Source organism: Platichthys flesus, chromosome 5 (genome assembly GCF_949316205.1).
Source record: "Platichthys flesus chromosome 5, fPlaFle2.1, whole genome shotgun sequence".
Taxonomy (NCBI): Eukaryota; Metazoa; Chordata; class Actinopteri; order Pleuronectiformes; family Pleuronectidae; genus Platichthys; species Platichthys flesus.
In genome coordinates this window covers 793,838-857,282 of record NC_084949.1, presented here as the reverse complement: position 1 = coordinate 857,282, position 63,445 = coordinate 793,838, and the positions used below count along the sequence as shown (strand labels likewise).

At 41.5% G+C, this 63,445-nt stretch overlaps 2 protein-coding genes and 1 long non-coding RNA gene across 6 annotated transcripts in view; 1 reads left to right on the top strand and 2 right to left on the bottom strand.

The window, feature by feature from the left end:
* Positions 1-3,762: 3,762 nt before the first annotated feature.
* Positions 3,763-35,853, bottom strand: LOC133954155 (glycine receptor subunit beta-like). Of its 3 annotated transcripts, XR_009920755.1 has the most exons (12): positions 35,455-35,853; positions 27,299-27,428; positions 25,107-25,213; positions 20,655-20,722; positions 19,809-20,035; positions 19,147-19,229; positions 12,409-12,546; positions 11,010-11,162; positions 7,132-7,280; positions 5,801-5,956; positions 4,974-5,056; positions 4,480-4,603 (listed from the first exon to the last, which is right to left on the bottom strand). XR_009920755.1 is itself a non-coding variant. In XM_062388467.1 (11 exons), the coding sequence occupies exons 2-11, from the start codon at positions 27,421-27,423 to the stop codon at positions 4,310-4,312; spliced, it is 1,500 nt and encodes a 499-aa protein (XP_062244451.1). In that variant the 5' UTR covers positions 27,424-27,428; positions 35,455-35,836; the 3' UTR covers positions 3,763-4,309. The 3 variants fall into 3 exon arrangements, 2 of the variants coding, with proteins under 2 accessions (XP_062244451.1, XP_062244452.1); XM_062388467.1 differs by lacking the exon at positions 4,974-5,056 and having other exon boundaries at positions 3,763-4,603; positions 35,455-35,836; XM_062388468.1 differs by lacking the exons at positions 4,974-5,056; positions 35,455-35,853 and adding an exon at positions 29,201-29,250 and having other exon boundaries at positions 3,763-4,603.
* A 10,469-nt stretch (positions 35,854-46,322) lies between these two features.
* On the top strand, positions 46,323-49,974 carry LOC133953238 (uncharacterized). Its single transcript, XR_009920677.1, has 3 exons — positions 46,323-46,665; positions 46,867-46,941; positions 47,235-49,974. It is a non-coding gene; the product is annotated as an uncharacterized LOC133953238 (long non-coding RNA).
* Positions 49,975-63,294: 13,320 nt separating this feature from the next.
* The window catches only part of gstt1b (glutathione S-transferase theta 1b), a 3,948-nt gene continuing 3,797 nt past the window's right edge, over positions 63,295-63,445 (bottom strand). For both annotated transcript variants that reach the window (XM_062388029.1, XM_062388028.1), the window contains exon 5: positions 63,295-63,445. This exon is cut by the window's right edge and continues 163 nt beyond it. In XM_062388029.1, coding sequence (XP_062244013.1) covers positions 63,411-63,445 — 35 coding nt within the window. In that variant the 3' untranslated portion in view covers positions 63,295-63,410.

The following is a 63,445-nucleotide window of genomic DNA, read 5'->3' as shown; positions in this document are numbered from 1 at the left end:
CAATATTGGACTGGAAATACATCCAAAAGAACTTCCTCTTGTCCTCTTGTCCTCTTGTCCTACTGTCCTCTTGCTGCTGCTGTGGTTGTGATTCAATTCCTGCTGTTATCACTGGGGAGAGGAAGGTCGAGGCTACATGCAGGCTAAATTCAGACAAATTTAATTTTAGCTTGTGCACAGCGACTTGCTATTATAGTATGTGTGTGTGTGTGACATTACCAGCTGAGCTCTGGCCTTGGTCAAACAGGCCGAGATTAGTATGACAAAATGACAGCGATCACCAATGGCGTAAAGAAACACTGTTTATGTTTCCCTACTTCATGTAGCCCAGATGATAGAAATTACATGTAAATCGAATCATCATCATCACAATGCTAACGTGGTGATATGCCAGAGTGTGGCGCCATGACTATGACTGAATACTGGCATTTAATGTTCTCAGGTTGGGAAACAACCAATTAGAGGCAGATTGGACAATGTATATTTTGAGGCAAAAAAAAATAATTGAGACCTATATTAATTGTTATTTTACACCACTTCTTCATGGGGGCCAGGTATTTTGAGTTTGTGATCATCTGGTTTCTCAACAACAATTTCCTTTTCATAGACATCATCACCAGGGCAATGCCATCTCACAATTTTCACAATGAAGCAGTGATACATATGATTTGCATCAATTTTGGGAGCTTTCAAATATTGCCGTCTTTATTTAAAGTTTCATGCTGCCACAAGGTGGTATGTAGATGTTTTCAGGGTGGACACCTATTAAACAAGAAGTTTGGTGTGGATTAAAGTGTGTATATCATCTCACAATCTTCATAATTAAGCATTATCAGTCTTTAGGCTTTGCTGACGCTTTATGATTTGCAATGAAGAATACACTGAAGTGTTAAACATGTCATCACCTGTAGCCAGAAGATGGCACTATGACTATAACTCAATACTTGCTTTCTTTTCTTATCTCTTTTTGCCCCCACTGACACATGTAAAGTGTCCTTTGAGCTCTTGAAAGGAGCTATGTACATTAAAACTATTATTATTATTATATGTCAATGTCTTTCGATCAAATTTCCTCAAAAACAAAGCCCATTCGACCATCACTGCTTGCAGCTTTAGTTATCATTATTACTATTAGTAATAGTACTAGTATAACATTACCATAACTGATGGTTTTTGCTATTAATAACAGCATTATATCGAAAAGCAACAACACTATTATCTTCATCATGACAACCAGTCTGACAGAGCTCAAATATGAGAGCTACACAACTGTTCCTGGTCCCTCTGGTCCCCTCCCCTTATCTATTCTCTCACCACAACCAGTTGAGGCAGATGGCCGCCCACACTAAGTGTGTTTTTCCCCGTTAAAGGGAGTTTTTTTTTCTCTCACAGTCACCAAGTGCCTGCTGTTTGTGGGAAATGTTGTAACTTGAGATAATGTAATGTTTTAATTTGGTGCTATACAAATAAAATTCAATTCAATAAGACCATGGCTATCTCGTATATTTTCTAGGGACCACCCTTTTAGCTATTTTGCCACTTAAAAGTGCTTAAAGTAAAAGAGGGCATCATTGAGCCAACACACCACGTCCATTCAAAATTTCGAATCTATTTATTGAAATACTTGCAAGTCCAAACAGTGGCGCATTGATCTGATCAATATCAATCAACATTACTCTTATCAATAGATCAGTGTTGATCACCTCATTCTTATTTAGGAGGACTTTGTTAAAGTATGGGAAATAATTCTTCCAAAACTGCACATTAAATAAAAAAGGCTGTCTCCCTATTGGGTTTGGCTTAGGGCTCCAGGAGGCATCTTTGTAATTCTTAGGATGATATACTTACATGTGAAATGTATGCATGTATAGTTCAAACCTACCACAATGTGCAGATCAAACTACTTTATCCCAACATGATCCTGTGTTATGTTCCTTAATAATAATCCCTCAAAAAAGGTTTTCTCTGCATCTATGTTGGCAGGGACCGTTCAAGCCATGGCAACATCATTTAATGTTCCAAGATATTTTTATTTTTCATAGGTGCTTCAATCTACATTATATTATTTATATAATTTTTTCTTATTTTACTACACAACAAATCTTAACCTTATTGTTTTCACAATATACCAGAGGTGGGACCAAGTCATTTTTTTTGCAAGTCCCAAGTAAGTCTCAAAGTCTTTGCCCTCAAGTCCCGAGTCAAGTCCCAAGTCAAGACAGGCAAGTCCCGAGTCAAGTCCAAAGTCAAGACTGACAAGTCTCAAGTCAAGTCCAAGTCCTGCAGTTTGAGTTTCGAGTCTTTTCGAGTCCTTTTGATCACTGAGTAATAATATATTTACACAGATCATGTATGCTTTTAAAATCTGTATTTATTTATTAAAACAAGTGCAATTGAAATTACAAAAAAAAAATTGTGCCAACTTTGCACTTCCCTATTGCACTAGTCAACCACCATTTTTAACATTTAACTCATATTTTGCAAGAATATTCTTCATTTTAAACCACTCCTACAGAATGAACACATTTGAAAAAACAAGTGCAACTGTAATTATTTGTACAAAAGTGCTAACAACATTGTCCTGTCCTGTGTTTATCTCACGTCATATTGTCTGTGTGTGTGTGTGTACATGTGAGAAACATAACAAATACTTGAACATAACAATGAACAGGGTTGTGCTTTTTATATGTCAGGGCCCTATGCTGCATTGCATTTGCAAAAGACCAATTGGCCAAAGGTCTGTCAGTCATTTGTGCACGATGGGGACGTAGTATGATACCACCAAGTGCCGCTGCGAGCCATTTTGGTGCCCTAAGCATAACTCCTCTATGATTACATTAAATAATCATCAATACAAGAATAGTCAATCTTCTTTAACTTTTTTTGAGCAATTTAATATATCGCTTGTTCTGCCTTTTTTGTGATATACATGTCTAAAAGGTACCTAATATTTCTATACTGAAATAATATCGGCATTATAATTGTAAGCTAATTTATTTAATGACGTTATTGTTGAGGGTTGATTTGTATTTCCGGTTTTAAGTGGGTTGTTGGTAGTGACTCTTATTTTGAAAGGGGGTTTTAAAGGAAGTGGGTGATGTGATGAGTGAAGTTGTAAAATGAACGGAGAATAAGCGGGTGTGCTGTCCCGAGTGCATGACCTGCTCTCGTGTCCTTTGTCGGCTGAAGCCGGACTCATGATACAACCAAACGCTCAGCTACATAATTATTATAACTATGATGATTTTTCAGTTGCTTTTTTTTTGGTGCCCCCTCAGACTTGGTGCCCAACGCACAGAGCGCTCCTTAATAACATACTTTTTAATCTTTGTGTTTTGGGGAAAGGAGCAAGTCTTATCAAGTCAAACGGCTCAAGTCCAAGTGAAGTCACGAGTCATTGATGTTGAAGTCCAAGTCGAGTTGCAAGTCTCTTTACAGTTTGTCAAGTCGAGTCTAAAGTCATCAAATTCATGACTCGAGTCTGACTCGAGTCCAAGTCATGTGACTCGAGTCCACGCCTCTGCAATATACTATATCACTTCATCTTGTTAAATGATGAAAACTAATTTGATCATTACAACATGAGAAATATCTTCTTATATCTTCATATTATCTGCTTCACACGGATCTCATAGAGCACATATTAGGTCTTATCATGGTGGAAGCATTATGGTCTGGTAAGTAGTATTTTTATAAATGTTTATATATTTTTTCTGTTTGCTGATTGTGTTAGTATTTTTGTTGTTACCAGTAATGATACCCTCTTTATAAAGCATTTATTTTCTACATAATATACAGCTTTGGGGTATTGGAGGAAGCACATCAAGGTTTAGTTCACATTAAGCACAAAATGATGAAACATGCATTGCTTACTAAATGCATAGGTTTAAAGGGGACTCAAGACAACAGCCCCAAGACTTTATAGTTGTGCCACTTTACATTACATGTCATTTAGCTGACGCTTTTATCCAAAGCGACTTCCAATTAGTGCATTCAACATCTATGAGGGGACATTCAGGGTTCAGCATCTTGCCCAAGGACACTTCGGCATTGGGTGGGATTCGAGCCGTCGACCTCCTGGTTCATTAAGTATCACAGACCACAGCCGCCTGATTTTACAGTTACTCTTAGAAACCAGAGCCGTCTGTGATACTTAATGATCATGAAATGCTGAAAATCTTTATTTTATCAGTAGAGAGTTGTGAATTTGAAGTTTCAATGTCTATTTTCAGTTCAATGTTATATGAATATCAGTATGATCAGTGTGTATCAGGATACAAACCATTTTATTACCACCCTTCTCCCCCTCTCACAAATAGACCGACCAGTAGACAACATTGAAGAAGAGGAAGGAGAAAGGGAAGAGGGCTCTTGCATAGAGGTCAACGCGTTTTGCAGCAGCAGGTATGACAGCTTTTGGTGGTGGGGGTTTCTTGTTACTTTTGTTTTGGGACTTGAGGGCTCCTGTCACTTCGACTGCTTTACCATAACAGTCAAAGTTGGAAAGTTCAAAATCTCGAGGTAAAGATCCCACGATGCTGAAGTCATTCGATCGAAGGTCCGACTTAGAGGTGCAAACTTTCTTACAGCGAGTTTCAACCACCTGGTACAAAATAAAGAGTGGTTGAAATTTGTCAATAGACATTGTTGCTCATGTAATTTTGCTGTACAAAATCATAGATAACTTCATTTAGTTAAGTCCTGAAATAAAGCTTTCTAGCCCTAAAGGCTAATTTCTTCAACGTCAGATATTTAGGTGAAATTGGACAGATCTTTTGTCACAAGAGAGAAGGAGGAGAACAAAAAGAGTTGGACAAAAGAGACTATATTGAGCTGTACCGACGATCATAAGACATGACGAAGAAATCACAACAATGGCAGAACTGTTTGAGGAGAGACTGAAAGTTGGCCAGAAGCTGGCATCTACATTTATGTTACTAATGACGGGTACAGGGACGAACAGACACTTTTACCTTTTTCTCACAATCTCCTCCACTGTCGACATGTTTGTTAATGGGATTTTTGTCAGCTTTTGTACATGCCTCTAGTGGATGTCCTGTTTAACAACAACGCCAACATTAAGGAAGCATGGGAGTATGTGGGGAGTGACAATTACATTGTTTGAAATGCATATTCTTTGTGTGCAGCATGTGACGGCTGCGCTGCAGATATTCTGCATCTCCCTGTGTCTGTTGTTCACACAGGGAGTGTGTCTGTTGTGTGATTGCAGCAGAGCTGCTTTGTGAGGTTTCAACTACTACGACTGTTTCCAATTTAAAAAGTAGGTTTCACTGTTTATCTGTTGAATATGCCACAAACATTATATATATTATATGTTTATGTCCGCAACACTTACTGTACTGTTTCGAAGTAAAAGCATCCATTCATATACAGTTTTTTTTTGTTATCGCAAGACCAGAAGATGCACACCTTCATACCAGTGTCCTGGCATTTAGTGGAGTATATAACCCGACTTGTAATGCAGGAAATTCAGTAGTTATACGACACAGCTGCCACACATGCTGCCAGGATGAACAACACACAACCGCGACACACAGCAGAACCAGGATGCCGCCATTCTGTGGTGCAACTACTACCAGTGTGGCCCAGGCTTAAGGAGAGCCTCATTAACAATTCTTGCTGGGGCACAGGTATCCTACTGATGTTCACTTATTGAGGGGTCTTATAGAAAATATGTAATTTAGTCTGATAATGATTAACTAATTTTTAAGTGTGAATGTGATGCTTATTACAAATAATGTAAGCTAAAGAGATATGTTCGTACATTGAGTGTTTTTACCTGCAATGTGTTGACATGTATGGGTGTTCCACCTGTCCCATTCACTGTGTTAGTTTTATTTGACTCCATCTTCCCTTCTTTCTCTCTCAACGCTTTTTCCTTGTTGGCCATTTTAGTTTTCTCCTCCTCAATTCGTTTGGGGCTGTTCAGCATCACCTGTAGAGAAACAGAGGGTGTTATGGAATAAATAGACGGATGGACGGACGGACGGACGGACGGATGGAAAGACAGACAGGCATAATTAAGACAGACAGACAGAACCACTTAACTACAAGTAGATGCATTCATAAAAGAGCAATGTACATGTTTAACATTTGGAATCTTCCTTTGATTATTTGTAAGAGTATCAGAAGACAGAATATTGAGCTCTGCCCTCCCATTCTCTCACTCTGCATGAAAGTGTAGGTACCTCAGGTGGTAGCTCGCTGTTACAATTTACAAAGATGTAACTCTATAATAATAATCCCATAATATTACACTTTGATAAAAACATCCAGGATTTTGTGGGTTAGCTTGTACATTGTACATGTCCAGGCTTGCCTACAGAAATACTGCCGGCAATTTGAGAAGCTAAACTTTTATTGTCGGTTGATGTGTGTATGGATTGCAGCATAAGTGGTGAAGTATTTTTCAAAAAGTCACAGGTTGATATTAGATTGTCAGCAACCTCAGGGTTTCTTTTATTCTAGAAACCGTATGCAAAAAATTGTCCATCAGTACAAAAACAATTGAAAGGCAGCGACACAGGGTTTTCATTCAGACGGGATGTCATAAAGAAATACCAAATGCTCTGTTTTCCTGTAGACACAAACCCAGTGTCTAACAGTTGGTTGTGCAATTTTCCTTGGACGGGAGTACCATTTGATTTGATTGGGCAAGGACAGTTTGGCAATAACATGGCACCAAACAAATGTGCTTGCACTAGGATGGGAGGTGAGACTCAGCTTAATCTTTGTTGATAATATTAGATGGCACAGAGCAACCATTCAAAAGTGGCCTTTTTCAATTTGATTCACATTTAAAAAAAATATATACATTTCCAATGTGTCTGACAGTTTTTACATAGGCTATAGAATAATTTGCATGAATGTAAGCTGTGAGTCACTGATTAAGAAGTAAAGCTCATTGTGGGAACTGTTGGGTCTCTATAAATGTATGACGTTGACCTTTTATGATCTGGCAAATGCATCCATTGATGTTTACGTCAGTTAACCATCAGTCAACTTGACTCAGTCAGTAGCAAAAAAGGATGGTCTAACCCAGTGATAATATGGAGATGAGCTTTAAATGTACAGCTGTACTAATGGGAAAATTTGTGTATTTGGACTGACCTGCACCACAGCATATTCCACAAGTGACGAAAACCCAAAAAGCAGACAGGTGATGAGCCAAATATCAATAGCCTTTACATAGGAAACCTTTGGTAGCTCAGATGCCAAGAGCATACTCTCACTGGACAGAGAGAGTACTGATAATATACCTAAAACACACAGATGGTAACACATTAATGTAAACACTTGTGAACGATTGTTTCAAGTTAATTATTATTTGAGTGAAACAAATTTACTAAGAAAGACAGAAAAGGGGACTTAACACGGTTTGTTAGCAACTCTGTATTTATTATGCCACCATTATGTTACCATGTAATTGACCATCAATGAGGTGTTGGATAGCAGTTTTACGGTGCAGTTTTGACATCCAACCATTAAAACACATATTTATACAGTTCCTCTATATGCCGCACTGCCGGAACGACATCTCCTGAGCCACAGCCTGAGCTACAAGCTGCCTAGAACCATGTTGCTACTAATCTTTTTTATATATATATATATATATATATATATATATATATTTTATTGAGTATCAATGATACAAGGTATCCACAGAACCAGGAACAAGAGAAAGTCCAATAAACAATGCTCACTTTTTTGTTATTATTCCCCCCCCCCCCCCCCCCCCCATCTCTGGGTGATAGATAAAACAAAAAAAGGGCAACAAAAAAAACACACAATTGAGAAAAAGAAAAAAAAAGGGATGCAGAAAAAACAATGCTCAGGTCTCAGCCATCCATTTCCTCAGGTACTATCCATAGAGTCTATGAGGGACAATTAATGGTTTCAAACTCTTCAGAGAACCTCTCGGAGAAAACCTTAACAAGTCCAGCTTTCGATCACGTAGAACCGATCATAAGATTGGGGCAAAACATTCTCCCAATTTAAAAGAATTAGACACGTGACCAGCAGGGTGCGGATGGCTATGGCATGTTTTAGTTCAGCTAAGAGTTCTTTGTTGCTATGCTGACACTGAAAAATATAACAGATTTTCTATGGTTAGAGTCCGGCCTTCCAACATACTAATATTTTCATTTGTTCTTTTCAGTTTCTTCAGTTCTATGTGTGCACACAACACAACAGTCTCAAGCCTTTTTATGGGCATTGGCACAGTGTTTACCTATGCTTGCAGAACGTACTTAGACGCATGACATTCATCAATATAAGAACAAAGGTGAGAATATTCTGCAGTTTAAGAACTCTTTATAAATCAGATGTAGAGGTTCCTTAGGAAACTTCCTAAAAAGAAAATAATAAAGAAAAATCTTAAGAAGATACTGGTGAATGAGGCCCATTGATTTTGGACAGTCCCTTGAAAACCTGTCATTAAAGATATGTTCACCAACGATGAACCAAATGTGCTCGTCTTTACCTATCTTCATCTTTCCCTCCATTGTCCATAAAGACAAGGTGACAATATACACCAATGCTAAAAACATGTAAGGGAACACTTAATCGTCACAGCAGGACATCAATTCAGTTAAATTTCAGGGATATCAATCTATCCATTTAGGAAGTGCAATGGAGAAGCAAAATCAAGACAACCCCAAAAAAGGGAATGGTTTTGCATGTGGTGACCACAGACAGCTGCTGTCTCTTTATCCTTCCTGACTAATCTTCTCTAAATTTGGGTTCTGCTAGTGTCCTTGTCACTACTGGTAGCATGAGGCATTATCTGCAGCCCAATAAGGCAGCACAGGTAGTGCAGCTCCTCCAGGAATGCATATCCATACATCCGTTCAAAGAAGGCTTGCTGTGTCTCCCAGCATAGACTCAGGAGCATGGAGGAGTTACCAGAAGACCTGAAGTTACAGCCATCAACCCATCAGCAGGACCAGTATCTGCTCCTTTGTGCCAGGAGCAAAAGGAGGAGCACTGCCAGAGCACTACAAAATGACCTCCAGCAGGCTACAGGTGTTCATGTTTCTCACCAAACTGTCAGAAGCAGACTCCATGAGGGTGGCATGAGGGCCTGACGACCTTCAGGGGGACCTGTGCTCACAGCCAAGCACTGTTAGCCTGACGTTGTCAGACTCACAATTCTAGTCAGAATGTGAGTCTGAGACCGCTCCGTTGGGCTGTGATTATGGGGCGTGTTTCAACTGACCAGGAAATAAAAAATTCCTCTTCGCTTAATTGGATAGACCTACAACCAATCAGAGCAACATAGTATTTGATGTATGTTAAGCAAAGCATTGTGAGTTATTTACTAACGCCGGGTTCACACCGGACGCTTCAGCGCAGCGCCAAGCCTTAAATTACAGCTGGCTCCAATCCACTCCCATGGTAAAACTTTGTGCGGGTCACACCGGAGGCTGAAGCGATGCCCAAAACGACCCTTCAGCGCAGCGTCAAGCCTTAAATAACAGCTGGCTCCCATCCACTCCCATGTTAAAACTTTGTGCGGGTCACACCGGAGGCTGAAACGCCGCCGTGCAGCGATCGTTTCGGTGCCGAGTCTATTTTTTGCGCTTGACGCGAGCGTATCGCACCAGGAAACACACTTAAAAAACGATTTTAAACGATATTGATGACATATTTTATATGATATAAATGATCAAATATGCATCCCATACTTTGAAGTCCCCTTCTGTTGTCCTGGAGTTTTAATTTGACCAATGACATTATTAAATGTCCCCCTCTGCCCATCCACTACAGCCACACAAGCAGTGATACAGATAAAAAGAGAGAGAGAGGGGGCTACGTGTTCCCCACATAGGCTTAAGTGGAGAATACATAATTTACCCCCGACACCCGACATTTAACGGAGCAAACAGCGAAGTTCTACAACATGGATGACATTAAATTAATAATTGAAGTGGAGAAGTACAGTGAGTTGTATGATCCTCGAAACATGTTGTATAAAGACAACACCAAGGAGGACACATGTTTGGACGCTGTTGCTTAATGTTGGAGCAACAAGTAAGTATATGCTTTTAATCTACTGGATCAACGGGTGATATTATTAGTGCTGCCCGGCGGTTCAGCGTCGCTTCAGTGTCTGGTGTGAACAGCCAAGCGCCGGCGCGATAGCGCGGTGCTTTGGCGTCTCCACCACGTTCTCTGTTCCTCTTTCAAAATGAATGCGCTGTCGATGTCTTCTAAAACAGACTCAATGGCAGCATCTACACATCTCAGCTGATGACGTGGTTGATCACGTTACCGTTGATCATCTGTCCATCATCGTATAAAGCCCGCCCTGACAATCTGATTGGCCTGGTCGGGCATAATTTCTCCTCAACGAAGCGACTCCAGACCGAACTTCCCGACCTAAAATGTTGTGGGCGGGGCTAATTTCGTCTGGCATCCAGGCTAAAGCACCGTCCAACTCAACCAGAACGTGAACGTGAAAGAGTCTGGTTTCATGATATTGAATCCAGCCCTCAATGGGTTGATGATTTTGGTTTCCATGGACTGTTGTTACATCCTTTTATTCTCAACAAATTATAGAATGTACATCAGTAAATATTTTCAACTTGAATAATTCGTTCATCAAGATCTGATGCGATTTAAGTGTTCCCTTAATCTATTTGAGCTGTATTTAGTGGGCATTTGCACATCCTAGGTGTCATTGATCTGGTGTAGAATTTCAGCAAAACACACAGTTATGGGATTTCTATAAAATATAGCCTTTTTTAGGTTGGAGATATAAAGACATAGACGGAGTATTTTCCCTGTATTTTTCCCACTCTAAGCATGCCGTGCTTATAAACGCTGAGTTTTGCATGGCAGATTCAAATTAAAAACATTTACAGCAGAGCTATTATTACTTACCTGTAAGGGTTGGAGGCTAGATAATTGCCACCCCTATCTGACCACTAAATTGAATGTCAATTTATTCAAACACATCATCTGAAACATATATTGGCGTTACTCACCCAGTGGCACCCTTGCAGCTGAAGCATCAGGGTTTATCCAGAATGATAACCAGGACAAAACAACAATCAACAAAGTTGGGGCATAAACTCCCATCAAATAGAAACCAACCTGCCGACGCAATGTAAAAATCACTTCAACACAGGTGTAGTATCCTAGAAACAGACAGAGAATGAGTAATTATGAATTACTCAAAGTTAGATCAGATCAAAATTCCTGCAAAATCATGTAACCATTACAGATGGTAAGCAGAGGTACATGTTGGGCCTTATTAACCAACTCTTCTCAAGAGGAAATTTATTCCTAAAGCTCACTAATGCTGTTTTTACAAGGATTCTGACATTCACCAATGTTTACTTATCTGAGATTTGTTTTTGTTCCATGTGAGTTTATTTGTTTCTGCAATTGTATGATACCAATATTATTTATTAGATAAGACATACGTTTTCAGTGCATGTATTTTTACTTTTACAATTTTATAAATTCAAGTGTCTCAGAGATTGGGTCTGTTGAAGAGAAGAAAAATTACTAACAAAAATAGGCACTAATCTTTAGGTTTTACACACTGTTGTTCACATTTTAAATGTATCATGTTTCATGGTTTTTAAAGCTTCAGGTTTTAGTTCAAATGTTCTAACTGTGGAACATCGAGCTGACTTCCTGACTAAGATGGTAGAGTCTGCCCCCTCCTTACTGCCCCCCCCCCCCCATCTTCTGTTTTTAACAATATTTCTATTGACTTAAGATCTTACACCATCAACTGTGCGACTTTCTCTCGATACAGCATTCACTGAACATGTAAATGTATCCCATGCATGTTTTTTTGTGTTATTTTGTAGCAATGCTGGCCACACTCAACAACAACGGACAGTTGAAGAAAATAGCCACTATGGCCACATTTACCCATCTTCTAATGGCTACTACCATTATGATAATGTTACAAATCAAAAGTAATCTCAAACTGGCTTCATGAAAAATACAAAAAGTTTACTCTACCTTTAATATATATTATTTCTTTAAACATTTAATTATTCTGTTGATGAAGACTATAACTTATGGAAACCCCAATGGCAGTATCATATGTAGACGTTACATGGAAATCCTAGCTTAGCAGGAACTAACTAACACAAATAACTCTTTCAGAAATTCTCTGACATGACAATTTTTGGAAAACGTTAAGAACACATTTTGACACATCATAAAAAGAGTAGAGATATCAACATAAAAACATATTATCAACAAGGGTAGCATAACCATCTCCCTTTCCACACCGCATCAAATGGGTAAAGATGAATAACGAAAGTGTAAATCTCGGAAGCTATCTCACAAAAAGAAAGGTTGGAGTTCTAAAACTGTGGATTTCTTAGTAGTTACCTATAGTTGTAATAAGTGATTACTAACCTGTTCCTTGGTAGAACTTTGTGCAGTTTCCATATTTGATGTCCTCTTGTTTAATATCAAACTGCGGAAGAGCAATCTCATCCATCTGAACTGGGTCAGACTGCCACATAAACACAAGATCGCTGGTGGTATATCCAACTAAAACATAAAGGAGACATTTTATTATTTATATTTTTCTTATTCAGCTGCTTTACCATGTGAATTATTAAACATTAGACAAATAAACTGCAAAATAAATACTAAAATGTTGATGATATTAAAAATAATATTTAGTTTTGCACTTATCCTCCATTGCTACAGACTGGTTTGAGGCCCTTATTTATCGATAATTTCTGGTTTAAGCAGCTGCATCTGAATGTGTGATTTACCTTATGGAGATTTGCACACATTCTAGTTATTAATTATTCCTGAATGTTTGGTAGAGTTAAAATTTCTCAATGTTTCTGACTCACCGTGTTATCTACCTTCAGTTAAAAACATGTCCATATGAGTCGAATTTGTGATATTACAACTAGTTTGGATTCCATTCCTGGTGCAGTAGCGGTAGATGTAAGACTTTTCAATTAGTTGTAGTTCTCTTTCTTAGCATTCGTTTCGATGTCTCACTATGGGATACGCCCCTCGCGCGTATTCACAGAAGCACTTATTCCAATTCGCCAGCCCTGATAGGCTGGCAGTCGTGACGTCTGCGTCAAGGTGCCGCACCTTAAATAAGGTGGACGCGGCGTCACACGTCATTCAAACACCTCTTCTCGCTTCACGAACAAGCAATTTTCTAATCGGCGTTGATGCTAACTAGCTGCTGTCCACAGACCGGAGCTAACACCTCCATCGCCGGACGCTAGTGGAATTAACGTCGATGCGACTGCCTTCACCATAGGTAGTTGCTTCTATTTGATTAGCTAAACGGCACCGGGAGCCTGCGGTCACCACACTGCCTGCCACCGGAGCTAGCTAAAAGCGACTATCACTCCAGATAATTCGCTCCCCTTTAGCACACCAAGCTAAATGGATCAAGCTGCAAAGCTTCCTTCCACCTCGCAACCAGGCGATGCCCATCGCCTGTGCACCTGTGGAAATAAAATATCGAGCATGGACACTCACCAGGTCTGCTCCGCGTGTCTCGGGCTGGAACATGCCCGCGCCGCTGTCAGCAACGCGAGCTCGTGCGCCGACTGCGCCCGCTTCACAGCGAAGAGTCTCCGCCGACGACTAGCACGCCAAGCTAGCGTCTTTGAGAGGGACCCTATCCTTTCCAGTGCCACTACCGAGGAACCCCAACCCGGTGTGGACGAGGAGGACGCTCCCGAATCAGAGATTCTGCACTGGGGCTCCACGCTGGATTTGCTTGACCCGCTAACGGAGCCTCCCCTCATGTTGGATTATGAGGAGGAGGATGAGTCCGACGGCGGGGATTGTCTGGTGTCGGACGGTGACGACGAGGATTATGAATCCTGCTTTGTCCCACCTTCACAGGCTCTCAGCTCTCCAAGCCCTGCAAAGGGCTCGGTTGGGACGATTACGCCCCAGCCCAGTGGCGATATGCACAATGTGTGTAAACGCGCCGCAGAGAGACTGAAGATTCCATGGCCCGCGGTCGTGGCGGAGGCCCCAAGGTCCCGCTACGAGGGGAAGAAATTACCCCAAGCAAAGAGGGCTGCGAGACAACTTCTCCCGGTGTTCCCGGAACTCCTGGAGGAAGTTACCGCCTCATGGAAACATAACCCTTACTCCAGCAAAACAACCATTCAAGGTGCGTCTTCCTTGGATATTGAGGGAATGGATAAGCATGCCATGGCCCACATGCCTCCCATGGAGCCCCTGGTGGCAGCACACCTTCATCCACGGCTGTCAGCTGCCTCATCCAGGGCCCCCACACTTCCCACGAAAGCCGATCGCTTCCAATCTGCCATGACTGAGCGAGCTTATAAAGCAGCGGCTTTGACGGTGAGGGCTCTCAACGTCACCTCCATGTTGTCAGCTTACCAAGCGGAGCTTTTTGACGACATAGCCGACATGCCCGAAAGTTCCGCGTGGGACGAGATCACCACAATCGCGGATATCTGCCTACGCGTACAGCGATGCGCTGTACAGGCGGCAGGGAAGTGCATGTCGGTGTTGGTGTTACAAGAGAGGACGAGATGGCTGAATCTGACCAATCTGTCTGATAGAGAAAAGGAGGACATCCTGGACATGCCTATTGTCCCCGAGGGTGTCTTCGGCTCCGCCCTCGCCTCAATGCAAAAGCGCTGTGAGGCGAAGAAAAAGGAGGATGAGGCGCTACAGCTCTGTCTTCCGAGGAAAGCACCTGCCGCGGCGCCTCCGCCCCCCCAGCAGACTTTCGCTCAGGTTGCCTATAGGAGCGCCGCTCCTGCTTTCCGCATCCCGAAGCGCCCCAGGGCTCAACCGGGTGCGAACGCCAACGGCCCCCCGGAAACGAAGCCCGCTTGGCCGAGAAAGCCCTTCTATTCCCCGTCAACCCAGGCTGCTCAACCGGGTCCGTCGACCAGTCAGCAGGCCAGGCGGAAGAAGAAGGTGACTTAGCGGTCAACCCCACCGCGAGCGGAGCTGCCACCCGTTCCCTGTTCACTGGCAGCCCAGCTATCACGTGTGTTAGGGGAGAAATTACCCAGTGCCACCCATCCCTCTCGGCGACGCGTGGGCCCAGAGCTCAGTTCGTGCGTCCCAGTAAAGAGGCGAAGAGACATGTTTCAGATGCGGGATTGTTCAACGCCACATCAATGTCTCACAAGCACGCACACAGGGTTTGTGTTAATAAAAGGTTTTCCACTGACGTATCCAGGCTCACAGCCAAGGGCGCAGGGTTGCAAAATCATAAAAACACAAAAACAAAACCAACGAAACACAGAGGTGCAGAGCACACTGTTGTTCCCCATAACAGCACAAGGGGGAAGCAGCGTCCCACCTGTGGTGAAACATCCCGTTCCGCTCGCTCCGAGCCTATCAGACAGCGCATGCGCAGTGATACTCGGAAGTGCGCAGCTGGTACGGGCCCCCAAAGATCGTCTGTGTCAGACAGAGCTTCACTCCCCCCTAACTTTGAGGCTAGAGAGTTGGAAAGCATGCACAGCGTCAGAATGGGTATTGAGAACACTGGCCAAAGGCTACAGGCTTCAATTCGCCACAATGCCCCCCCGTTTTCCCGGCCTCATCGCTTCCCGTGCGCAGGGAGAGTCGGCCCGGGTGTTACGGGAAGAAATATCAGCTCTATTAAACAAAAGAGCCATACGAATAGTGCCACACAGGCAGGGACTGGAGGGTTTCTATTCGAGGTATTTCCTGGTCCCAAAGAAAGGGGGGACCTCATTACGTCCCATCCTGGACCTTCGCATTTTGAACTCGTATCTCAGGAGATACAAGTTTCGCATGCTGACACACTCAACGCTGATACGTTTGATCCGACCGGGGGACTGGTTCACATCAATCGATCTGAAAGACGCGTATTTTCACATTCCCATTTATCCTCCGCACAGGAAATATCTGAGGTTCGCTTTTCAGGGCACAGTGTACGAGTATCTGGTACTCCCATTTGGCCTGTCACTGAGCCCGAGGGTGTTTGTGAAATGTGTCAACGCCGCTATAGCTCCCCTCAGGGAGCGGGGTATACGCGTGGCCACTTATCTGGACGACTGGCTGCTGCTGGCGCGCTCAGAGCAAGAGGCTGCAGCGCACACGAGCATTGTACTGACTCACCTGGCCGATCTCGGTTTTGTGGTGAACAGGGAAAAGAGTGGGTTAACGCCGAGACAGGAAATTGCCTTTCTGGGTCTCACGTTAAATTCACTGACCTACACGGCTCGCCTGTCAGCCGAGAGAGTGCGCACTTTCAGGTCCACTCTCTCTCATTTTGCCATAACACGTCGGGTCACATACGGACTGTGCCTCAGGTTATTGGGACTGATGGCCTCAACAATATTGGTGGTGAGGCTGGGCAGGCTGTACATGAGAGATTTTCAGCGCTGGGTGGCTTCTCTCAGGCTGGATCCTGCGCGCCACAGACGCCGCAGTGTAACGGTTTGCGCGTCCTGCGTCCTCGCGCTGCTACCATGGCATCGCCCGTCTATGTTGACAGCGGGGGTGAGCATGGGCGCAATATCTGCCAGAAAAGTGATCACAACGGACGCCAGTCTGTCAGGCTGTGTTCGAGGGCAGATCCGCGCGAATGGGATGTGGAGCACAGATCTCAAACATGCCCATATAAATTATCTGGAGTTGATGGCAGTGTTTCTGACGCTGAAACATTTTCTGCCGTTCCTCCAGGGACATCATGTGTTAGTGAGGACGGACAATACGACCACGGTGGCGTATATCAATCGTCAGGGGGGTGTACGTTCTCTACAGTTACACACTCTTGCACGCAGACTGATATTGTGGAGCGAGGAGCATCTCCTCTCAGTGAGAGCGACTCACGTTCCCGGAATTCAGAATGTGGGTGCGGACCTTTTGTCCAGGGGAAATCCTCTCTACGCGGAGTGGAAACTTCACCCGGCTGTAGTAGCTCAGATTTGGTCACATTTCGGCCGCGCAACAGTGGATCTGTTTGCGTCGAGGGGAAACACACAGTGCCCACTGTTCTTCTCCCTGCACGACCAGAGCGCACCGCTGGGGCTGGATGCGTTCGCTCACGAGTGGCCGCGCGTCCCGCTTTACGCTTTTCCACCTCTGGCTCTGATTCCCCCGACACTGCTCAGGGTGCGGGAGAATCGTCTGTCAGTAATTTTGATCGCTCCTCACTGGCCGTCCATGCACTGGCTGGCGGAAGTGAGACAGCTCCTCCACGGTCACCCATGGCCTCTCCCGCTGCGCAGGGACCTGCTCTCCCAGGCGCGCGGACAGATATTTCACCCTCACCCGGAGCGCCTCGCCCTGTGGGCTTGGCCCGTGAGTGGTTTAATCTGAGCCCGACTGGATTATCAAATAATGTTGTTAACACAATTCAGAATGCCAGAGCATCATCCACTAGGTCTCTTTATGACTGTAAGTGGAGGTTGTTTGAGGATTGGTGTGCTAAGGCACAGGAAATCCCTTTTCAATGTCCAGTTGGTACAGTCCTGTCCTTCCTGCAGGACTTGATTGATCAAAAGAGGGCATTTTCTACTGTCAAAGTTTACTTGGCAGCTATTTCTGCTTGCCATGTTGGATTTGATGGAAAACCAGTGGGTCAACATCCTCTGGTTTGTCGTTTTATGAAGGGTGCACGGAGGTTGCTGCCCATCTCTAAGACTATGTCACCATCATGGGATCTAGCAGTGGTGCTTGGAGCCCTCTCTAGTCATCCTTTTGAACCATTGGATAACGTGGACATGAAAACGTTATCCTTGAAGGTGGCTCTGTTATTGGCTTTGGCTACAGCTAAACGTGTAAGTGATATTCATGCTTTGTCTGTAAATCCAGCATGTATGCGGTTCACCCCGGGGAACCTTGGGGTGACGCTGAGACCGAATCCTGCATTTGTTCCAAAGGTTGTTAAACCATGCTCCCCAGTGGAACTGTCAGCTTTTCAGCCACCTCCCTATGGTTCTGCAGAACAGCAGCGGTTACACATGCTGTGCCCTTTCCGTGCCTTACACACATATGTGGAAAGGACGAGGAGCTTTAGAAAAGGGGATCAGTTGTTTGTGTCCTGGGCTAAGCCCCACTGGGGCAAACCTGTCACCAAACAAAGACTTTCTCACTGGATAGTGGATGCCATTGCATTGGCCTACTCCAGCTCAGGCCTTCAGGTTCCGACTGGTTTACGGGCACATTCTACTAGAGGTCTCGCGACCTCTTGGGCCCTGTTCAAGGGAGTCTCTATCCAAGACATCTGCGCTGCAGCTAGCTGGTCTTCTCCCCTCACATTTGCGAGGTACTACAGGTTGGATGTCACATCCCCTGGCCTGACCCACGCTGTCTTGAGCGTGGGCTCCAATGTGGATCTCACTTTTAAGTGAGAGGGGGGGCTGGTGGTCAGTCACCGAGATAAGCTTGTCTGGCAATACGGGAGTCTCCATATCCCATAGTGAGACATCGAAACGAATGCTAAGAAAGAGAACTTCAGGTTACTTTCGTAACCCCGGTTCTCTGAGTAGCATGAGTGAGATGTCTCACCAGACCGCCCTTCTTGCTACTGGGGTGAAGCGAGAAGAGGTGTGCTTGTTTTGAATGACGTGTGACGCCGCGTCCACCTTATTTAAGGTGCGGCACCTTGACGCGGACGTCACGACTGCCAGCCTATCAGGGCTGGCGAATTGGAATAAGTGCTTCTGTGAATACGCGCGAGGGGCGTATCCCATAGTGAGACATCTCACTCATGCTACTCAGAGAACCGGGGTTACGAAAGTAACCTAAAGTTTGCATGCTTACATATGAGTCAGTTGAATCAATTACGTTACCAAGTATTGCGCTTTTTGTGAGAGATAAAGCATATCAGAAAATGAATTATTATCTAAAACACAGCTAGACGGGCTGTTTAATTATTTGGAATCCGGAATGGAGTGAGAATAATGTGTCACAGATACACACAGATAAGCAGTCTTTATTTGTTACCATTGTATGTTTACTGCCAAACCATAATTAATTATATTTGTTTGTTAGACTGCCACAATAGCTAAAAAGAATGAATAAAATGTCAGTTTTCAGATCGATTCACTTTCAGGAGATTCTCCTTTCTGAGAAAATAAACATTTGACAGCAGGTCGTTGATTGGAGTGTAGCTGTGAAGGTGTGTGTACTCACAGCTCTCCAGCTGCATCTTACACATCTGCGTGTCCATCGGGAAGAGTTTAAGATCCAAGGGACAAGACAGCGTCACCGACAGCCTACACGACACAAACTCAAAAGGTTAATCAAGAAACAACACAGCCCTATATTATTACATGGTATGCACACTGGATTTCAAATTAGTCACCTCTACCAATTCTGTAGGCTTTAGTAAAGAGGTTTATCAAATTTATAGCAGCTGTGACTTGTGATTTAATGGATCTCTATTCTCTATTTCAAACAGACAAGCATCAACTGGGTCCAAATAACAAAAATTGATTTACTATCATCTAGTTTTATTGAAGAATAGCTAGAAATGAGTAGTGGTTAAGTTTGCTCAACAGTGAACAAAAGAGCAGTGTGATAAATTTAGGGATGGTGGAGAGAATGTTGAGAATATATATTTTCAGGATATATGACTAAATGATTCAGCAGTTTTTGCTTGTTCCCCAGTGTTTCCCTTTGCTTCAAGTTTAAATCCTGTGTTTTTCCAAGTTTGTTAACTACTAACTAACTAAGTTTTAAGTTTTGTATTTTCTCTTTTGGAGATTTGGATCACCACAACTAAAGCAATCTATTGCAAACTGTATCTGTAACTGTATAATGGTATAACTGTAGAATTTGAAGTGTGTGACTACCTCATGCTGATCAAGACATCGCCATTCCTAAAGATGAACAGCAGAATATTGTCCTGTGTAACATCATGGAAGTTAGCCGATTTCTCGTTGGCAAAGAAAAGGTCTGGTTTCCACAAACACTGGAACATCTTGGGATCAACTGTTAGAGCTTCACTCTTAAAGTCAGTTGGAAGTCGTAGGCGCGGATCATTCCATCTCTGACGAAGAAATATATTTATTCTGTAATCCTGCAGAAAGAGACATTGTATTAATAACACATCTCCTACCATTTCTAGTACTAGTGCTAGTACTATGCCACTAATAATAATAATACCACATTCTGTTTTATCATTACAATTCCCTAGGGATTTCTAGCAGTAGCTACACAGACAGAGATGTATAATTGGAAACTACATTTTAAAAAGTAAATCTGACAGCAATGTTAAACAGACTGAACTTCTGTGCTTTGGAGTGCTGGTGGGATGCAGACTGACAGATGAGAACTTTTGCAACAATTGAAGACGATATTTTAGGCAGCAAGAATGATGCACTGGATAGCACATCAGGGAGGCTTGTGACAAGTACATTGCCAGTAGGTGGTGCTACGACTGACTGAACGTTGGTAAAGGACGGTTATCAAATGTGTGAAGTTCAGAATAGATTAGATAACACCTGTATATAATAGAGTTATAACAATGTTCTCTTTATTGGCAAAACATTGAAATTAACCAAGCTGTTCATCAAATACAAAAAAATTTAGAGCTTGGGCCAGAATAATAAACAGAATAGTTTCAATAAGTTCCTCACACTAGTCGATGCTCAGGCCCTATTGACATTAAGTGTGTTTGTGGTGTGTGCATGTCTCACCATAGTGGTCTCCTGGATGGACCCAAAGCTATTAATGAAGATGTTTACCTTCGACTCAACCGGGATACCTTAAACACACATACACAGGTAAGATGAACTTAAGGCAAGAGGACAATTGACAATTCTATTTCATGTAAAACCAGTTGTAAAGTAGGTAAACCCGACCCAGATGTAGTCTTGAACCTATAACTTATTTAATAATTGATAATAGTAACATTTTAACAGGGCAGTTCTATTTTAACTGGCGCACATTTTAGCCTTATTGCACTGTTTTAGCAGCCTGGGAAACAAACTAACCAATTACATGCATTGTAAATCACCTCACATGATGCCAATCAGCCTGTTGGAAGTAGAGGTCACTTGACTGTTGTCTCATGGACTGAAGCACTAACCTGCGAGCAGATTTTGAACTTGTGAGTTTTCTTTGTTCAGTTGCATAGTGTGTTAGATCAATAGTTCATTTGAATATGTTGCCTTTGATTAAGTAATATTATGATTTGAGTGCCTAGAAATGTTTGATTCTGAGCTGTATATGGATTTCTTTATTTTGGGAATCTAGATTCAGATTTTAACCAGTTTCTTTATTATTGTAAATTATTTAACCACAATCACTTAATCTATTCAGCCCTTCACCATGCCACCACAAAGCTTTAAAATGGATCTGAAATTTCCTACTCCTCTTTGATGCACATATCATCAGTCTTAACCAGTGAAGTCCCATCCACCATTAGCCTATTGAAGCCCAGCGCACTATTTTAATAGTGGGAATCACAAAGGTGCCAACTAGCAATTACATTGATCAAAAATACATAATTACAATGTCTGTGAAAATGCATTATTCTGTTCTCCATGCAGATTGTTTTACCATTCCAATGCGGCTGATGGGTTGATGTAACCCACCACTATTTTGCAGGTGACATAATAATTTGAAAAGCATGTATTCAAGACTTTAAGCCCTATTTCTCAGAAACTCCCTGGAGATTTAAATCAAATTTAACAATCTTAAGACTAGTTAAATGTCCTAAAACTGACTCCTACCTTGGGCAATTAACTTGGTTTAGGTCCAGCGAGAGCTCCCCCTTCATTGCTGCAAATCTGGCTATAGAATTCCTACATATTTGCAGAGATTAAAAAATAGATTTTCTAAATAGGAAATCATCGATTGGGATGGCATTTTTACGGTGGCCCTGAGAGCTCAACGAACAGCAACTTAAGAAAACACATGCAAGTTGACAAAACACAAGCAAAGTAAGAAAACATCTTCATCAATTTCACAACACAACACAACACATTACAGAAACGCGCAGCAAATAGTCATACGTGCTGCAAATAGACGTCTAATACACCATACAATTTCGGTTCCGCACAGGTTTCGGCAACCCGCGGCTCTTCAGCCCCTCTGCAGTGGCTGTACTGTACAGTGTTGTTCATATGTTTCGCGATCGCTGAACTTAACGAATCACTTTTCATATTAGTAACGATGAACGTGATTGAACGTCACGTTACTTTTTTTAATCATCATCGTATCAGGCCCTCATGAAATACCAGGAGCGGGCGTTTGTGTGTTGTGTGTGCGTGTGTCTTTGTGTGTGTGTGTGTGTGTGTGTGTAGCGGTCTGACCGGTCTCGGGTCTCGGGGCACCGACCCCGCCCACTCGCTCAGAAGAGGGGGCAAAATGTCTCTTATGATAGTAAAGGTTTCAAACCCCTGCTCACTATGGACAATACATTTCCTCACAAACAGGGGCTTGCTTGTTAGCGCTGCTTATTCAGTTTAACAGGAGAAGACGGGATGTCTCTAGATCGGACCATCTTCAGAGCTCAGAGCTCACTGTGGCTCTCTCCGAGCGAGTGGGCGGGGTCGGAGCCCCGGTGCGCTGGCCACACACACACACCCACGCCCGCTCCTGGTATTTCATGAGGGCCTGATACGATGATTTAAAAAATTAACGTGACGTTCAGCGTTACGTTCACGTTAATAATATAATGTAATGTAATGTAATGTAATATGAAAACTGATTCGTAAAGTTTAGCGATCGCGAAACATATGCACAACACTGTACAGTACAGCCACTGCAGAGGGGCTGAAGAGACGCGGGTTGCCAACCCCTGTGCGGAACCGAAATTGTATAGTGTATTGGACGTTTTAGTGTCTCCTGTGTCCATCCCCTTTAGCTGTCCTCTGGAAACACTTCCGTCGTTCGTCTATTTGCTGCGCGTTCGTCTATTTGCAGCGCGTGTGACTATTTGCTGCACGTTTCTGTGATGTGTTGTGTTGTGTTGTGAAATTGATGGAGATGTTTTCTTACTTTGCTTGTGTTTTGTCAACTTGCATGTGTTTTGTCAACTTGCACGTGTTTTCTTAAATTGCTGTTCGTTGAGCTCTCAGGGCCACCGTACATTTTTAATCCTAGATTAAGAATTGAATAACAGCTAACTTGCAATCATAGCCTAGTCAGTGCAACTCATTGGTTAATCTCTGAATTGCCTACTGATGACGTTAAGCCTTAAAAGTTGCCGGTTGCTGCTTGGTAGCCTTTGAATGACACAGTAAATTGAGTAACCTAGCATGTTAATTTGTGAAGATGAAATGGTACCATAATTTAATTTACTCTCTCTTCTAACAGTTCTTTTTTTGGGTCTTTTAAAGAAAAAACATTACAAACACCACCAGTTAAACATGAATAGCTTATCTTGATTCCACAATGTCTGCCGGAAATGAAAGCTAGATTAGCTGAGTTTTCATAGCAAAGCCTGTTAGATGGAGCTGACCTCTGCTGCACTGTAGCATTTCCAATGGGGCATCATTTGCTAGGCACAAGTGAGTGGATAGAAACAATCAAAACTTAAATAATAGTAGTAATTTGGCTATATGTTGCTTAAAGCCCTGACAGGGAACTTTTCATTTTTGAGAACAAAAGCGGTAGTGTTTCCATCATCTCCTGTCGTATAAACCTCGCTCTGTCCAGCAAGTGCATTTGTTTGGAAAGGTGTGAAAGAAAAAGACAAAGCTGTTTGAAGGATGAATAGCGATGAGATAGCGCTTTTTGTTGCATTATGATTGATAACTTACATAACATTATGAATTATTTTTAGCACTGTTCATACTCTAACAGTAACCCTGCCAGAAATCGTCTCAGCTGACCTTGCCAGTGGTCCGACCCGACCACAGACATTTCGAATAGTTTGTCAAAATAGCCAATTTTCTCTCTTCCTTTGCAGTTGTAGGTCACACAGAGGCAGCACTTTTACAATGAGACAGTTTCATAACCAGTTAAAAACTCTATCTAATATGTGTTTAATGACATACTAATTACAACCCATCGTATCCACAGTATTTTCGATTGGTTGACTGACATGTACTGACAAGATTTCAACATTAGGAATGTTGGGATATGGTTTTTGTGCAAACCACAGGTCTCCTTTTCGGCTAACCGGAGACCTCACCGAATTGCAAATGGGACAGCAACCTATTTTTCCTTTCCCTTGGACTGGTAACATAATCTGGGCTTAATAATTATACTGAGCTAAGCAAGACTGTTTATTCAATTCTGTGTGTGTTATAAGGTTGATATGTGTTTCTGATATTGTGTTTATATGTTATTTGAAAGTTAAGTGTTAGATACGCTCTTCACAGGCTTTCTCTCTGACTCTCAGTATCTGATTAACATCTACACAGACACACGGATAGTCTTCACCTTACTTATCTCCCCCCCCACCTCTGAAGAAAAATGGGGGGGGGGGGGGGGTAACTTTAGGGGGACAAAACCATCATTTTGAAAGCATGCTAGAAGAGGTTTGAAATTTGGTCAGCCATTTTGGGAGGCCGTCTAATTTACATACACACACACACACATGCTCACATACACACATCCTTGTGAGTTAGTACGTTTGTTTAGTAATTTGTGTTTTTATACTTTATTATGTTCATAATAAATGTTTTCTTTCACAAATGTTCTTTCATTAATGTTGCATAACTGAATTTTGCCAACCGTTACACTGTTAAGAACTCCATAACCTTCACTGTTCATTATATAATCTTTAATGGTAAAATATTGAGATTTCTAATTGAACTACATCTAAATGAGACTGATCTTAATCAATAAATTGGCTATCTATTCCCTTCTTTGATGGTTGGTGCCCCGCGAGACAACTTTAACCAATTAAAGTTATGATTTTATATTAATATTTTAAATATTAATGTTTTATATTTTATTTTGATAACCAAATTTATTGAGTGCCTGAATACACACCATTCTATGGTAACACTTTTAAGCACTATCAGTCAGTTCATGTAAACGTGCCAAAGCTGAACCAATGGTTACATGTATCCTTCAAAACAAGCTACAGCTCTTGCAGAAAACATGAACTCATTATTAAATCAATGAGCACATACAAGGTCAGCGTTTGTGGGTTCTCTCTAAAAAGAAAATGTAGCCTGTAGTCGATTTACCTTGGAAGTTAGGTCTTATTCTCGGGTCATAACTGACCATCAGACGGTTCAAGATGTTGGAGGTGGAGTTAGCTGGAACCTGGGCCAAATCTTCTGGGGACAACTGGCTGTAAAAATGATTTAAAGGGAACCAGATGAAAACAGGCTTCATTAAAGTATAATACAATGGGGAGATTGCAATTTTTCTTTCTTCATTTAGACAATATAAAACAACTCAATGTGAATGAGTAACATAGGCTGTTTGGACTTTTCCTACCCCCCCCCCCCCCCCCCCTTCCTCTGGATAGTCTCATTGCTGAAGTCTGATCCCCTTAATTACTTTCATCCATCTTTAAGCCTCAACTTCCAGTGAGTGGTCACATACAGATTGTTATCAATTGAACATAATTTGAGGACTTTAGGACCAAAATTCTTCATTAACCTATACATTTATTGCATAGCAAATAACCAAAGTATTCTTCTAATCAGTGAAATTAAACATGTATATTATTTATTCCACAAAGTGATTTGAACACACCCTTTTTTTCACATATTGAATCACATTTCTATTCAGTGTCGCTAATGTATTCTTGTAAGTAATTAAGTCTGTTGAATATACAGAACAGTGTTAATCTGGACGGTAAGAAAAAGAAGCAACTGCAGGTTAACTGTGTGCAGACATTTTTAATGTTGTTAGGCATGACATCATACATTGGCCTAGCACTTTGTATCAAGAAAAATGTCTCCATGGCACAAAAGAGTATATGTGACTTGATGTTGTATGTCCACCCAATTTCATCAGGAGGCAGAGGAAGAATTAAAATTACATAATGGGAAAAAAGTGAGGGCGTCTCAGTATTGTCATATATATATATTAATGCTGTCAAACGATTAAAATGTTGAATCGAGTTTAATCGCATTTATGTCATAGTTATTTCAAAATTAATCAGGATTAATCGCACATTTTTATCTATTCTAAAGTCCCTTCATTTATTTTTTCTCCGTAATTTTTTTCCGTTTTAATGCTCTATCAACATGGAAAAGTGGATTGGCTTGCTTCATGCAAATGTTTTATTTTATTGAAAAACAACATTGCCTAACAGGGCGGTACAAAATAAAAATTATAGAGTGCACATTTCAGGTAAACAAGGACTCTATAGTGCAGTTAAACCATGGCTTAATATTTTCTTTTTTCAAGTTTGCTTTGAACATAGCAGTTAGGCCTCTCAAACAGACAAGCAACAAAATAACAAACAAACAAATCACACAGGCAAGTGTCGGCCTACTTTGAAATAAATTAAACACAGAACTTTGTAGGGCTATTTGAGTCCTCCCCATATTTGTGGAAAATGTATGAAATAAGAAGTACCCTATTTTAAAATAAATAAAAACATGCAGCTGCAGCCTAATAGCTTAAAAATATATATTTTAGTTGGCGAAATATTAAAACAAAAAGCGAGAGCAGGGCAGACTGGAGGCGAACACAGATACTGCAGCTCGGTAAAAAACCAACTGCAGCTTCTGATCAAGAAGCTGACGTGCTGATCTCTGAGCAGCTCAGACCAGAGAAACTCTGTGTTTTCACTGTTTCCATAGTTAAGAAGCAGTCAGTCACTGAGCGGCTGATTCACGTGAACGAGCTGTGATCTGTGTCTCACTGATCAAGTGAGCTGGGGCGGGGGGCGGAGCCCACGGACATTACAATTTTAGTACACTCTGCATTTATGAGGGGCCGTTTAGGGGTTCAGTATCTTGCCAAGGACACTTCGGCATGCAGATGGGGAAGAGTGGGGTTTGAACCGGTAACCTTCGTGTTGGAGAACACCCGCTCTACGAACTAGGCCACACCGCCCCCGGACTAGTGCGCTATCTGGGAACACACACACACACACACACACTCGCCCGCTCCTGGTACTTCATGGCGGCCTGATACAATGACGTTTAAAAAAATTATTGTGACTTAGTCAACGACCAACATGCAAAGCGTGTGTCACACGGCGAAAGCGAGAAAAAGTTGACGGCCTTAAAATGGGTTTGCGTTAACGCCGTTAATAACGCGTTTAACTGACAGCAATAATATATATGTATTTGTATGTATACATGTCAGAAATATGGATAGTGTGGCATAATAGTGTAATGGAACAACAACAAACTGAGAAGATAATAATAGCAGTGTAAAGAGGGGAGGTATTTGGACAATACAGTATACTTACGCTGGACAGACAACTTGCTTGCCTTTCTTTCCTTTCTTTGTGGATTTCCCCTCTTTGGATGTGATCAGTTGACAACAACAGAGCAGCAACCACATAAAGAAACCCAATCTCAATCCAGCAGCCATAGTACCTGAAAAGAGAGTAAATAGTGGCATAAACACATTCTTCATGTGACCCAAAATTCAATGTAGACCTTAATAATTTGGTCAGAATGGTCTGTGAATGTGTCTATCGAATGGCCAATTACCCTTGTTCTTAATGTAAAAAAAAAAAAAAAAGAGTGTTATATAGTACAGGTGATATCCTTAATAGAGATCCCAACTGATGCCATCATCTCAGATCTGCTAAAACATAAGAATCACCTTAACAATGTATCTACAAAAAACTAAATACAAGTTTCCCAGATTTTTTTTTTTTTTAACATTACAGAGAATCAAATACAATAAATTGTTTTATCTGTGCTACTGACCACCAGGCTACACAGGTGGAAATAAATTATAAACAAACGAATCACCAGGTCAATCTAGCCAAATTTTAGAAATGTTTTATCAACAATTAGAGTCCCTTCTGTCACCACTTTTTTTTTATTAACTTAATTCCTCAACAGTTAATCAGCCAAAAAAATCCCAAAACAAAATATATACCCTGTGCAATACTCCAGTTACATATGGATGTAGATTAGCTACAGTCATGTCATGTTCAAGCAGAACATCAAACCGTGTTATTCATCCGATATGTGAGTGGAACCCTCTCCACAGACTCAGGTCACTGACCGGGGATAAGCCCGTTAGCTCAGATGAAGCCGAGCAGGCAGCAGGCTAGGAGTTACAGTCGTCGCGCTGACTGTAACGTCACTCGAATTTCAAACCTCTGTATCGCTTAAACGGGGGAGTCAGAAAAATTCACCCCCCTCAGAGTTGTAATGATGCAAGAACCTTGCGATTGAGACTAAAGCCACATTTTGTACCATGCTGTAATTCTGCTTTAAAGTCTGCCTTTTTAACATGGGAGTCTATGAGACTTTCTGTTTCTTGGAGCCGGACCGCTGTGGCTACCCAGTGAACTGCAGCATTTTACACTTCCTTATCGGCCTCATCGCTCAGCCCGGGATGTTGCTATGGTTCGGACATTGCTTGTGGCGTCCCACAGGGGTCAGTGTTGGGCCATTCACTCTATTCGGTATATTAATGATTAATTCAAGGTTTCTGATGAATTGAAGGTAGAATTGTTGGCTGACGATAAACTTATTTTTTCTTCAACAGAATATTAGACAACGAACGGAGAACATCCCTACAGAGATGAGCATACAGAAACTAATTATCATTGAACTTGAACAAAACAACAAAAAAAAAGATCCCAGTCTTCCCCATCTGCATGCCGAAGTGTTCTTGGGAAGATGCTGAGACCCGAATTGCCCCTAAAAAAGAACAGTGCTGCTAATAGATGCACTGTTTTTGAAAATGCCTCCGAATGGATGAATGGCAAACTGTAGTGTAGAGTGGTCATCAAGACTACAAAAGCACCATACAAATACACTTGTACAGATAAAGATAGATGGGGTTTATATAGAGTGCATGAAATTGTATTTCTTGATTTAGCAATAGATGACAGATTTAGTAAATCACTTATTAAACATATACAAAAGAAAATGTCAAGAACAATCTCTGTATTAAACCTAACAAGTTCTAGTCAGAAATCACTCTAGACAGAAATCACCCACAATTTGGGGCAACAATTACAAAACTTCATCGCAGTCACTATCTATTCTCCAAAAAAGAGCAATACAGATTACACCAATGCATTATTCTTATTCAAAATTATAAGGATTCAAGGACCTTTGGAGTTTCAAACAGCATAATAAGAATCATGATAATAATAATATTTCAGTAATCACAGGCTCACCCCAAGGCTTTATCCTGAGACCTCAATTGCTCAGTCTGCTCACCCAAAACTGTACTGCCAAACTAAACAGCACCCTCATCATCAAATTTGCTGATGAAATTGCAGAAACTGAGTCTGCCTACAGGAGTGAGGTGAATCATTTAACAGTGTGGAGCAGATCTAACAATCTCTTCCTCAATGTGAACAAAACAAAGCTGATGGTGATTGACTTCAGGAGTACTGGCAAGTGACATTACACAGAAAGCACTTTAAACGGAATAATGCAACAAACCAAGTGAATGTGAATGTACTTCTTTTAAAATTGGCTTTAATAGTATTTTAGATATTATTTATTGGTGTCTTGGTGTCACGCTTGTGAGAAACATAATTATTTTTTTTATGTGAATGGAAATGCTGACAATAAATGGAGTCTTGTATTCACACATTTTAGTTTTTTGACATTGTGAGATATTTTCACAAATGTGTGTACGACAAAGTACATTTCATTCAGGCCAGGAATTGAAAAAACGGCTCATTGGATTGAATGAAATACACAGGTACATCATAAGTGGAATTGACATTGAGTGACATTTTCTAGTGTAAACAAAGATGTTTCTACTCCCCAATTTTTCAGTGCATTAAGCCTGTGCAACAAAAGAGCACTGCTGAAGAAAAAGAGAAGGGAGGAGAATTATCTCAGGCTGATTCAGCAAGAACAATCACAAACAACACACACATTTACAAAGCAGAGACATGGCATGGGAACTGATTGTTAGGCAATAGTACAGATTTTTCACAGGCATAGACTCACATACTCAAACCTTTGACCGATGTGGAAATCAGCATGGGAGGCCTGAAACTGAGTAACACCCGAAAGGTTGAAATGATTAATTCTTACAAACTTTCGTCTCTAATGATGCATGTAGATCTGGCAGTAATTTGGCATGCTAATACATGCCTATAGAGTCAGCACCCGTGAAAGCACAACCTCCAGTCAAATAACAATAGGGCCTCCCACCGGAGGTGCTTGGGCCCTAATTAGGTAAACCTTTAACTTGGGTCCGGGACTACGCCTCAACCACTCCTAATTACCAATCTACCGTTCTTATACCTGGTCAGCCCGGTTCCTTTTTTCTCAGATCTCAAAAAAAAAATTCTTGAACGGAATTCAAAACAGCGAGCCGAAGCACTATTTGCTTCTGGCCTGATGACGATCTGATTACGCCACCGAGCCGCTGAAACCTGCATCGTGCGTCAGATAATTGGCTCGTTCTTTGTTTTGTCAGCTGTATATCACCAGATGTGCTTTGAGGTAACGCCCAGTTCATCTGGTGATAGTCCGAACACAGAATAAACACTGCATACCTAATACCAGGCTTCACAAATCTGACGCTCCTCTTCATAGGAGACACAGGGAGCATTGAAGAACACACACGTGTGACCAGCTCCACTCAAAGTGCTTTTTTTTTACGCTGGTGAGCATTACAACATGCACACAGCAAACCAGTGATACATATAAACATCCCTCACATCATCAATGCGGAAGCTCGAGCGGTGTTTTATGAGTAAAGTTGGTGAACATGCTTCTAATGGACGTGTAGAGCTTCACGTGTCCTCCTGTCGCTGCTGGGTAAAGCCAGCAGACGTGATTTTAAAAGAATTTCTCTATGATCAGGTTCTTTCATCGGAGAATGAAAACAACCCAAACACTCATCACAGAACGGGTGTGTTTGTTTTTTGTAGTTTCTGTAATGCAAGTTTTGTTTATCTGTGTGAAATCAACAGATGATCTGTCCGAAGTGTGTTGAGTGGGTTGTCAACATGACACATGTGTGTCGAGGCAAATCTGGAAAACTAACTTAACGTTTCCATTGTCGAACAACGTGTTGTGTATTTCTTGTCTTCTGTCAGATGGCTGCGTGCTTTGTTGGAGCTGTGTCAGTCGAAGGTAAATAAAGTAGGTAAGTAAATAAAGTTCACTGTGTAACTATGACAACTCTGGCAAATAATGATAGTGACAAATAATAATAATAAAACTATTTATGTTTTGTTGTATTTTCACAAACAATGTGGTGTGGTGATACAGACAATTGTGGACGCTTCATGAAACATTCGTAAAAATAAAGTGCCATTTCTGTCAGGATCATCTTCAGACAAAATATAAATGTGAAAAGATCCCACCACGGGAATCGATGCGCTGCGGTCCACATAAAAACAAACGTAGTGACAATGGCACTGGCCACTACGCCAATGGTCGGGGTGATAAATAGATTCACCTGTATGTTGGGCTGACTGTGAAGCCAGTGCACATCTTACCATGAGTTATTGTTTCAGGGAACACGCCCAGGTTAACTTGTGACAGTCACAAGTTACCTCAAAGCACATCTGGTGGTAGACAGCTGACAAAGCAAAGAACGAGAAATGTATGTGAGGCGCGATGCAGGTTTCAGCGGCCCGCTGGCGTAATGACATTTTTTTTTTTAAACCATTTAAATTAATATTGCTGTCTCACTGTGATGCTGACACGGACACATTAACTTGGGAAGGGTTCTTGTAGGATTTCTATTACTTCACACACAGGCACTTTGCGAAAATGAGGTTCTGCCACCGGCTCTGAATAAAAGTGTCAACATCTGGAATGTCGCCAGTTGCCATGCGCGCCAGTTACCTGGAACACCGGCTCTGAAAACATCTGGAAAAAGGTAAACAAATCGCCAGTTGATCTGGCCGCCAGTTAAACTGGAACAGCAGCGTTTACATTCAAACTCCATCAAAAAGATATCACCGACTACTACCGGGTCTCAAGCCTCTTCCTGCCCGAATACACAAGCCGGAAACATAACACGCCGCAGACATAGTACACGGGAGTCGGCACCAACAGTTTTGTTGTCATAGACAGCATCCTCGCTCAGTCACCAGGCATCAACCGAAAAGTTGTGCACCGCTCTCTCCATTCCAGCCGTCTCCTCATCTTCAAACCGAGCCCATCAGAGGTTTCTGAAAGGGAAATACATTCGCTTCCATCGCAGCGACAATAATCCAAGGCTATTTCAACTATATCCAACTTCCACCAACACTACAGCTACAACAAACACTCACGAGCACCTAGTACTTCCGGGTGTCTCGTCTTATACAACAGCTATGACGTCCCCAAACCTCCGCCGCCTCAACAGCCACAGCCCGCATCGTCAGCTCCCCCTGGTGGGGGAAAGGTCATATTGCCCGCTGCGCATGCTCCGTCTGTTTCTGAGTTTTCTCATGTAATATCAGCTTTCTTTTTATCCCTGTGTTAACATGCTTTACAAAATCCCTTTGCACATGCATCCTTCCATTCCATTATCCCTTCCTCTTCTCTTCCTTCAGCTGCTTGCTGCAGTAAGGCTTTTGCTCCCCCTGTCTTCCCTGCATTACGTCACCAGATCCTATCCGGTAACGTAGATTTAGTGAAGCTACTTAAACCATCCATCATTGACACTAGTGAGCCTAGGGAAATGCAGACCAATCTCTATACAGTTCTGTCAGCCAGTCAAAGGTCTTAACTCTTTATCACTGGGAGAACTGAATTAGAGGATTATGCCTCTATTGTGCTAGACATGGCCTTACATTTTTTGGGTACAGGCTTCTGCAGCTAACATGTCCATTTTGCCAGCCAGGCAGCTTGCTGGATACAGCAGTTAAATCAGGGAACATACTGGGGCAGCTCACACATCCCTCCCCGCTGCACCCCTACATCCCATCAATCCTAGAACTGTCGACATACGTCCCTTTGTTAACATCCCCATGCCTTCTGTTAAGCGTGGCCAGTCCTCAACCAGAGGGCAGGATGGTGTGCAAAAACGACCTGGGCTACACATTCTCTTACTGCTGCCTCCTGCATGCGTGCTCATTCTGTGGAGGCAGCCATGCTTGTAACACTTGCCCCCACAATCCAATCACATCAGCAGGCAGAACAGCATATCAGCACACCCGTTAAGATAAATGTCCTTGTCACAGCGTTACAAATCATCCAGAAAGACAGTTTCCTTATTGGCTTAAGAGGTCAAAGACTGATTGATGATAGGCCCCTTCAACAGTCCTCCTTTTCCAGAGTTACACATCAGTCCAATAGGCATGGCCACATGAAAATACAAAAAAGAGGCTAATAATAGAGTTGTCTTCCCGAAATGGCTCACACATGCCAAACATTAACAGTCTCATTCCCATTCCTGCTTTCTCCATGCAATAGGCAAGAATCCACCACATCATCACTCTCATCCGCTAGGCGGGCCATTGAACCTGGCTGTCAAAAGCCGACATCACCAGTGCTGTTAAAGTCTTTTCCACCCATCCAGAATTTTTCGTAGCCCCACCATCCCCACCTGCTTACTCTGTGCTTTCCTCTCTTACAAGAGCTTTCACTGAACTCTGCGTTCTTCTTTTCAAACGGAAAACCTCAGGTCCAAGCACCTCCATTGAATTGTTGGGCATGACCCTGGACTCAATATCCTTCCAGGCATCACTATGCTCCTGTTTAACTATCTCAAGGCAGACAGATGCAACAAACGGCAACTATTGTCCCTCCTTGGCCATCTCAATTATGTCATCCACATAATTCCACAGGGGAAATCCTTGCTCTCCAACCTGTTGACCAAAGGTGCAGCCGTCCCCTATCTCCATGATAGAGTCGACCCCGACAAAACATGCAAAATGGAAATGAACCTGTGTCATTATTTTCTGTCCTCTTGGATCGGAATTCCATTCTTCTACAATGACTTCATCACTCACCCCGAGGATATCCAACATTTCATAGATGCAGGTCCTTCGCCAGGTTTCGGCAGCTATTGCAGAAGAAGATTGTTGGCCCCTGCTTGTCCCCTAGAGTTTACGTCTCTTGATTCAGAGTCCAGCTGTCCTTCATTTGCCCTTTATAACCCATAGTAATAGCTGCCATTCACCAGTATTAATGGTTTAGGAAGTCATACTTATTATGAAATTCCTGCGCAGAACATCAGTTCATCCTCAGGGCAGCCCACATCACTATTACTATTACTATAAAATCGTTGATTCACTTTCTCTGTACTCATTAAAAATATTCAGACTTCTGGCCTCAGAATCGGAAACGCACCTCATACCAGTCCCACAATTTTCGAAAAGCTCCACTTGAAAGCATTTCTCGCCACACACCACCTGTCCCTCGGACTCTTTTGGGGTCCGACATCAGCTTGGGTGGAAATGTGCCTGAGACAGAACCACCGCAAAGAGTCTCCATCTGCCAAGGCCACAGCCCATCCCCTCAGACCAGCATAACAGAGACCTCTTCGTCAATCTTCATCCTCGCCCTTCAAATTCATTCACCCATCCGCAATATCCAATTAAAGCCTGAATTTCCACCAACGTTTTAATGATAATTTTATGCTGTCATCGGCGAAAAACATAGAAGGATAATGCATTACAGGTACAGGATTTAATACACAAGCTAAACCAAAACCCCTCTCTCCCTGCAGATGTTTTAAACAATGAATGGAAGTGCTTTAAATTGGATTATCATACTTTTTGAAAAGATCCTGGAAGTTGAGGTTTCTATGCTATGATTTAAACCGTAGCATTGTAATGCGAGGTTATACCATTTTTATTTACAAAGGAGCAGCTTCAATCTTTCTTTTTCATCCTCTGAAGGACCTTCACAGCCAGGTCCTGTGGTCGATGTCTTCAAATTTGAACAGAAAAAAATATATTTGAATTGTTATATTCTTTATTATATATGACATTAGGAAATATACACCTCTATATGTACGTATGTGTCATCAAGACTAGAAAAGCGCTATATAAATATAGACTATATACTCTATAAGCCCAATTAGTGAGAGTGTTATTTCATTTGAGCGGAACAACAGTGAGATAAACTACAGGGAAAGGGGGATGGAAAGGGGCTCAGTGATGGGGGGAGCTGGGGGGTGGATACTGCGGCGTTAGACCACACCGTCAGGACACAATGACACGGCTCGCTGGAGCTATTGTGGTCTCTCACAATCACACACACACACACACTCACACACAGATATCGCTCTCTATCGGATAGAGGGAAAACTCTAAGAACTCATTATATATTCCGTACACAGGTATAAAACAGCTTCTCTTAAACACATACTTACAAGGACAGGACACATTTAAAACCTAAGCCCGAGAACACTGATTTCCATTCTGCAATTAACATGATTTACTGACTCTTTTTACACACGCAAACACACACACAATTTATCAAACATAAAGAGACAATGCATTTTTTGAATTCCTACCTCTGGTTGGTTGGATTCTCAGTCCTGGTGCATTGCGAGTATCCAGTGGGTAGCCACTAAGATGCTGTCCTGGCTAGAGTCTGACTGTATGTCCCTTCTCCCCCTCTCTCTCTTTCTCTCTCTGCTGAGCTGTCCTGTCTGTGCTCCTTTATCTGCAGTGCTCTTGGATCCTATTCTGAGTTTCTCTCTGCCTGCCTTGGGGGGAGTCGCACAGTACTGTTATTGACTCAGACACTCTTAAAGGGGACATATTGTGAAAATTCCAGTTTTGTAGTGCTTCTACACGTTAATTTGAGTATCTGGCATGTCTACCGTCCCAAAAACTCTGGAAAAAAACAAACTCCCGCGATTTGTTGTGGTTCCCCATATCAGAAACAATACGTTAGAGTGCGTCGAATGGGATTACGACCGAAAAAACGTCATAGTCACACCATACCCATGTAGGGAGTCTCACTACATGGCCTTGGACGAGCGAGCTAACGCTAGCCGGGCTCCACCAGCCCGGTTAGCTCGCAAGCTAAAGCTAGCCGGGGAGCCGGGCTCGCATATTTCTACAGACGTAATGGATGGCTAAAAATCTGGGTGCTTATATCTCATGAAGGAGGGAGGGTGAGCGAGGGCGGGGCACTCAAAACAGGTCAATCTGAGGAGGGCTGTTTTAGACAGGGTAAAAATGTGCTGTTTTAAATGATCCTTGTGGTATTTTGGCCAAAATATGTTACAGACATTTCATTAAGGCCCCAAGAACCATATCAACTGTGGTAAAATGGGCATAATATGTCTCCTTTAACACAAGTGCTGAAATGTCCACATCATTACACTGCATTTTACAGAATAATTCATTTAGAGAAACTGCTAACACAGAATAAAAGAAAAAAATAAATAAAATTTCTCAAATTCAAATTCTCAATGAAAAGTCACCAAATTGTACCCTGTATTAAACAATTCTACAGTTGAATAAAAACCACAATAGCCGACCATCAATATTCCATACACTGTTCGGTTATATGAATGATTGACAACCACACATTCCAAAACTTATATCGGACTAGTAACAGAATCATGGGGATTGGTCAATTAAGCACATTTATGATTATTATGATTCATGTGATCTCTTGCACACCCTAGCTTACCTGCACATTGTTTCTTTGTCCAATTGGCAGGGACAGGGATATTGTTTTTCTCTGCGTATTCAAATGCCAGTTCGCGGCACTTAACTGGAGCAAAGCCATTGAACTGGTCAGCTAGTTGTTTCAAGTGTTTGGCAAGCTCCTCCTCCATCTCATCTTTGAATATTCTCTTTACCTCACTTATTGCACCCTAGGCTACTGATTTGACTTTCCCTTTCTCCTTTTTCTTTATGAATATTTTGAGGGTTGTCTTATCAATATTTCTATCCCTTCCAGCTTTTCTTAAGGACTTCTTTCCTTGCATGACCTCAGCAGCTGCACTCTCCATCTCTGCGAGGGGTAGTTGGCCCCAGGTTGTCTTCCTGGTGTATAGTTTCTTGGCATGATGGCTTTTCTACAATGTTTATGAAATTAAAAATAAAACAAATATAATTCAATATAACACTAAAATATGTTTAAGATTAAACTTAACTTGTGCTTCATGGTTGTCGCAGCATTTGTCGCACTTTACCCCACAGCCACCGTTTTAGAATGTTAGTAGCAGGATTTAATGACAAGTAGAATTAGATGTCATCGGCATATAAATGATATGATATCCTCTTAAAATTGCTGATCATGTTTCCTAATGAGAGCACGTCCAGCGAAAATACGATGGTATCATGATTCGAATGTTGTGGGACTCCGCACAATAGTAGAGCCAAGGATAAGATTCAGAAATATTTGGAAATTTGTCTGAGAGATAAGACTTGAACCATCTAAGGGCAGTTCCAGATATGCTGATGCACTGCGTGAGTCTATTGATGAGAATTTTATGATCAATGGTGTCAAATGCAGCACAGTCAAGGACGAGTAATACGTTACAACCAACAACATTGGTAGACATCAATAAATCATTAATAATTTTAAGGAGAGCAGTTTCTGTACTGTGTCGTTTGCGAAATGCAGACTTCAATTTGTCAGAAATGTTATTATGTTATCATGTTGTCCTGGCCCCAAGATGTCAGGGCTCTGACCTCCTCTCTCTCATCTCTCCATCTCATCGTCGCTGGTAATCAGGCCTATGATGGTTGTGTCATCAGCAAGTTTGATGATGGTGTTTGAGCTGTGGGTGGCCACGACGTCATGCATGAACAGGGGGTACAGGAGGGGACTGAGCATGCAGCCCTTTGGGGCGCCGGTGTTGAGAGTCAGAATGGTTGATGTGGTGCTGCCTATCGGCACAGCCTGGTGTCTGCTCGTCAGGAAGTTCAGGATCCAATAACAGAGGGGACAGTTGAGCCCAAGGTCTATGAGCTTGGGTACGAGCTTCAAGGGCAAAATGGTGTTAAACCCTGAACTGTGGTCAATGAACAGCATTCTCACACGCGTCCCTCTGTAAGATGAGGGAGATTGCATCTGCAGATAACCTATTTGGCCAGTAGGCAAACTGAAGCTGGTCCAATGAGTCAGGGAGAGAGGGAGGGAGGGAGGGAGGCAGGAGGTGATGAAGGATTTGACTAACCATCAAAGGACTTCATGATGGTGGAGGTGAGTTCTACTGGGTTTTATTGGGGTTTCTTGGGAACAGGGACAATGATGGTCTCCTTGAAGCATGTGGGGAGTACAGACTGGAGCAGTGACAAGTTCAAAATGACTGTGACCACATCTGCCAGCCAATCTGCACTCACCGTGAGAGCAAGATGCCTTGTGTGTGTTAATTTGTTTAAGTGAACTCCACATATTTGCCCTAGATATTACAGGGGGGCAGCGCTTCTCTCTCCATCTGGAGAGGTACAAAAGGGGTTTGTGGTCTCAAAGTATGCATAGTAGGTGTTCAGTTCATATGGGAGATACACATCAACTCAGCACAGCTAGTCTGTGATGGTTTTTAGTCCAGCCCAAATGTTCCTAGAGTTGGAGCCCTGGTAGAGAGACTCCACTTTGGAATTCCCCATACAGTCAATGCATTCAATGATTTAGCTAATGGCCGAGTCCCTTTATGTGTTTATGTTATTGTCCTGAAACACAAACCACTCTATTGCAGAGGCAGTCATGTAGACCCAAGTCTGAATGGTTGCACCCCCGCTGAATGATCCGATTCACTACTCTGTCACATTTGAGTTTCTGCTTAAAATGGAGAGCCTCTCGGGAACAATGGTGGAGTCCGGTAATACGGAGTCGAGCTAAGTCTCAGTGAAAACATCTTAACATCTAAAAAATGTCCTTTCTCAAAAAGATGCAGAAGTCCACCCCTTTTTTACATCCAGACTTGATTATTGTAATTCCTTATTATTAGGCTCCACTAGTAAGTCGTTAAAGACTCTGCAGCTTGTCCAAAATGCTGCCGCACGTGTTCTGACAAGAACCAGGAAAAGACAGCACATTTCTCCAGTATTACCTTCGCTACACTGGCTTCCGGTTAAATCTAGAATAGAATAAAAAAAATTATCCTCCTCAACTTCAAGGCCCTTAATACTTTGGCACCATTTTACCTTAAAGAGCTGATAGTACCATTTCAATCCTCTAGATCAGTGATTCTCAAATGGGGGTACGCGTACCCCTGGGGGTACTCGAAGGTACTCCAGGGGGTACTTGGGATTATTTTTTTTTATATTTAAAATTAGCATCCATTCAAAAACCCTTGAAAAATTGTTACTTAACAAATATTCAATATAATATAAGTGTAAGTTTATGAACTAAATTTTATATTCAGTAGGCTTTTCAATTTAATTATCCTAAAAAAACAGAATCTCCCCCATACCGATGGTTTGACCCAACCTGGCACACGCCACCTGTCATCGCCTGTCATCACCTGCCTTGAAAACTTCAACATTGGAGTCGAGTTGAAGTGCAGCAGCAATGCTGCTGAAACACGGAGGGACAAGTACAAAAGAAGTCGAAACCAGAGCGGAGAGCCTTCCCTAAACAACACCGTGAGAGCTTGTGCCTTTTCGAAGGGGCGCTAATACCTAAAAGTTTTCCGTTGTGAAGTTAATGATTCATAACAAGAAGTCCGCGTCTCTACCGGTACCCTTTCAAAATAAAAGCCTGTAATACAAAAGCGGAAATGAAATTGTATGAACTTAAAGCGAACAAATATTTCACAATAAAATAACAGAAAGACACTTCACCAATATTAACATTAACATAGATTGGGTTATTTACACTTTATGTTTTTTCTGTGGGGAGAGATTAGCCAACAGTGGCATTAAGCCACCACATCTTCAGCGGTATCTCCAGACAAAACATGAAAGTCATGTTGCTAAGCCACCTGAGTTTTTTAAGAGGAAACTTTCTGAATTCAGGTCATCTCAAGACACGATGCAAAAAGCCTCCCAGAAGCAAGCGGAAACAAGCTACCTGTCAGTAATCTTTTCGATCCTTAAAGAAGATATTTTAAGATGATAAATATAGATATATAGATGAGCGAATCTTTTATTTAAAACTAAGTAAATGATTAATTTTTTGGGAAGAAGTGTTTAGCTATAATTAAGTTCATGAGTTCAGTTTGAGAACATATCTTTATTATGATCCCAAAAGAGGTCACTTTAAGTTGATAATTATTTTGATGTGCACAAATCTTTATTTATATTGAGATAATAATAAAAGTCTTTAGTTATTTTTACATCTTTTTATTTCCAAATAGTTCAAGAGAGATGTTCAAGAGCAATGTTATGGAAATTGATGGAGTTTTAAATTTGAATGTGTCTAGTTACAAGGATTAATAAATCACATTACATCTTTCTTTCAACCAAAAATGCTTTGCGCTGGTCAGGGGGTACTCGGCAGAATTTTTTCTTCAAAGGGGGTACGTCACTGAAAAAAGGTTGAGAACCACTGCTCTAGATCACTGCGCTCCCAGAATTCAGGCTTACTTGTTGTCCCGAAAGTCTCTAAAAGTAGGGTAAGAGCCAGAGCTTTAAGCTATCAAGCTCCACTCCTGTGGAATCATCTCCCACTTTCAGTTCGGGAGGCAAGACACCATCTGTACGTTTAAGAGTAGGCCTAAATCCTTTGATAATGCTTTGGTTAGTGCTGGTCCAGGCTTGTCTTGTTTGGAAAACCAGTGGCCGATTAGATATAGAATTTTAAAATCCAGCTGGGTAGGTGTGGATGGCTAGCATTCACCATAGTTTCGCCATCAGTCTCCTCCCTCTGTGTGGCCCTTGACCATTTATGAAATCCCACTCTCCAAGGTTGACAGACTGGAGACAGAGGTCGGTTCATAAAAATATGTCCTGGTCTCCCTTGGCCTTGGAGAGTGCAGTCCATTCTGCTTGTGGTTGAGGAGCTGTGCTAATACAAGCATGAGGTGTTAAAAGGCCATCTCTCAAGTAAAGCAGGGTGCAATTAATGTATGGGAGGGTTGAAGGCAAAGCATTCTTGGAACAACCTGTGAGACATCTCCAGTTCTGGTAATTGGTAATTTTATCGCAATTAAAAGGCCAAAACACAACGCTGAGATGCACAACTGTCGATATTTCTCTTATCTGTTGGTGGTTGCCAACATCAAGTGGTGGTTTGCGTCTTTGGCAATGAATGATGCCACCGGGGTCTCCTAAACACACTCAGGTATATGCACTCTGCAAAGGGATTGTATCCTCTAGTCCTGAAACAGAGCTTTCTGCTACCAGATAAGGGCCTTCTCACAACTCACATCCTCCCACTCAATACTCTTGCAATACCTGTTTGGTATTAGGACCAATGACTCTGCAATATTCTGGTTGACATCATAAACATTTTGCACAGGGTACAATGTGTGGTCTGCAGCAACACCAGTCACAAATGGCATGCCCCCGGATTTGTTGTTGGGACCATTAATATTCATTATATACATCCTCCCCCTTGGTAACATTCTCTCTCAATTTGGAATCATTATCCAACTACTTACCCTTCAAAGCCCTCCATAACTTGGCTGAAGCATCATCGGCAAGATGCCCCTCAAAGAACGGCCCCCTATAGATGTTGAATTTACTGATCTCTTTGGATAAAAGCATCAGCTTGATGACATGTAATATAAAATGTAACGTGACAGGCATCCAGTTTTCTATCAGGTAGAAATCAGTGTCACACTAACCTGTGTCATCCTCCCTACCTAATCAGCTCCAAAGGTGGAATAATATTCCTATCAAGTTTGGCGAAAATCCATTTTTTACGTTTTATAAACAGACAGGGGTGCAAACAGCGCCCAATAGTGTTTCACACAAATCAGCAGTGGTTCATTGACATGTAAAGGAACACACCCACAAACAGGCTACTCTGACATAAATACAAATGTTTTATTAAAGGGATAGTTTATCCAAAAATTAAGATTCATTAATGATCTACATCCCCCATCTAATGGCGGGATTGGTTAAAGAAAAATTCAACCCATACGAGCTAATTTACTCCATGACCGTCCTAAATGCTATTGTCTACTATAATAGCCCCTTCTGGTGGACTGTTGGGCTTAAATCAGGGGGGAAATTACCTTGTTTTGAGGCCATTGAATGTAGAAACTATTCTCCAGCCAGACATTGTCATGTGGTATGCAATGGAGAAATGCATCTTAATCATCAAGCTGACCTTCCCTTGGGAAGAGGGCATGATAGCAGCCTATGAAAGGAAACACCTTAAGTACTCTGAACTTGCAGCAGAGTCCCTCGAGGCTGGCTGGAAAAGGACATGATCGTCTGGGCTTTGTCTGCGGCAGAAAAAGCTAGCTACTGGCTATGGCTCAGGAGGAACATGTAATGGAATTCCCTATGGACATTCCTAAAGGCCTCTGTATGCTTCTCCGAGTCTGTTGCGGATGGACAGATGGACACTTTTTGATTTATAGTTCTACGAGCCTTTTTGTTCTTAAACAATTCACCGCCAGAACAGTAGTTGGCACAACGGAAGTCGAGCTTAGAGAAGCCTACCTCATGTGGTATATAGAAGAAGTCCACGCTGGTTTATTTACGTTCCCTCGGCTCCTCACACACAGTGAACGATGGCAACAGAAAAAGGCTGTTGATGACGTGACAGTTTTTGCTGAAATAAAGTGGGCGATTGAGTCTGTGTGTGTGTCTGTGTGTGTGTGTGTGTGTGTGTGCCTGTGCGCTCCCAGATGGCGCACCGGTCCGTAGCTCCGCCCCCCCGCCCCGCGCAATCGCTCAGAGAGACACAGTGAAAGCAGAGCGCGTTCTCGTGGAGCAGCCTCTCAGTGACCGACTGCTTCTTAACTATGGAAACAGTGAAAACACAGTTTCTCTGGTCTCAGCTGCTCAGAGATCAGAGCTGCAGCTTCTTGATCAGAGCAGAAGCTGCAGTTGGTTTGTACCGAGCTGCAGTTTCTGTGTTCGCCTCGAGTCTGACCTGCTCTCACTTTTTGTTTTCACATTTAAAACTAACTATATATTTTTAAGCTATCAGGCTGCAGCAATATGTTTTTTAGAAAAGGAGTTTAATGTGGCTATTAAATGTGACTAAAACTAGACTAAAATGGAATTAGTTTTCGTCGACGAAAACTAGACTAAAACTAAGAAGGATAAAAATGACTAAATGTGACTAAAACTAATTTGCATTTTCGTCAAAAGACTAAGACTAGGACTGAATCAAAAATAGCTGCCAAAATTAACACTGACCCAGAGGGTCAAAATGCTTATGTTATCTTGTCTTAGCGCAGCGGTTCCCCGGTCTTGTTTCCAAACTGCGTTGCTAATTCAACAGCTGCAACAGCTTGAAGCTACACGGAGGCAGCTGTTTTCCCCCCCAGCTTCCACACACAGTCAGCACAAACACCTGATACTAACTACTACCAAGTGTTTGCTTCTACCTGACGGTGTTTGAGAAACAGTGTCATGAGAGCCGTGGGATTAAAGTCAGCAGGTTTTTGCGCTGTTCCCACCGCAGTTAACATGGTGGCTAGCCCGCTAGCCCCGTTATCAAAGTTCGTTATAACCGTATGTGACCGTACACACATGCCGTACGTGCTCTAACCAGCCACCGTCAGCCGGACAACTCCACTGGCTTAACACACTTGTCACATTAATCATAGAGTCGTAGTTGTGATATAGGTTTATTGTGATTTAGGGAATGAAACAGGAAGTTTGAGATCCGGAAATGATGTCGTCCCGAAATACTGGCGTTAGCGGACCAATCCCAGCCAAGGGCTATCCGTGGGTCTCCGCCATGCCGACGTGTAGTTAGAAAAATCAGAGCTGCATGAAAAGCTCTCCGAGGAGGCCCGGAGAGGCCGTTCCACGGCGGAGAAGGCGGTCTTATCTGTCCGTGTCCGTCAAAACGGAGAAGCATACATTGGCCTTAATTCCGTGTTTAAAAAAATTACACATTTTGTGAGGCCACCATAATTCATTTTGATTCCACTAACTCTTTTGTCCTGGCCCTGAGCTGGGTTATGACAGTTGGAAATTCATCAGTGTGCTGCTGTACCAGTGTTACATGTGTTAACATTTAAGTTTTAAAATAAAAATGGTATTGAGTAGTGTAATTAATTATACCCATCTTGCACTGCCAGCTCTCTAGAGCAGTGGTTCTCAACCTTTTTTCAGTGATGTACCCCATGTGAAATATTTTTTCAACCAAGTACCCTCTAACCAGCGCAAAGTATTTTTGGTTAAAAAAAGATGTAATACACAGCACTTTGCCCAATGGCGGAGCCAGGGGGTGGCCGGGGGTGGCCACGGCCACCCCCCGTAGAATCTCGGCCACCCCATTGGCCACCCCAAGCACCACATCAGAGCGGTTAAAAGTTTTGACGGCTGTGGAAAAATGAGGAACCTTTCTCGCACTGCTAGTACACTGTCGGACCCTTTAGCCACGCGCAGCGCGCACACATCCTGTATTTGAATTAAACGGCTCAAGCATGGCCTGAGAATGCCTGTTACCACCTGACGCTTCGACCGGCACCTGCGGCTAAGTGAAGAAACCCAAAACAGAAAGGTATGATATCATAATGGATGTTGTTTTTGTCTTCTAATAACTGTGACTATCCCACCCATGACTATCTATTTTGCGAAGTTAAGAAGCAAGCTAGATCGAAGGAGAACATAGTAAACTGTTAAAATTGCTATATGCTATGCTGTATTTGATAACTACGTTGCGAGATTGTGTACAGTGTTTTAATATAATCTCTCTCTTGTCTCTACACACGTTTGTTTTTGCAACTTCGGATCGACTTTCGATCTAGTTATTTGCTGTTAACTGCTATTGTTGCAAGAACGTGTTATGATTGTGTCAGGTATATACAGTATGCATTTTGGATAGGTGTCATTAAAGAGGGAAAAATAATGAAGAGGAAGAAGGCAGACATAGCGTCCTTCTTCAGGGCAAGTGGAAAGAAGACAGCTAAGGCAAAGAATGTGGATGAGATGGAGAAAAAACAGGCAGAGAGCGAGGATGAGGAGCCCCCAGAGAGCAGCAACTTAAATGGACCTCCAGGTATACAGTATAGAGACTCACATATAGTACAGCTTGGTATGAGGTTATCTTATTTACAATTGGCTTAAAGTGTGTCTATTCATATACAGGTCAGGTTGAAAGTGCATTGTAAAACATATCAGTTAGTTTTTTCATTACATTAAAGTATGGCATATTTGTATTTGCTACCCAGAGACACTTTCACTAATATTATACTTTAGCTCAGTGATTCTCAAATGGGGGTACGCGTACCCCTGGGGGTACTTGAAGTTACTCCAGGGGGTACTTGGGATTAATTTTTTTTATATTTAAAATAAGCATCCATTCAAAAACCCTTGAAAAATTGTTACTTAACAAATATTCAATTTAATATAAGTGTAAGTTTATGAACTAAATTTTATATTCAGTAGGCTTTTCAATTTAATTATCCTAAAAAAACAGAATCTCCCCCATACCGATGGTTTGACCCAACCTGGCACACGCCACCTGTCATCGCCTGTCATCACCTGCCTTGAAAACTTCAACAATGGAGTCGAGTTGAAGTGCAGCAGCAATACTGCTGAAACACGGAGGGACAAGCGCCAAAGAAGGCGAAACCAGAGCAGAGAGCCTTCCCTAAACAACACCGTGAGAGCTTGTGCCTTTTCGAAGGGGCGCTAATACGTAAAAGTTTTCCGTTGTGAAGTTAATGATTCATAACAAGAAGTCCGCGTCTCTACCGGTACCCTTTCAAAATAAAAGCCTGTAATACAAAAGCGGAAATGAAATTGTATGAACTTAAAGCGAACAAATATTTCACAATAAAATAACAGATAGACACTTCACCAATATTAACATTAACATAGATTGGGTTATTTACACTTTTTGTTTTTTTCTGTGGGGAGAGATTAGCCAACAGTGGCATTAAGCCACCACATCTTCAGCGGTATCTCCAGACAAAACATGAAAGTCATGTTGCTAAGCCACCTGAGTTTTTTAAGAGGAAACTTTCTGAATTCAGGTCATCTCAAGACACGATGCAAAAAGCCTCCCAGAAGCAAGCGGAAACAAGCTACCTGTCAGTAATCTTTTCGATCCTTAAAGAAGATATTTTAAGATGATAAATATAAAAAAAAATATAATCTTTTATTTAAAACTAAGTTAATGATACATTTTTTGGGAAGAAGTGTTTAGCTATAATTAAGTTCATGAGTTCAGTTTGAGAACATATCTTTATTATGATCCCAAAAGAGGTCACTTTAAGTTGATAATTATTTTTGATGTGCACAAATCGTTATTTATATTGAGATAATAATAAAAGTCTTTAGTTATTTTACATCTTTTTATTTCCAAATAGTTCAAGAGAGACCACTACAAATGAGCAATGTTATGGAAATTGATGGAGTTTTAAATTTGAATGTGTCTAGTTACAAGGATTAATAAATCACATTACATCTTTCTTTCAACCAAAAATGCTTTGCGCTGGTCAGGGGGTACTCGGCAGAATTTTTTCTTCAAAGGGGGTACGTCACTGAAAAAAGGTTGAGAACCACTGCTTTAGCTTATAGTGTGTTTGTTAAACACTATATAGCATGCATTATAAAACCTTTAGGAAAATTACCTGTACACCTTATTGTAATTATTTTAGATGTTTCTGAAAGATTGATTGAGAGCAGGACAGAAGAGTCCTCCCTGAGGAGTGGCCCCAGTGGATCCCCAGGTAAATTGTCAATCTTACATTGTATGTTGTACTCTTCTGCTAACTTTTCCATCGATATTGTCCACAAGTTTATATTGAATATGTTTAATGCTGTAGAAAATGAATTTTAATCTTTTGTATCTGTGAAATTGGATAGTGGATCATTACACCTTGTGGAAAATACTTTAAACACCTATTAATGTTTTTAATATATATATTTAGATTCCCACAGAGAAGATTCAGACAGCGAGAGAGAGGAGCCTCCAACAACGAGTGGCGGCCCAAGTGGACCTCCAGGTATACTCACTCTTTCACACATACTGGACACTTTAATTCCACTTCAGTTTTGCCCAATCTGATACAGTGGCCTGATAATTCATAAACAGGTATGAGTCATACCACTCACCTCAACTTGAGTAGAGTTGGATGAATGGCCTCAAATCTATAACGTTTTTAAGAAGATTATAGTGTTCAGATAATCCATTAGATGTAACATGGGATAGTACACTCCAATGTATGAGTTTATCTTGATTATTAATCTCTGCTGTAATTTAATAATTGAATATGCCTTTTTTTCCATTTTTAAACAGACATTTCCAAATCAAGAACTTATAGTCCAGTCCAGCCACGTCTGAAACTCTATCCGAGGACACTCCAGGGCGACAGGCGCAGACACTTTCAGGCATCGTGGTACTCTATCCACACATGGCTTGAATATTCACTGTCACAAGACTCAGCATACTGTTATGCATGCAGGCATTTTGGCCTCCCACACACAGAGTCAGTGTTTACGTCAGCCTTGGGTTTTAAAAACTGGAAAAAGGCAACATTCAGAGATGGAGGGTTTTGTGGACATGCAAAGGGAGAGGGTCACACAAATGCAATGATTGCTTGGAAAGAATATGAGAGAGCAGATAAAGCTGATGCCTTGTTAATGAGTAGTTTAAGTAAAGAACATCATAAGCAGATAGGAGGAAAATCGTGCCTACATAAAAAGTTTAGCAGAAGTCCTACTGTTAACTGCAACCCAGAATATTTCACAGAGGGGACACAAGGAGACAGTAGATGCAGACAACAGGGGAAACTTCTTGGCTATATTGGACATGATTGCTAAACATGACCCAGTTGTTAAAAAGAAAATGACAGGGCCTCGCAATGCAAAATACACGAGCCACCAAATTCAAAATGAAATTTTGGATACATTAGCTGAAATGGTACGCGCTTCCATCATAAACGAAGTCAAGGAGAGTGAAGTCTTTTCCCTTATGGCAGATGAAACTAAAGACCTTAAAAAAAAGGAGCAGATCTCTTTAGTGTTAAGATATTATTATGCAGGAGCCGTAAAAGAGAGCTTTTTGCACTTTGAATCTGCAGACCGCCTAGATGCTGCAGGCCTGACGCATAAAATAATACAGGTACTTGAGAGATGTGGCTTAGAATACAAAAGTAACCTGATCGGGCAATCATATGATGGGGCTTCTGTCATGAGTGGCAAGCACTCAGGCGTTCAGGCTCGTATTAAAGAGGTGGCAAAACAGGCCTTTTATGTACATTGTAATGCCCATTGTCTTAATCTTGTGGACACAGTTAAGGCAGTACCACAAGCTGAATGTTTTTTCGCATTGTTGCAGAGACTCTATGTATTTGTGTCTGGCTCGTACATTCACAACAAGTGGCTGAACATACAGAAAGAAATGTATCCTGGAGCACCCAGAGAACTTCAGCGATTGAGTGAAACAAGGTGAGCTTGCCGGCATATAGCTTGCCACACTGTTCTTGATAGACTACCTGCCATCATGCGTCTCCTTGTAGAAGTGGCTTCAGAAAACAGTGGCGATAGAAGCATTGATGCACGAGGCCTGCTCGCTCAATTTGACCTGCAGTTCATTGGACTTGTGATGCAAGGTGTCTCTCTGACATGCTACAGTCTCCCTCTCTTGATTTGTGTTCAGCTGTGGATCTAGTTCAAGCCCTTGTGCAAAATGTTCAAGCTTACAGGGATGAATCCTACTTTGAAGGACTCTGGAGAGAAATCTTAAATACTGCTGAAAAATGTGATGTAGAGGTGGAACCTACTTCATAAAGAAAGACAAAACAGAGCCGGTGGCTAGATGGACATGCTGTCATGTCCTCAACGGGTGAGCGTTCAGAGCAGAGTATGGACACTTTCCGTACCAGCATATTTTACCCTGTGCTGGATAACATGCTCAGTGAGCTAAACAGACGATTTGCTAAACCAAATTGTGAAATAATGTTGGGAATCCAAGCCTTAAATCCGTCAAGTAATACATTTTGCCAAGAGCAAGCTCTATTTGCATTTGCTTCTATTTATGAATGTAACACAGATGACCTCAAACACGAGTTACACCAAATGAAAAGAATCCCAGAGAGAAAAGTCAAATCTGGCATAAAGAAGGCCTCTAGCCTAGTAGAACTCACTAAATTCGTTGAACCCTTTAAAGAGGTATTCCATGAGCTCTTCAGGTTATGCAAAATTGCTATTGCCATACCAGTCAGTACTGCCTCCTGTGAACGCAGCTTTTCCACACTCAAGTTAATAAAGACACACTTGAGATCCACTATGGATGATGATCGACTGAGCAGTCTGGGTATTTTAAGTGTGGAGTCCAGACGAGCAAAGTCCCTGGACTTGGATGAATTTGTTAATCGATTTGCTGCTAATCACAATAACCGCAGAATACGTCTGAAATGAGTGTGTAAACAATGATATGATGAAGTGATGATGTAAATAGTTTCAATAATGCAGTTAGAAGTTCTGCATTGGAAGATTCGATGTAAATAATCCCCAAGGGCTTCGAGGCAATTGTTTTTTTAAGAGGCACTATTTTTTATAACACAAAGGAAAGTATCAAAGTGTTCAATGCCTCTGTTATATACAGGAGGCTAATCTTTAGATCTTTAAGGACAGTCATTGAAGTGTTCAGTTTTCATGAGATGTCACTGTTTGGATTCTCTGTCTGATATGTGTAAATGTGGCTCAAACTTGAATCATTCTTGCAGACTCCGCCTAATACCCATTGTGAATATGATGTTTGTTATTATGTGTTTGATAGATGTTTATGGATCGAATTGAAGAAAAATTGACACTGCTTATTTAAACAGGCTGTTAATGCTTGTCATATTTACATTTGTTGTAATTCAGCAAATTGTATTCAGGATGTTATTTTATTTATTTTCATATTTCTATACATTAGCTCAGTATTTTATACTTTTTGTTATTTAAAGATAAATCCATATTGTGATCAGACTTGATTAAAAAAACATTGCACTTCTAATTTTGCATCCTTGTTTTGTATTCCTGATGATACACTGAGAGAATTGACTTGGCTTGTCGCCATAAATTGAGGACATCTCTACTATAAAATAGAGTACCTTACTGTCATTGCATATCTCTACAACCATTGTTCGACTCAGTCGTACAATACAAAAAAAAACACAAATAGCAATCGGTAAATCAACACAGTTTAAAACCAAGTATTATATTACATTACATGTCATTTAGCTGACGCTTTTATCCAAAGCGACTTACATTTTAAGAACACTCATCATTTTATGAGGGGCCATCTAGGGGTTCAGTATCTTGCCATGGACACTTAGGCATGCAGATGGGATAGAGTGGGATTCGAACCGGCAACCTTCTTGTTGCAGAGCACCCGCTCTATCCCCTAGGCCACGCTCTCCCCAGTTAGTATGAATACAGAATAAGTGTATTCTTTTTTTTCACCTGAATTACGAATAATGTTGAGATGTTTCCTATATGTGTCTTAAATAGCTCTGCATCGCCTGGTGAGACACATGCTTGCCACCCAAAAATTATCACTGGCCCCATCCTGGCCACCCCAATGGAAATTCCCTGGCTCCGCCACTGGCTGTGCCATCAGTGTCTGTTATATATCAAACACTTATATTTTATTGAATATCTATTAAATAACCATTTTTAAAGGATTTTTGAATGGATGCTAATTTTAAATTTTTCACAAACCCCCAGGGGTACTAGTATCCCCATTTGAGAACCACTGCTCTAGAGTAGGTTACATTTTTATCTATCCCGACACAGCAGGAGAAAGGACTCAACATCACACATGCTAGGTTTATCTTAATCGACTTAAAACCTCTAGTGACTGTTCTAATTACTTTCTATCAGTAGACAAAATAAGTCAGAATTAGCAATGTTAATTCAAATCAACCAGTACAGAAGCGTCAAAACATAAGTATCATTCATGGACTATGTTTTTAGCTGACTATAAAGTGCTGCTGTGTGAAATTAAAATTGACAAACCTGCTTATGAACATGTGACCTTTTCACAACACACTACTCTAAATTATCCACATGATGACGCAACGAAACTTTCAGTTTGGACAACAAACAAATCACTATGACGAACAAACACAGACCACTATTTATTAATGCTTGAAGGAGCATCACATGAAACACAGCTGATTGACTGCATTTGCTCACAGAGAAGATTTAAGGAATCATGTGTGCAGTTATCTCAGTTCATATTCCTCTATATTACATAATCAGGCTGCCTGACTAAACAACTGCGCCTTTCTGCCCCAAAGGCCCGGTCCAGGAAATCACATGTTGCAATACTGAGGGAAATCATTCTGGTACTTTTACTGCCACTGAGAGATGTCCTCATACAAGCCACTGGGAATACATACTGTAACTGTTGCCTCTATATTAATGTAATATGTTATAAAGGTATCTAATGTTTATTTTGTATTTGTATATATCATTGCTGTAATTAGAAATAAGACTTTCATTTTGAAGCCTCCGCTGAGCTGCATGTTTTGAGAAGAACCATCTAGAAGAAACTCTGAGAAGTAACACGAAGAAGAGACACAGAGAAGCAGCCAGATGGAGTTACACACCTGTCTAACAGTTTGTTAAGTAAGAGAAGATAAGAGGATTCATTTTCAGAACATGCAGCCAACGAGTTTTCACTATGACTTCCTCCCAAGCACAGTCAAACAGCAAATGGTTTCCTCCACGGGTCTGATGTGGAGTACAAGACTTTATTAAAGACCCGTGGAGGAAACCATTTGCTGTTTGACTGTGCTTGGGAGGGAGTCATAGTGAAAACTCGGACTGTTCGTCGATGCAAGTGGGCGGAGCAGCAAGACGTCTCAAGACTAGCGAGCTAATCTCGACGTGGTGGCTACGGTGCTTGGAACGATCGTGCAGATGAGTCGAAATCATGCACTTTCACACAGTCGAAGACGCACACACACACGCTGTTTGAGCATTTGTTTGAAAGCAAATCCATAAGAAACTTGGACACTAATAAGAGTGGGCTAAGAAGAGGGCTTTGCTAAAGTTTGCTTAAAGGTTTATGTGTGGGTTGAAGTACTGTTGTGTGAGTGATGAATGAAACTTTTTTGCTTAGCATGTACAACTGAATCTTGCCATTTACTGTATAGCCAGTTTTAAGAAGCTAAAGGCTTAACCCTTGTATGGTGTTCGGGTCTGTGGAACCCGTTTTCAATGTTTGCTAAAAGAAAAATGATGCGATAAATATTTTTTTCAACCTGACTCATTGGCCTTGGCTCATTTTCTGTGATGAACATATAAAATAACATATTTTCAGTGACTGTACACCCCCCCTACACATTTACATTACATATGAGGTGTTCGGGTCCACTGGACCCAGGACTACGTAAAGTGTTAAATTGTACATTTCAAGCACCTCTGCTCCCACATTCCTGCACATTTTACGTTAAAGTTCTCTGCCAGTTCCTGCATCTCACAGGGATTCTGTTGATTCCCCTTTGGACTTGAAAACTCCGGCAAGGATAAGAACCTCAAAGTATGGAAATAAATGGGGTTCGTCCATCTCATTCCAGCTTTTTACGAAAACACGCTGTCCCTCCAAATTAGTGCAATCCAGAATGATTTTCGTAATGAAAAGCTCGTAATAAGGCTTGATGTCCTGCACGAGTCACTGCTATCCGTGTCTGCCCTGGTTGCATCCTTATTACATTGGTAGCCATGCGGGGTGGCTGAAGGGCAAAAAGACCATTCAATTTCATAATTTTTTGACATCCATATGTTGGCTGCTAATGGCCTGGCCTGGATTTGGGACTGGCTGCAGATTAACTTTTTACGTAGCTGGCTGATGGTCAATCTCATCCTCTTCTTCAAACTCACTGTCAGACTCTTTGACAGAAGCATGATCTTCTTATTCTCTACTCTTCCCTTCATTGACTTCCAAAGATTTTCTCTCTTCAAAAATAATTTCTAAGGCTTGTTGTATCCCGCCCTTGTTGTATATAAAATATAGATGTTTCATGCAAGACAGAGGATCTTGCAGGAAATCCCGCCCCGATATGCAAATTGGGGCCGGGATACAACAAATAAATAGCTTTGACAATCGGGCTCCTTATCACAATCCTTGAAGATGGCAAAAAGGTTCTCTGCTCAGAGGGCCTTAGAAATGATTTTTGAAGAGAGAACATCCTTGGTAGATAATGAAGGGGAAGAGTTTTCAGAATATGAAGATCATGTTTCTGTAGATTCAGATTGTGACAGTGAGCTTGAAGAAGAGGATGAGATTGACCATCAGCCAGCTATGAAAAAAATCCATCTGCAGTCAGGCCCAAAAGTTTTCAGTTTGTTTTATGCATTTTTTCACAAAAAACGAAAAGCACTCTTTTTCATAAATGTGATTTAACAGGGGTAAATAACAAATATTAACCATATATGCTGTTTATATTGCTTGTAATTGGGATAAAGTAAATATCTGTTAAGTATTTTTACAGTAATTGTTGTAGCTGTATTGATTGAAAGACCGAAGAATGCAGTGGGTCCACCAGACCCGCGAACATTGGCTGAGTGACCAAAACACGAACACCATACAAGGGTTAAAGTTGTAGGCTACATATTTTTTCGTTTTGAATTTCTAAAGTGTGTTTTGTTGTTATACTAAGTGAAGGCTATTTTTCATTTGATGTTTAAGTTCTCAATAAGTGTTCCAAGGGAACCGAGATTTAATTTATACATTTTTAAGTGCATTTACTGCTATTGATTATTATAGCTTATGATAATATTTTCAGTTTAAATATTAAAACACTGCAGATACACACATTTAATACAGATTTGAGTGAGCTCTAGCAATTCATCCAGACATTTATTATACTCTAGAGTTCTTTTATTGACATTTACATGTAAGTTAGGATAAGCTATTCAAGACCCTTTGATAATGGCAGAACCTAGTCAGTCTTTAACCCAGGTAAGGGACAATGTTAGGGATAGTGAAAATTAGCTGGCTGAAGATCAACCCAGAGACACTGAAGCCCAACCAGAGGAAGTGCCTCAGCCAAGACGCGGTGAACGGATCCGTAATCTAACAGAGAAAGGCAAAGAAATGCAAGACAAGAAAATTAGCAGACAGTCTGCTTCATGATATCATTGGCGACACCAGAGGCCTTTGTGCAGACATCCAGCGTGTTTATGAAGAGCTGCGCAGAGTCACAACACCAGACTGTGATATGCGTCGAAGAGTGGATCGATGTGTAGAGATTTCCAACTTCATCATGTCCAAAGCCACGAGTCGTCTGAGAGGGAAGACGCCAGAGGGAGAAGAACAAGATTGGCCAGATGCAAGCTCTCTTTGGAACTCAAGCACGAGTGAATCTGGAACTTCCTCCTCTATCTTAAAGGGCGCCTCAGAGCATTCAAACATGTCTTCTGTGAAAAATCAAGAAGCTGCTGCCGACGCTGCTGCAAGCCAAGCTGTTCTGGAAGTGTTGCAAGAACAAGAAAGAGAACAATTGGAAATACAGCGCCTGGAAGCAGAGGTTAAAAGGAAGAGTGCTGCTAAAGAGGCCGCCGCTCTCTAAAGCATTGTTTAGAGCAAGAAGCAGAAGAGGTGAAGAGAAGAATAAGGAGAGAAGATGAGGACGCTGAAATAAAAGCTGAACTGGAAGAAGAGCACACAGCTATGCAAAGAACTCTTGTTCTTTGCATAGCCTCCGTAGGTCCGTAGACCTCCGTAGACCTCCGTAGATATGTAAGTGGACAAGCCAAGAGTGCACTGGATGGCTATTTCCTACTTGGGACTGAATCTGCCTATGTGTCTGCATGGGAGATTTTGGAGGAAAGATATGTAAACCCATTTACAGTTGCAAAGGCATACAGAGACAAACTCCAAGCATGGCCCAGGATCGGCACTAAGGAGAGCTTCGAGCTCAGAGAGTTTGTTGATTTTCTCAGTAGTTGCGAGGCCGCAATGGTCCACATCAAAGCATTGGAGATTCTAAACGACTGCAATGAAAACAGAAAAATACTGTTAAAGTTACCTGACTGGCTAACTGCAAGATGGAATCGGAACGTCATAGAAGCTGAAGAGAAAAGCAGCAAGTTCCCCTCCTTTAGTCAGTTTGTCAAATTTCTGATAGAGAAGTGAAAATCGCTTGTAATCCAGTTACATCATTGCAGTCACTGAAACAAGGTGAAATTGAAAAGCCAAAACAACAAAGATATCAAAGTGTTAACGCAAAGACACTGACTACAAGCTCCAATGAAGACAGTGTGAAAACCTGCACTTTCTGTAAGAAGACTGGGCACACTTTGCTCAAATACAGGAAGTTTGTGGAAAAAGCCGTCTCAGATAGAGTAAAGTTTGTCCAAGCTGAAAGGCTGTGCTTCAGTTGCCTTAGGCCCGGTCACCTCTCAAAGAGTTGCAACAAAAGGAGTGTTTGCGCCATCCTACTTGTCTGCATGAAGAGAGAAACACAGGCCAACAAAGAGCACCACAAGTCACACAAAGTCCATGTCAAGACAGGTCAACTACAAGGCAGGAATGGAGTAGGGAAAGGCCCCAAGCAACACAACGTGGTACAATTGCAGTAGCTACTTCAAATAGAGTAATCCTTAAGGAAAATAATAAACAAACATCTGCAATAATTCCTGTCTGGCTGTCATCTGCAGCTCAACCATCACAAGAAGTACTTACATATGCTCTTTTGGATTCGCAAAGTGACACGACCTTTGTACTCAGTGAAGTAGTTAATGCTTTGGAGGCCGACAAAGAGCAAGTCAACTTAAAACTCTCTACTATGACTTCAAGAACAACACTAGTAAGTTCTCAGAGAGTAAACAACCTTCAAGTCCGTGGCTTTTACTCCAACAAGAAGGTCTATTAACACTAACCTACACATGTGACTTTATTCCCGCAAACAGAAATCACATTCCAACAGCTAAAACTGCCAAAGCTTGGTCCCATCTAGAACACCTCCAAGACAATGTGGCACCTTTACAAGACTGTGAAGTAGGTCTGCTCATTGGGTACAACTGCGCAGAAGCCTTACTCCCACGAGAAGTTGTGTCTGGCGAACAAAATGAACCCTATGCACAGCGCACAGACCTTGGGTGGAGCATTGTCAGCCCTGGGAATGCCTGTGTAGATTATGGAGATGCCATCGGAATCAGCCATCGCATAGTAGTGAGGCAAGTGACACCAGGAGTTAACCCCTCAGTCTGTCTGAAAACGGAAGTACACTATGTGAATAGAACCAAAGTCAAAGAAATCAACCCCTCAGACATTCTTATGGTCCTTGAGTCAGACTTCTCAGAAAGAGCTGGAGAAGAGGATCCTGTGTCTCAAGACGATCTCAAGTTCCTGTCAAAGATAAGAGAAAAAATCAAACAAAAGGATGATGGGCACTATGAAATGCCATTACCGTTCAAACAGGAAAGACCAAAACTACCGAACAACAAGATATGTGCAACACATCGTCTTAATTGTCTTCAAAAGAGGCTAAAGAAGAATGAAGCATACTACAAGGATTACGTGAACTTCATGAACAAAATAACTTCACGTGGCGATGCAGAGAAAGTTCCTGAAGAGGAAATTGACCACAGCCCGGCTTGGTATATTCCACACCATGGAGTTTATCATCCGCAAAAACCATGGAAAATTCGTGTGGTATTTGACTGCTCTGCCAAATTTCAAGAAACATCTCTTAACGATCATCTACTCACCGGACCGGACCTGATAAACATGTTAGTGGGTGTCCTGTGTAGATTCCGAAAAGGCTCCATCGCAGTGATGTGTGACGTTGAAAGGATGTTCCATCAGTTTCATGTGAAAAAAGAAGACCAGGATTACTTACGATTCCTATGGTGGGAGTATGGCAATCTGGAAACCACACCCACAACCTACAGAATGAAGGTCCACCTGTTTGGAGCGGCTTTGTCTCCTGGCTGTGCCAACTTTGGCCTGAAACATCTGGCGGCACAGGGGCGGGGTCTGTACAGTGAGGACACGATCCACTTCATACAAAGAAATTTCTATGTAGATGATGGGCTGGCAAGTGTTCATACTGAGAGGGAGGCCATCCAGCTTGTCAAGGAATCAAGAGAACTTTGCGCCACTGGCAAGCTAAGACTCCACAAGTTTGTCTCCAATGACAAGAATGTGATGGCATCCATCCCAGAAGAAGAACGTGCTACAATTAAAGAGCAAGACATGGCCTTGAGCTTACCTCATATGGAGAGAGTGCTTGGAGTTGAATGGTGCATCACTTCTGATTCATTCAGATTCAGAGTTCAAGTAAAGTCCAATCCACTGACCAGAAGAGGTGTGCTCTCTACAGTTGCCTCTGTGTATGATCCATTGGGATTCATGGCACCTTTTGTCCTTATTGGGAAACAAATTCTTCAACAAATGTGCAGAGAAAAGATTGGCTGGGATGATGAAATTCCAGTAAACCTAAAGCCCCAGTGGGAGTCCTGGATCAGAGACCTACCCAATCTAGCTGAAATGGAAATCAAAAGATGCTACTTACCTTCAAGTTTTGGCAACATTAAGAGTCATGAACTTCATAATTTTTCCGATGCAAGCACCTCCGGATATGGTGAATGTACTTACCTGCGAGTCATCAATGAGTCCAACGATGTCCATTGCTCTCTATTAATGGGAAAATCAAGAGTCTCACCAACCAAAGTGACAACAATACCAAGACTGGAGCTCAGTGCAGCAGTAGTTGCAGTCCGCACCAGTGACATGCTCCGCAATGAATTGGAAATCCAAGACCTGCAAGAATACTTTTGAACGGACTCTACAGTCGTCCTCGGCTACATAAACAACGATGCAAGAAGATTTCAAGTGTTTGTAGCCAAACCGCATACAAAGAATCAAGTCAAGTACAAAGCCTGAACAATGGTTCCACGTTGCATCTGAGGATAATCCGGCCGACCATGTGTCCCGAGGTTTGACTGCAGAGCAACTCAAGACCTCCAACTGGTTCAGCGGACCGAAGTTTCTTTGGCAAAAGGACCTACCTGACAGAGCGTGCAAGGTGGAAGAAGTTAAGGAAGATGATCCTGAGCTCCGCAAGGCTCTTGTGTTGAGTACTAAGGCAAGGGAGAACAGATCACTTTTAGACCGCCTTGAGAAGTTTTCTGACTGGTCAAGGGTAGTGCAAGCAGTTGCCAGATTGAAATGACGAGTTAAAGAACACAAAGCTGACAAGCAAAGAACCAATGAAAGTACAAGCCTAGAAGAAAGGAAAGAAGCAGAAATTGCTATCATCAAGTTACTTCAAGAAGAAGCGTTCCCAGATGAGATAAAGAGCTTGGAAGTGACGAAATCGATCTGTAAGACAAAGCACAGCAAGCTGTACAAGTTAAGTCCATTTTTGGATGAAGAAGGGATCCTAAGAGTGGGAGGACGTTTAAGTCAAGCCATGTTACACCCACATGTGAAGCATCCAGCAATACTTCCAAGAAACAGTCACATATCAGACTTAATTATTAAGCACTTCCATAAAAGAGTTCATCATCAGGGACGTGGAATGACTGTTAACGAACTGCGAGCTAATGTCGTCACACATCTTCAAATGTGTCAAGTGTCGAAAAGTACAGAAGATGTACTGAAGAACAGAAAATGGGTAACTTATCTGAAGATAGAATGGAAACAAGTCCTCCGTTCACCTACACTGGCATCGACTGCTTTGGTCCAATCCATGTTAAAGACGGAAGAAAAGACATTAAAAGGTATGGACTTTTACTTACCTGTCTATGTTCGAGAGCTATAAACATAGAGATGCTTGATGACATGACGACTGATGCGTTCATAAATGCCTTAAGAGCATTCATTGCTATAAGAGGAAATGTTCGTCAACTTCGAAGTGACCAAGGAACCAATTTCATTGGTGCAAGAAGAGAGTTTGCAGAACTCATGAAAGGAATGGATGAAGACAGAGTAAAGGCTCTAGGATGTGAATTTCTGATGAATCCTCCAGGCGTCTGGGAGAGGCAAATTAGAACTATAAGAAGTGTTCTCACTGCCATTCTTGACCAGTCAGCACAAAGACTTGATAGCTCATCTCTCAGAACTTTTCTATATGAAGTGATGGCGATCATTAATAGCAGACCACTTACCGTTGAACACTTGAATGACCCATCCTCACCTGAACCTTTGACTCCAAATCATATTCTTACAATGAAGTCCACCATCATTCTTCCCCCACCTGGACAGTTTATCAAGGAAGATCTTTATCTTCAAAAGAGGTGGCGTCGAGTTGAATATCTAGCCAATGAATTTTGGATTCAATGGAAAAAGGAATATCTTTTGAGTTTGCAACCAAGACAAAAGTGGCAGAAGAACAGAAGAAACCTAAAAGTAAACGACATTGTGCTTTTAAAGGATGATCAAGCCCCATGTAATGAATGGAAGCTGGCCAGAATAACAGCAGTTTATCCAGGGTCAGATGATAGGGTGAGAAAGGTCAGATTGTTAGTTAGTGACAGCACATTTAATGCAAAGGGTAAATCCACTACTAAGACAGTTTTCTTAGAGAGACCTGTGCATAAGTTGGTTACTCTGCTTGAAGCAGACCTAGTTTAATATGTCTAATGTTTATCTTCATTCTATGGAAGAAGTATAATGTTTATCTTTGCATTCCACACGTAATGGTTAATGACAGATGTGTAATGTTTTAAGGTCAAAGACTTTAACTGCAACTGTCAGTATGTATGAGGAAATCTCAGAAGTAAGGTTTTGTGATTTGGTGGGAGTGTAACTGTTGCCACTATATTAATGTAATATGTTATAAAGGTATCTAATGTTTATTTTGTATTTGTATATATCATTGCTGTAATTAGAAATAAGACTTTTATTTTGAAGCCTCCGCTGAGCTGCATGTTTTGAGAAGAACCATCTAGAACAGTGGTTCTCAACCTTTTTTCAGTGACGTACCCCCTTTGAAGAAAAAATTCTGCCGAGTACCCCCTGACCAGCGCAAAGCATTTTTGGTTGAAAGAAAGATGTAATGTGATTTATTAATCCTTGTAACTAGACACATTCAAATTTAAAACTCCATCAATTTCCATAACATTGCTCATTTGTAGTGGTCTCTCTTGAACTATTTGGAAATAAAAAGATGTAAAATAACTAAAGACTTTTATTATTATCTCAATATAAATAACGATTTGTGCACATCAAAAATAATTATCAACTTAAAGTGACCTCTTTTGGGATCATAATAAAGATATGTTCTCAAACTGAACTCATGAACTTAATTATAGCTAAACACTTCTTCCCAAAAAATGTATCATTAACTTAGTTTTAAATAAAAGATTATATTTTTTTTTATATTTATCATCTTAAAATATCTTCTTTAAGGATCGAAAAGATTACTGACAGGTAGCTTGTTTCCGCTTGCTTCTTGGAGGCTTTTTGCATCGTGTCTTGAGATGACCTGAATTCAGAAAGTTTCCTCTTAAAAAACTCAGGTGGCTTAGCAACATGACTTTCATGTTTTGTCTGGAGATACCGCTGAAGATGTGGTGGCTTAATGCCACTGTTTGCTAATCTCTCCCCACAGAAAAAAACAAAAAGTGTAAATAACCCAATCTATGTTAATGTTAATATTGGTGAAGTGTCTTTCTGTTATTTTATTGTGAAATATTTGTTCGCTTTAAGTTCATACAATTTCATTTCCGCTTTTGTATTACAGGCTTTTATTTTGAAAGGGTACCGGTAGAGACGCGGACTTCTTGTTATGAATCATTAACTTCACAACGGAAAACTTTTACGTATTAGCGCCCCTTCGAAAAGGCACAAGCTCTCACGGTGTTGTTTAGGGAACGCTCTCTGCTCTGGTTTCGCCTTCTTTGGCGCTTGTCCCTCCGTGTTTCAGCAGTATTGCTGCTGCACTTCAACTCGACTCCATTGTTGAAGTTTTCAAGGCAGGTGATGACAGGCGATGACAGGTGGCGTGTGCCAGGTTGGGTCAAACCATCGGTATGGGGGAGATTCTGTTTTTTTAGGATAATTAAATTGAAAAGCCTACTGAATATAAAATTTAGTTCATAAACTTACACTTATATTAAATTGAATATTTGTTAAGTAACAATTTTTCAAGGGTTTTTGAATGGATGCTTATTTTAAATATAAAAAAAATTAATCCCAAGTACCCCCTGGAGTAACTTCAAGTACCCCCAGGGGTACGCGTACCCCCATTTGAGAATCACTGATCTAGAAGAAACTCGGAGAAGTAACACGAAGAAGATACACAGAGAAGCAGGCAGATGGAGTTACACACCTGTCTAACAGTTTGTTAAGTAAGAGAAGATAAGAGGATTCCTTTTCAGAACATGCAGCCAACGAGTTTTCACTATGACTCCCTCCCAAGCACAGTCAAACAGCAAATGGTTTCCTCGACGGGTCTGATGTGGAGTACAAGACTTTATTAAAGACCCGTGGAGGAAACCATTTGCTGTTTGACTGTGCTTGGGAGGGAGTCATACATACAGTTGGGTCCATAAATATTTGGACATTGACACAGTTTTCATTATTTTGGCTCTGTTCACCACCACAATGGATTTGAAATGAAACAATCCAGATGAACGTTAAGTGCAGACTTTCAGCTTTAATTTGAGGGTGTTTACATCCAAATCAGGTGAACGGTGTAGGAATTACAACACATTTTATATGTGGCCCTCCCTTTTTAAGGGACCAAATGTAATAGGACAAACTAACATAATCATAAATGTAATTGTCACTTTTAATACTTGGTTGCAAATCCTTTGCAGTCAATGACAGCCTGAAGTCTGGAACCCATAGACATCACCAGACAATGGGTTTCGTCCCTGGTGATGCTCTGCCAGGCCTCTACTGCAACTGTCTTTAGTTCCTCCTTGTTCTTGGGGCATTTTCCCTTTAGTTTTGTCTTCAGCAAGTGAGATGCATGCTCAATTGAATTCAGGCAAGGTGATTGACTTGGGCATAGCATAACATTCCACTTCTTTGCCTTAAAAATTCTTTTGTTTCTTTTGCAGTACGCTTCGGGTCATTGTTCATCTGCACTGTAAAGCGCCGTCCAATGAGTTCTGAAGCATTTGGCTGAATATGAGCAGATAATATTGCACAAAACACTTCAGAATTCATCCTACTGCTTTTGTCAGCAGTCACATCATCAATAAATACAAGGGAACCAGTACCATTGGCAGCCATACATGCCCGCGCCATAACACTATGTCCACCATGCTTCACTGATGAGATGGTATGCTTTGGATCATGAGCAGTTCCTTCCCTTCTCCATACTCTTCTCTTCCCATCATTCTTGTACAAGTTGATCTTTGTCTCATCTGTCCATAGGATGTTGTTCCAGAACTGTACAGGCTCTTTTAAATGTCGTTTGGCACACTTCAATCTGGTCTTCCTGTTTTTGAGGCTCACCAATGGTTTACATCTTGTGGTGAACCCTCTGTATTTACTCTGGTGAAGTCTTCTCTTGATTGTTGTCTTTGACACAGATACGCCTACCTCCTGGAGAGTGTTCTTGATCTGGCCAACTGTTGTGAAGGGGTTTTTCTTCACCAGGGAAATAATTCTTCTGTCATCCACCAAAGTGGTTTTCCGTGGTTTTCCGTGGTCTTCCGGGTCTTTTGGTGTTGCTGAGCTCACAAGTGCGTTTTTTTCTTTTTATAAATGTACCAAACAGTTGATTTGGCCACACCTAATGTTTCTGATATCTCTCTGATAGGTTTGTTTTGATTATTCAGCCTAATGATGGCTTGCTTCACTGATAGTGACAGCTCTTTGGACTTCATAATTAGAGTTGACAGCAACAGATTCCAAACACAAATATCTCACTTGAAATTAATTCTAGACCTTTTATTTGCTCCTTGTCAATGAAGCAACGAGGAAATAACACACACCTGGCCATGGAACAGCTGAGCAGCCAATTGTCCAATTACTTTTGGTCCCTTAAAAAGGTGGGTGCAACATATAAAATGTGTTGTAATTCCTACATCGTTTGCTTGATTTGGATGTTAATACCCTCAAATTAAAGCTGAAAGTCTGCCCTTAAAGCACATCTTGATTGTTTCATTCAAAATCCATTGTGCTGGTGTACAGAGCCAAAATGGTGAAAATTGGGTCAATGTCCAAATATTTATGGACCTAACTGTACTATGTATTGTCTATTCAAAAGAGATGTATTATGATGTGTGTGTGTTGTCTGTGTTAAGCAGGAAAGCAGGAAAGCGGGCAAGAAATTGTAATGAATCCGTTACCAAATACTGACCCTTTCCTATAGCTATATGGAATCAAACGTGCCTCGCTGTTCTCCCCTTTTCATGACACATACGAAAAAAAGTTGTTAAAACCAATGTCATTAACTTTTTCCCCATAGTATTTTATTGGTACCCGAATCATACAAATTATCAACGCTATTTGTAATGAGTTACCACAAAATTTACCAAGCTAGTTTGGACTGAACCAATATTCTCTTCACATGAATAATTTGAGGATCTTGGGCTTGCGGA

What these genes read in the sequence shown, in the direction of transcription:
- LOC133954155 (XM_062388467.1), bottom strand. Translation starts at nt 27,423, where the DNA reads ATGGCTGCTGGATTGAGATTGGGTTTCTTTATGTGGTTGCTGCTCTGT. An exon ending in AGCTGCAAGGGTGCCACTGG is followed by an intron (nt 7,281 to 11,009) that starts GTGAGTAACGCC and finishes TGTGTGTTTTAG; the next exon opens with GTATATTATCAGTACTCTCT. An exon ending in TGGAATATGCTGTGGTGCAG is followed by an intron (nt 5,957 to 7,131) that starts GTCAGTCCAAAT and finishes GTTTCTCTACAG; the next exon opens with GTGATGCTGAACAGCCCCAA.